This window comes from Xenopus laevis, chromosome 9_10L (assembly GCF_017654675.1).
Source record: "Xenopus laevis strain J_2021 chromosome 9_10L, Xenopus_laevis_v10.1, whole genome shotgun sequence".
NCBI lineage: Eukaryota > Metazoa > Chordata > Amphibia > Anura > Pipidae > Xenopus > Xenopus laevis.
Window position 1 is genome coordinate 36,453,766 of NC_054387.1, and position 72,089 is coordinate 36,525,854.

At 38.6% G+C, this 72,089-nt stretch overlaps 1 protein-coding gene across 1 annotated transcript; it reads left to right on the forward strand.

Moving 5' to 3' along the window:
• The first annotated feature begins 561 nt into the window (after positions 1 to 561).
• Positions 562 to 51,314, forward strand: tgm3l.4.L (transglutaminase 3 like, gene 4 L homeolog). The gene is made up of 26 exons (XM_041576269.1): positions 562 to 669; positions 9,501 to 9,641; positions 10,037 to 10,279; positions 11,067 to 11,185; positions 11,565 to 11,693; positions 13,374 to 13,551; positions 14,887 to 15,022; positions 15,516 to 15,619; positions 17,487 to 17,729; positions 18,819 to 19,517; positions 19,873 to 20,030; positions 20,987 to 21,120; positions 21,335 to 21,478; positions 35,969 to 36,012; positions 37,358 to 37,531; positions 37,913 to 38,155; positions 38,824 to 38,942; positions 40,375 to 40,503; positions 42,295 to 42,472; positions 43,866 to 43,995; positions 45,172 to 45,275; positions 45,898 to 46,140; positions 46,415 to 46,780; positions 47,172 to 47,329; positions 48,357 to 48,490; positions 49,666 to 51,314. Exons 1-26 carry the CDS (start codon positions 663 to 665, stop codon positions 49,859 to 49,861), a joined length of 4,653 nt encoding a protein of 1,550 aa, XP_041432203.1. The 5' UTR covers positions 562 to 662; the 3' UTR covers positions 49,862 to 51,314.
• The last annotated feature ends 20,775 nt before the right edge of the window (positions 51,315 to 72,089 follow it).

Consider the following 72,089-nt stretch of genomic DNA (forward strand, 5'->3'; position numbering starts at 1 on the left):
TAAGACAGAGTGGCCAGTTGAAGGATTTATTTTTGGAATTCTAAATAGCTCCACAGAAAAATATAAGCACTGACCAAAAAACTGAACTTTCTCGGGGCCATACAAAACCTTGAGTGCATAGTTAGATGCTAGTTTACTGAGTGTATCCAAATTATTCTAATAAAATAAAACTAGTGAACAAACGAATCATTAGAATCCCATCTAAGAAGTTCCTGACTGTATCCCATGTAAATACATGACTGTGACAGCCTATCACATGCTGTAAATACTAGTAGAACTAGGCCAGGCAGGTTTGTGAGATTAGGCTGAAATCAAACCAAGGGCTTGTAAAAACAGATTTATTTTAACTAATGGTTTAAGCACTGACTTTAGAAATTAGGGTAAACATTTACAAGTGTGCATGGTACTTCAATTAATAAGCACCATAGACGTGCCAAAAAAGATCACATGGGCCACTTTGCATTTCCGCCCTTTCTGTGAGGAACACACCAGGAAGAATGAAGGCATGTCCCATTTATAGTGCAATAAAATACGCAGGCAGTGGAATTTTAATAGTCTGGCCACTTAAGGATGATACAAATAATGGTAGATCCACAGCAAGCGAGTAGTTTGCCTCAGCTTTCCGTACATGACACAACAAGTAGAAGAAACACAGTTTTACAATGGAAGGTAAGTCAAACATTTCTAAAAACCTTTTAAGGAAACCACCTGGGATTCCCTTTGGATTTCTACTGGAATGATTTTACACAATTCTCTACGCAAGGTGCGACATCCACCTTCTCATTATGAACCTCAGTGGGTACTTGGATTGGCTAAAACCTTGCCAGAGCTTCAGATGAAGACTATGAGATTGATGTGGTATAGTCTACAATGTTTGTTTTAGTTCAGTAACTCAAAGCAACCTGTCTATTTATAGGTAAAATACATTAAAGACAGGCGGTCACATTAGGGGTTGTGAAATATAATGCTGAGGCTATTAGTATATTGATGTTGCCAGAAATGTCACTAGGGGGCTTTTCCTTCTTGATACATATACTAAAGTGCTTTGGTGTAATTGTAATTATAGGGGTATTATGAAGATGTTGGTGGTGTTGAGGATTCTATGAGGCTGCTATCTATTGCAGGGACACTTAGAATACTAAGAGGCTTAATATCCTGGTCAGGCTGGAAAGCTGAGGGTATGATGGGACTTTTATGGACCTTGACAAGCTTTTTTTCTAAAAACAGGAAGTCATGATGCTCTGGTGGGGCTATTCAGAGGTTCTATACACTGATGGAATTCTGGGATGATATAATTGAGCTACATGGAAATGCACAAGGCTTATATATAGTGCTGGACACTCTTGAAGGCTAATTTTTTCGATATGAGCTGTTTATTTGTATGAGGAAGGGTGGGTTACTCTCCAAAAGTTGATGCACAATTATTGGTGGAAAGTCTCCTCTGCATGGTAGATATTTATAGAGTGTGTGCAGTTCCTTTAAGATGTTGCATTGCATTTTATAAAAAATCCCTAACATCTAGGGGAGGGGTCTGAACCACAAATTTAGGAGAGTGTGGATTGTAGGTTGTGCATGTACTTGTTGGACTCTTCATTGTTGTGTTACTGGGGACCACAAATATCCCTAAAAAAAGACTTTGTACACAGAAATTAGAGAGGACATCTCTGATGTTCTTTGTGTGGATTTTGAAAGACCGTGATGATTCGCTGGGGCCATTGGGAAGATGTAAAGTTCTACAGGAATCACATCCATCACGTGGGATGAATATACTAATGTATACATATAATATGCAGTTAACTTTAAGTTTATACACTAACTAAGAGATATTGGGGCAAATTCACTAAGCGCCGAAGCGCCGAACGCTAGCGTTATTTCGCTAGCGTTATTTTGCTAGCGTTTGGCATTTTCGTTACTGCGCAAATTCACTAACGAACGCTGGCGTAGTTTTGCTAGTGTTACTTCGCACCCTTACGCCTGGCGAATTTTCGCTAGCGAAGTAACTACGCAAATTCACTAACGCGCACAGTGTACTGAATGCTACCTTTTACGCTAGACTTCCTTCGCCACCTCAGACCTGGCGAAGCGCAATAGAGTAGATAGGGATTGCTTCAAATAAAGTCAAAATTTTTTCTAAGTCTCAAAAAACGCTGGCATGTTTTCTACATGATGGGTGATAGGCTGAAAAAGATCGAAAAATTTTTTGGGGCTCCCCTCCTTCCCCCCCTACATTTCCTGACTCATGGCAACTTACCTAGACAGTGGGCACATGTGTAGGGCAAAATAAAATTTTTATTTGCTGAATTGAAGGTTTTCTAGGCATTTGTAGTGCTGATACGTATTCCTCCATTGAAATTTGAATTTGGCGCCCTATGCAAATTAGCCTTCGCTAGCGTAACTTCGCTTTACATAGCGAATCAACGCTAGCGCAACTTCGCAACCTTACGCTACCCCTGTGCGCAACTTCGGATTTTAGTGAATTTGCGAAGCGCTGGCGAAACTACGCCTGGCGAAGTGCGGCGAAGCGCGGCCTGGCGAAACTACGATTGTTAGTGAATTTGCCCCAGTGAGTCAGGCCTGAACTGATTTTAATGGCATGGACACACTTTGGGTGTTTTTAAAAGCAGACTCGAAAGATATCCGGCTTTTGAAGACAATCATAGCATCTCATTGAATGCTAAAGTTTTAAGTGCTTTGAGTCCCATAGGAAAAAAATCACTATAACATTTTTACATACTTACACATGGTCAAAGGAGTTCATTCTGAATGCATAGAAGGTATTAGTGCTGTTCTAAATATTACCAACAGAGGGAGGCACATATAGATAAAACACATTGTGCTCACCTACTGTATCACAGCATTATGTGCTCTATTTTTACTATTGTATATTAGCTTGTGTGGGTCTATGAGACAGGGACATGTTTCTCATGTGTCCCTGTCTGTTTAACAAGCAGAATAAACATTCATGTGTCCAGTATATTTTAACAGACGTGTTGCATATATTCCTATAACACACCAGTAGTTGGGTTCCAATCCTAATTTGAACATATAGGGTTCTCTGGTGTATGATCTGGGCAAGTTATTTAGCAACCTTCTCAAAAAATATCACAGGTTCACTGTTGTGCAGTAGCTTTGCAATTATCCTCCATCTTTATTGAATTGTTCTCATTAATCTCTTGTCTCGTGGATCAACCAAATCCTAGAGTGGCTATCATTTTTAGTAGTGATGGTATGTACCACCTCCCAACAGAATTAGAATCCAATGGAATTATCAACCATTGCATGGGTTGTGAATTATCTCTCCTCAACCAAATTTACAGGAACTATGATTAGATACCCAGGGAGTAGGCACCTGTGGTCTAGGCAGACAAGTATGAATCTATGAACACCTAGCAATTTAGTTAGACTAACAAGTACTGTTTTTTTTTATATTAAGCACCCATTTAGATGATTGATGGCTTGTTAAAAAAGGGAAAAAGTACACATTTAGTACATGGCTTACATCACTGTAAAATTATGACTGAACTGAAATATTTTTTTCCAAAATTTGATTAAAGACAATTTTGAACTTATAAGGTGTGACCATGCACAGTTCGTTTGGGAGCACAGTTTGTGGGAGGCAAAAGATAAAGGGGAACTATGGGGCAAATTTACTAAAGGCCAAAGTGGCTAACGCTAGTGAAAATTCGCTAGCGTGACGTCATTTTGCCACTTCACCGATTTACTAACTGTTGGTGGCGTAAATCCGCTAGCGAAATAGACCTACTCTAGCGCTACTACGCACCCTAACGCCAGGCAAAGTTGTGCTCTGGCGAAGGGACGTAACTACGCTAATTCACTAACTTGCGCCAGCTCAAACAAGTCGAAGTGCAATAGAGTATATAGAATTGGGTATATAGAATTTAATTAAAAGTAGAGAGAGGTGTATGTATGGATGCTGGGTTTTCATTTGGAGGGGTTGAACTTGATGGACTTTGTCTTTTTTCAACCCGGTTTAACTATGTAACTATGTAGAGTAGATAGGAGTTTATTCAAAAATAAAACGCTGGAGTTTTTTTACTTTTTACTGGGTGATAGGCTGAAAAAGATCAAAAAATTTTTTGGGGGTACCCTCCTTCCCCCCTTACATTTGGCACCTAAACTTTACAGTGGGCACATGTGTAGGGCAATATAAGACCTCTATTTAATTTTATTAAGGTTCCCTGGCCTTGTGTAGTGTAATGTAGTTGCTGCAGCATATATGTCCATTGTACTTTAACTGCACGCCGTATGCTAATTAGGCATCGCTGCTTATCGTATTATCGCAGGCGCAACTTTGCAACCGTTCGGTAACCTGTGCGCAACTTCGGATCTTCGTGAATTTGTGCAGCCCTGGCGAAGTGTGGCAAAGTGTGACAAAGCCGTCACTAATGCATTTTCGGCGCTTAGTGAATTTGCCACTATGTGTTCTGAAAGAAAGTTTATCAGATAATTTATTTCATAATAAGTGACCCATCAAAGAACATGAGGAATTTGGCATATAGATATCAAGAAATATTTCTGTTTCACATCATTTATCTCGAGGCACCACTTTGTGATGTTTTTGCATGTGTGCCCAAAGAACACCAAAATGGAATGAGCAAAAGTAGATTTTAATGCCATAACAGGTGGATGTGTGGGAATAAACATATTCTCCTGTCTTTTTATTGGCTAATGTAACCTAGCAACTATGCTTGCCCATGGTTTGTAGGGTAGGGTAGTTTAAAGAGTCAGATGAACTTTAGCACTTTGGGTGTTTGATCTTTGGATACTGTAATTTGTATAATAATAACACTTTTATATAAATTCTTTATTTACTGTACATAAAAAACATTTTTAAATATGGGCTATTTGGGTGATGTGTTAAACCTGTAATGTTCAGGGGTACAGTTTCCCGTTAAAGTGATATCAGCAGAATGGGTACATTTGGCTATATAGTAGACAATAAGTACCTACACAGCTATGCCTTTCGCCATGCGTGTCCAAAAACAGTGATAACCAGCAGGGCCGGAACTAGGGGTTGGTACATGCCTAGGGCACAAAGCTGGGGGTTGCCAGGTACATATCTTCTCTGCCTCGTACCCTAGTCCAGTCCTCTCTCGCTGCATCCTTTTTGACACGCATGCTCCCTTTTCACGCGCATGGGCATCTATTGGGTGCAGCAACTGGCCAGGTTGCCTAGATTGCCTGGTGCTGATAATCGGTATGTAACAATACCTTTCCAGAATGCACAGGGTCCCCCCTCCCTATCGTATGTACTGATATTGGGAGAAACAGCACAAAACATTGTGTTACAGCATTCCTGCAGTCCTTCCAGTGGACCCTGTGGGGGCAGGCCCCGGTGCAGCGGCACCCAACCCCCTAGCAGTTCCACCCCTGATAACAACAATGACTTCTATCTGTCACTACGGGCACGGGTGCAGCCTGAAAATATTCAAGGGGCAGACCTGCAGTTTGGGGCCTATTAGTATTATGGACACACTCTCTCACTTGTGTAGAGGCAGAACACAGGACAAAATTAAGAAGTTAAGTGGCAGGATTGGTGACTAAACAAGAGCATAACTAGAGAGAAAGAAAACCGTGCAACTACTAGGGAGCCTAGAGGGCCACTTACTGAGTACTGGCACTTTCATAAACAATGTTTTATTCTCAAAATTTAGGAAGGCAAATGATTTTGCTGTTGAAACCAGTATCTTCCAGTTACACAACTGTTACTAACTATAAAAGTAATGCTGGCCATAGACGTGCAGATTATTAGCCTATGTAGATTGAATGATCGATAGTGATGGGGGAATTTATTCGGCAGGCACGAATTCGCTGCGAATTTGCATGGCGTCAAAAAAAAATGGACACGTCGTCAAAAACGGATGCCAGCGTCAAAAACGAGACGCAAATTTTTCAGCGAATAGAAATGGCCCAAATTCGCCCATCACTAATGGTCGTCCTTTCCTATCTTCCAACCTGCAACTAACCATTCAGTAGTAAAAAAGTAGTAGAATGATGCTTAGGCCTTTAATTGACAGCAATTGTATTGCTGTAACGTTATGTCTGACAAATAGTAATGACAATCTCCCATACATGCAGAGATCTTATCAGTAGATATACTGTAAATCTTTTAACCTGTCCGCTAGTCTGAATAACTGATTACCATGGTATGAAAAATGATGGAACACTCCGCACGTGGTAAGAAAATTGTACGGATCTTCGTTTCTTACAATGGTATCTTTGCGTCTATGGCCAGCTTAATCAAAAATACAAATAGGGGGTTAATGTAATAACAGGTGCAAGTTTGTCCCAAGCCTAGTAACCCATATCAACCCTATAAAGCTATTTGCTATTCACAAAAGAGACCAGTAAAGGATACTTCAAGCGGGGTTACCATGAGCAAAAAATATAGAGACAGCTCCTTCTTTCAGTAGCAATTTCATATACAAATAACTTAAATCACCTAACATATTTATGACTGTAAATGGAAAAGTTGCTTACACTTTTCTTTCCTTAGACAAAAAGGTCAGGGGTTTTGGGTTTACATCCTCGAAAGTTACAAGCTTACCTTGAGATACTATTGTAAAAATGCAATAAGCATGACGGCCCTTATTGTAAATTCCATGTAGTTACAGAAGTGAAAAATGCATTTTAATGTGTTTTATAACTTGATCTTAATGGCTGACAGTTAATTGTACACGGACAGGTTGATAAGTTGTGCAGAAGGCTTAAGAAGAACAAGTGGGGTAATAAAGTGTAGTAACTTTTTAAGTTCTGGTTAGTGATGGGCGAATTTATTCGCCAGGCGCAAATTCGTGGCAAATTTGCACGATTCTCCGCCAGCAAATAAATTCGCGAAACACGTAAATTCACCGTCAAAAACGGGTGCCGGCGTCAAAAATGGTCGCAGGTGTCAAAAACGAGACGCCGGCGACATTTCGCGAATTTTCGCGAAGCGAAACGTCGCAAATTCACCCATCACTAGTTCTGGTGATCCTGTGTATGAAATGAGTAGAATAACAAATTTATATAAGATAACATACATTGCTTCCCTTTTGTTATCATGCTCATCTTCTCATGTAAAATGTATGGTGAAATACTGAGGGACTTGGTAATGGGGCTTGGGGATTATGATGACAAATTAGGGGAGCAAATAGAAAGGTCTAATTATGGAACAAATGGGGGAGGAGAAGTTTTTATCTGGGATAAAGGATATGATATGGCTGTAAAACTATATTGGCTTATATCATAGCTTAGCTGGTAGGAACAGTTTTTCTTACTCAACCTTCGCAATGTTGTGTGAAGACACAGTGTGGCATGGTGGAACTACACCTCTCTGTTGCACACATTAGATTAATAGGACTCCAGAAGTTCTTAAACTTGGAACAAAACGTTTATTGAAACATGCCACAGGGTTAATACTCACAACATACTTTGAGGTAGATGGAAAGCAGCAGTAAATCACAGGCAGAGCATGACACTGACACCACTGTGGCAAAGGTCTGGCACCTACTGTACCAGCTAGTGGTCTGGATCCCCTCCAGGAGAAAGAGGAGTAAATTATAGCATGAATCCCTATTCATTCTGTAGTCCCTTCACTTTAAGGCCAGTATTGTTTAGGGCAGGAGTGCTCATACTTTACTAATGTGAGGTCTACTCTTAGGGGCATATTTATCAAGGGTCGAATTTCGAATTGAAAAAACGTTGAAATCCAAATTCAAAAAGACCAAACGAAATTAAGTCTAAGTTTTTTTATTGGCCGAATAGTTCAGTTTTTGGCCGAATTCGAATAGTATGAATCGAAGGAATATCGCATTCAATCGAATTCGATTCACAGTTTTTCCCCAAAAAAACTTTGATTTTTCAAAATCCACTAATTGACTCCAAATAGGTTCTAGGAGGTACCCCAAAGGCAAAAACAGCAATTCGGCAGGTTTTACATTGTGAACGGTCAACGACAGTACATAAAAATTTGATATTTGAATTTTCAAATTTTTTTCAAATTCAAATCGAATTTGGACTATTGCCTAGTGGAAGTACACAAAAAAATAGCTCGGAATTCGAATTTTATTCATTCGAAAATTCACCACGACCTTTGATAAATCTGCCCCTTAGTGATGTTGTCCCATAATGATCTACATCCATAAAAACATTGTTAGCATTCTGTTCCATGGAAAATATTACTTAAATATTATATTGATTTATGAGAGAATTTATATTGCTTTATTTAACAAACCTATATTTCTTATGTAACCTTAACATGCATATCTGAATGAAAAGCACAAAACAGGAGAGGGATATAGACAAGCTGTTTATTGACAGTGTCTTAAGATCTACTGATCACCAGCTAAAGGTCTACTGGTAGATCCCGATCTACATTTTGGGCACCCTTGGTTTAGGGAGAGCTACCTCCAGCTATCAAATCGACTGTATCTAGCTATTCTGCCTAACATACACTCCTAGAATGGTTATGCCATAGCTAGTCCTATTGCTATCTAAGAACCTCGTTTCTGGGGTCCCTGTTCCTAACTTCACTAAAGGGGTTGTACCTTTTTGGCACTACTGGGGCCTTGTTGTCCCAGGCTGCCAAGCAGGCATCCACCCTGGTCAGAAGATGGATGCCAAAGAGGAAGAGACCTGGATCTACAGTGACTGTAATAAAGTTAACAGAAAATACTCAACCCTTCCTTAGGGCAACAGGAGAATAACTATCCCACCCAGGTAACTATGGATACAGGTACAGGGACTTATAAATAGAGGGAAAATAGTCTAGTAGGAGATGGACCAAGCCACAAGTGAATTTAATGTAGGGTTCCTACATGGTTCTGGTTCTTTAATGCAAGTAATCCGTCAAGCAGCATTTCCATTTTATATTGCTTTAAGAGTATGAATCAGGTCTTCACAACTACAATTAATATTGAAAATAAAATTAGGGATGATATGAAACTCCTTCCTTATTACAAAGAAACTCCACTGAAGTCCAACAGAATTGAGAGTAGGAGAAAAGTTTTTTTCTCATTGAATTAATCTGACCCATTACCTCTGAAAACCACCATTCATTAGCAAATCTAGAAATAATCCGTATAATATCAGTAGGCTCGGATGAGTGGATACTGTACACAAAACTCTATGTTCTGTTGTTTTCATTTTGCATCAGTTTCAGGTATTGGTTTTCTTCTGTTGTATTTGTTTGTATATAGCCAATGCTTGTGTTTCTAGATCTTAAAGCATGCATAGACATTTAGAACCTTACAGAAACACATACAGAAAAAAAAGCAACATGCCTTGTAAAAATTAGGAAGCAGTGGTAGCCATGTGAAAAGCCAGAGGCCAGCAAAATGAGTTCTAAATACTGTAGCAATAACAAGAATATGTATGTATTGTATAGAGAGAGTAGAATTCAGTACAGAGGTAAATTGTATTGTGGTAGTGGCAATGCAGTGAGTGAAAGACATTGACATATGTGTGAACTATATTAATGCTGTGTTTATTTTGTCTAGAATCCAACAGGAAAGGGCATCACACGGAAATGTATAACAGCCCTGACCTAATTTTACGGAGAGGGCAGTCGTTTTGGATAACTCTGGATTTTGACAGGCCTATTCAGGAATGGGACAGCATCATCTTCACTGCACAGACCGGTAAATAATTACCTGTGTTTCGCCACATAATAACCAATGATTAAACTCAATGTCACTCATGCTTTCTGCCTATTCAGCCAAAACTCGGTGTCGCTAGCACCCAGATATAGTCACTGTAATAAAACCAGGAATTAGCCCCTTCTTTCTGTTGCTTTAAAATCATAGATATACTCATCTGCTTTAAAAATAAGGATGTTAGTCTTCATTAATGGGGGTAATTTACCTTCTAAATGCTGTTGGATTACAAAAAGAATGTGGCTACCAAAGACTGCCATTGGCAACCACAAAACCTGTTACTTGTTGCCCGATTCAGCTACAATTATCCTTTCCTAGAAATGTCCAAACCCTTGTTTCGTTCCTTAAAAGTTTGTTTCTGTTTCTTGTTTTTCCTGAAGGTCCCTTGAACGCAAAGTTTTACAACATCAATGTGGAATTTGGCCTGTCAAACTCGTGGTCCAGTGGAATGTGGAGTGCTGTCCTGGAGAGCGCTCCTGGCAATACTTTACGAATTATAATGTCCAGCCCAGCCAATGCAGTCATAGGACGCTACAACCTCACTGTCCAGATTTCAATAATGGGGCATACATCCACATACTCGCTTGGAAAATTCATCCTGCTTTTTAACCCCTGGTGCCTCGGTAATTCTTGGATAGACCCATAAATGACATATAATAATTGCATAAATGCTAATCATTAAAGGGATAGTGAGTGGATAGTATTTTTTAATCATATCTTCTAGAAGAATGTTTATCTCAAAGTAATTTTACTTTTAAACATTTAGCATTTACCAATAGAACAAATCATACAAATCAACTGCATAGGTGAAAAGTGGTACGGTATGGGATCTGATTATCCAGAAACCCTTCATCCAGAAAGCTCCAAATTACTGAAAGGCCATCTCCCACTGACTCAATTATAATCAAATAAACCAAGTTTTTAAAAATGATTTCCTTTTTATTAATACAAAAGTACCTTGTAATTGATCCAACCTAAGATATAATTAATCCTTATTGGAGGTAAAACCAGCCTATTGGGTTTATTTAATGTTTACGTGATTTTCTAGTAGACTTAAGAAATGAAGAGCCAAATTACGGAAAGATCTGTTATCCGAAAACCCCCAGGTCCCGAGCATTCTGGATAACAGGTCCCATACCTGTACTTTAAATGATAAAACAGTCAACAACTATAAGAACTGTTGAACAAAGCTTCCTGAAGAAATGGCAGATCCCTTTCTTCAAGATGGTGGAAAATAGACTCGTACATTTCAATGTCCATTTGTTGGCTTTTAGTTGTCTTTAACTTGGAGCCCATTTTGCCAAGAGCTAGGTACATAGAATTAAAAAAAAAAAATACATGCATGCCAGCAAAAACATGTCCCTGTACTACAAATATATTTTATTTATTAACATGGCTTTACTTACTTAGATGATGAGGTATACATGACTAATGAAGATGAGAGGAACGAATATGTTCTGAATGACAATGGACTTGTGTTTATCGGTAGTGAGAAGCATATAGCAAGCCTAGCCTGGAACTTTGGTCAGGTAATCTGTCTTCATTTGCTATAATTGCCTCTAATTATACCTTACCACTTTTAGCTTTAGTGTAAAGGATTTAAAAGGTACCATCATCAAAATAATAACATGGGTTTTGTTCTGTTCCTGAAATCTTGGTTTAAGTTGAGTGAACTTTTGTCTGTTTCTTCATTAAAAGAAAACAGCATGGTTATTTATTAGCATTGGGCAGTAATATTCCATAATAAACAACTACACAGGTGCTTTTATTATTCTATGTGCACTAAACTGGTTCAAGCTAAGCTCTGATTGGTTGATGTGGGTCACTGCATGGGAGTTACGTTGCACTGTATGAAGATATCTACACTGTAGTAATAGTGGTATCCATCTTCTGTTTTTAATTGGCCAGTTTGAAAGCAATATCTTGAACATCTGCCTGGATATGTTGGACAGAAGCTTGAACTATCGTAATGATCCAGCTGCAGACTGCTCCAAAAGAAACAGTCCAATGTATGTGGGAAGAGTTATTAGTGCTATGGTAAGCAATATTACAAAATATATAGAATATATGTATAGATAAATAAGTGTTCAGGTAACCAGATTAATTGGGAACATGAAAAATCAGGGACAAATAGACATTTTTAGGAAAACTGACAAAAGTTAGTGTAACATAAGCAAAAACAATGTGTGAAATCTGCCATTATTCATTGGAATTTATGGTAAAATGGTTTAAAATGCAGGAAATACTGTAACTGTTGGGACAAAAATTTGGAGTCTGAATTTAAATATATATTCACCCATTTTACATAATTGAGCCATATCATTAAAAAATCAAAGCTCCATCACCTTCCTTTCTTTAATGTTTGTCCCCCAACAACCTGCATTCAAACCTGTACAGAGATATAGAGTCCGACAAAAATGCAATTATTCTGAGGGTTGATGGTAGATTTTGCAGATTGTTTTGCATTGTTAAGTGTTGAATACATTTTGCAAATTTTCTCAGTTTTGCAAATTTGTGGTGAAGCAAAACAAGACAGATCAGTTCATCTCTGGTTATGGGTGTGGAATGCTGGTTAGGTCGTGGACTGTGATGATGACACTCTGGTCTTATTGTGGCTATTCTAGAATATTAATTAATACAAATATATTAGTATATATTAATACAAAAATGTTTACTTTCACATTGAAGTGTCCTTGACTCCAGATTTCCATGTCTCAATTAATAAATAATATCTTGGTAAACCTAAGTATGTCTTTAGGTATGTCCAAAATGCCATTTCAGGCGCGTCAGACAAAAGCAATTGCAGTGTTACATATCGACTTGCACTTTTTAGTATCCATGGCTTCTATGGAACTCATTGTGTGGCTATTTTGATCCTTTAATGCTGCATTTTTGGACCAAAGTAGCATTTAATCCACCCAAAATAGCCATGCATACCATTACCCTGAACCAGGACATGTACAGGGGTTAAACCTGTATCTGGCCAGCCTACAATAAAAAACTCAATTATAAATATCCAAAAATAAAAAATATCACCAATCACTATTAGAAAAGAGCTCATTAATTTAAAAAGGAACATTTTTTTAAAAAAAATGTGTAGCCTCCAATAGGAGTAGTGCCTTAAAGAGGGCTTCTAGCAGAAGATTCGGTGATTGGGGGTTATTTCAGGAACAGACAGTTAGTTTAAAAGAAAATATATACTGCAGGTACTGGATACAAAATACCTAGCATGCCAATATACATGAATAAATTTATTTATTGTTGTTACTGACCAATGGGATATCATTTCCTTTCACTAAGATATGCATTTAAACAATATTCTTTAGCTCAATATAGGCATGGCATACATCAGTGACTACCCATTATGGTGACTTTTCAATTTCCCCTTGTCTGAAAATAAAGTGACTTTAAATCAGTCACTGATAACATTGATCCATTCTGGAAAACCCTAAATCTTTTGTGGAAATCCAAAAAGGGTATATAAAGGGAAAGCATGTCTGGTAGTTTTGAGTGTTTATAATTCCAAGTTTGTAATCATGATTTGAAATATGGGTAAAGGTAACTTAAATTAACTACAACAACTGAGTATTAAATAAAAACAAACTTGTTAATTCTCTTAAACCATCTTTGTTTGGGTAACACAGTTCAAGTGTGTATTGTGCAGTCTCTATTTAGAACCAAGAAGGTTCTTTTGTAAAACTCATGTCATCCCAACAGATCAACAGCAATGATGACTATGGTGTGCTTGAAGGAAAATGGGAAAAAGAATTTTCTGATGGTGTTGACCCAAACACTTGGACTGGAAGTGTGGAAATTCTTTGGAAGTGGCAAAAGGAAGGCTATAAGCCTGTTAAATATGGGCAGTGTTGGGTGTTTGCAGCTGTCATGTGCACAGGTACAGTATGTTGGTAGGGAATCACAAGCATTTCTTATGGGATTTGGCTAAACCCCAGCACTTTTTGCTGAATTCTTTACGATCAGCCTATTGAATCCAAACCCTTAAAATCTTGAGATATTAATTCATTGACTTATCAAAGATAACATTTAAATACATTAAAGCAAATTTGGGGAATTTCACTCTTATCTGAATATGCAAATTAAAGTTTGGATTTGGTTCCATGTAAACTAAATTCAAAAAATTAAGTCCTAGTCCAAAAATACTGTTACAATAAAAAGAAGACCACTACATACGTGGTCCTCTTCGCCCAGTTCTTTAGAAGAATGAAAGTGATAGATAAAGTGTTAGATATACTTTTAAGATATTTTACATTTTAAGTAACAAATACTTGGGCCTCACAAAACTGCTCTCCTTGGGAACTGCTGGGCTTCTCTAATGGAAAAAATATATGGACAGCAGCTAATCTTCCAATAAAAATAGTATCTTCACAATGCCTCCTGTTCCATTTGCAAAATACAACATTGGCTTCTCTAATGACAACTTAAAGGAAGGGTCCATGTGCTTTGCTGAAGGGGAATGCTCAACATTCAGTGCAACTTCAAAATGACAGCTGAGCAGAGCAGAGAATAAGTAGTCTAAATTGTAACTGAAGAAGCTACTCTTCCCTATGCCAGGTTTAATTATTTCTATTTTGGTACTAAAAATATCAAAAAGAGAAATCACAGGAGGCAACTTTTAGTTTATCCAGTTGGAAGGCTGATAGAAACAAATTTTATTAAGAACCAGGGCTTTGTGACATTTATTATCAGATGGCAGTGCCTTTAATTGCGATTTGACAATTACTTTTGAACAACTGATACAATCCACAGACACTGTTAATGCTTCCTGCACATCTACAAAATATATGAATACAAACTAGCTCATATCCTCTACTCAACCGCCATTCTTGATATAATGCACTTTCAACACTTTTCTGTGCCTCATGGTTTACTGGTAGAGCATAAGTAAAATATTGTAAACACGGTCGGACTGGACTGTCGGGACACCGGGAAGAAATCTGGTGGGTCTTCCCGGTTCAGACCCGCTATTGACACTGCCCCCGTTCTCCCTCCCTGGCCCCGGCCACAGCCACGAGCCGGCGAAAGCTACACAGGGGGGGACCGAAGGGGGGTTGCGGCTGGGCCGGGTCTGACCCTGATTACAAAGAACCTTAACTAAATATAAAAGTTTATAGTAACATATTGTTATAGATAAAATCTCATCTGCACGTATTTACTTGTCTCAATGCATAGAAATAATCATGATGCTTTTCTCTTTGGGTTATTTCTTCAGCCCTCAGATGCCTGGGCATTCCAACCAGAGTGATCACAAATTTTAACTCTGCCCACAACACCGATGGAAATCTATGCGTTGACTTGCACTACGATAATGATGGAAAGTTCATGGAAATATCTGATGACAGTATCTGGTAATAATATAGCAACAAATACAGTAAAATACATTTACCTGGCCATTGCAATGACTTAATACACATTATGCTTCTATAAAAAGTCTATGTACTGCGTGGGAGTTCAATCTGGTGTGGTTGTTAGAATGACCTTACTTACTCGTTAAGGAACTATGATATTCAAATAACCACACAGTTTGGGTTGCTAAAGGAAATAGTCTAAAGATTATCACAGATATCCACAGTTGTTAGGCTATCAACAACATACCAATTTTATAATTACATAAAAATATATATAGGGAAAAATGTGCCCCCTATTGTAAAATATATAGTGAATAATTTACCCCATAGTGTGCGTTTATAAGGTCAGCTCAGAGGTAACTTCTATTACCCTCAAATTATACAACTGGGGCTATATTATTTATTATAGTACACAAGTTATGTGTCATGTGACAGAAATTACATCACTAAGCAGATGCTAACTGATATAATTTAAATTGTTATTGTTTTTCAGGAATTTTCATGTTTGGGATGAATCCTGGTTTTTGCGTAAAGATCTGGGACAGTTCTACGGTGGCTGGCAGGTCCTAGATTCAACCCCTCAAGAACAGAGTCAAAGTCAGTGCTAGTTATAGGCAACCAAATAGCATGACCTACAACTGATAACGCTGTCATTTTAATTCAGGTTGTGGGCTTGAAAGTAAAGGGAGTAGAAAAAGCCAAAACAATTCTAGAGGTCTGACCTAATTTCCCCCCCCCCCATGCATACAACATTGCCAGCATTTAGAAGTGCAGTATTCATAAAGGCTAGCACCTACGTGTGCCACATAACACCCCCTACCAGCCTTCTAACTTTAATATTTAGTCTGTTGTATGGTGCAAAGCACCACAATGGCCTGGACACAAGTACTGTACTGCTGCCTGAGTTCAGCAGTGCTGTATTTAAAAGGCACACTCTGTGCTCGGTTTTGTAGATTGTACCTATTTTTAATACAGGTATGGAACCTGTTATCCAGATTGCTCTGAACCTGGGGTTTTCCAGATAAGTGTTCTTTCCATAATTTTGATCTCCATATCTTAAGTCTACTAAAAATGATTAAACATTAATTAAAGTGGACCTGTCACCCAGACACACAAATCTGTATAATAAAAGTCCTTTTCAAATTAAACATAAAATCCAATTTCTATTTTTTATTAAATCATTCATAGCTGTTGTAAGCTCATTTAAAAATCTCAGCTGTCAATCAAATATTGTCTGTCACTCCTCTTTGCCCTGGGCATAGAGGCGGGGCAGTCAATTACTTTCACTTTCCATTCAGCACTTACTAGATGTCACTGCTCTCCCCCAGTTCTCTTAACCATTTAATTGTGTAGCCTAGGCATGGGGATGGACATCGGGTCCATCTGGTGCACAAACAAGATTCTGAGATGATGCAAGGCTTGCCTTAATAACAGTGTCCACAAAATGGCTGCTGCCTGCTTGCTATAATTATGAAATCCCTGATTGAAGGAAGCAAGATTCAAATAATTTATGTAGTGTAATTAAAGTTTATTTTGCTTGACTAATGTGATTAAATAGGATTTGGAATGGGTTTTTTTTTGGGAGACGGTTCCCCTTTAAACCCAATAGGATTGTTTTGCATCCACTTAGGATTTCTTATATCTTGGGATCAAGTACAAGATACTGTTTCATTACTACCGAGAAAAAGGAAATCAACATTTTGAATTATTTGATTATAATGAAGTCTATGGCAGATGGCCTTTCTGTAATTCTGAGTTTCCGGATAACGGGTTTCCAGATAATGGATCCTATAGCTGTAATTTTACCTCTACCTTGCACACAATAATTTGCTCATATCTGAATATGCAAATTAAGGTTTGGATCTGGTTCCATGTAAACTAAATCCAACGTAGTCCAAAAATAGAAAAAATAAGACTACTACATAAGTTCTCCTCTTTCCACAGTTCAGATAAAGTGTTAGATATACTATTAAGATAGTTTACATTTTAAGTTGTAAGTTTTTGGGCCTCACGCAACTGCTCTCCTTGAGGACTGCTGGGTGGAGTTGGGCCACTGCATCACAAAACATTCAGCCTTATTGGGATATGCTCATATGCACTCCTATCTCACGAGTGTCCTGAATTCAGTTGTTGGTTTCCCTTATGCACTTTCTGTATCAGTCTTTAGCTGTGGTGGGGGGTGATATTTTGGGTCAGTGTGGGCCCTTTAAAGTTTAGCCAGAATAAATGTCTCAACTGTCAATTAATAGTTATTTCGCGCTCCTGTCAATGTAAATTTTGAAAAAAAAATCGAAATTTTGTTTAGTAATGCATTACTGTCTATATAATGGGCAAAACAGAGAAAAGATCAGCTTTGATTTTACATATATAAAACCCAGATCCTTGGAACAGTCAGGTTGCATGAACAATATTTACAGAATTTTAGCAATGTTACTAGCAATATTATTTATGTCTTTTTCCTCAGATGTTTATCGCTGTGGCCCTACCTCAGTTAACGCTGTGAAAGAGGGAGATGTGCACCTGCCATATGACACCCCATTTGTCTACTCTGAGGTGAATGCTGATCGTGTTACTTGGGTCTGTCACAAAGATGGCAGAAAGGAGCAGGCCCACAGTGACACCAAAGCCGTGGGACAATTTATTAGCACCAAGGCTGTAGGAAGTAATGACCGTGTGGATATTACACATAGCTACAAATATCCAGAAGGTAAGATAATATTATATACTGTATATATTGACATTTAATTTTACATAAGACCAACTGAATTAGTTCACACCAAAAGGGGGTTGTTTCTTTTCCTATAAAATTACTATCAAAAAAGTCCAGTGTATAAACTGACCAGGTGTGTCCAAAAGGTTCTCTTAATAGAAAGCCACAAAAGTTGTGCTGCAGATTAACACATCCCTTATGATTGATAGTACTACTTATATACAATGTATAACACTCCGGAAAAAGTTAAATAGGCCCCACTCCAAATAGACCATGCCTAAAGTTGTGCAGTATTTATATCACTTTTTTTTATCAAGAAATGTGTCCCTCAGCTCCAATAACAGCCCTAAATTGGTTTAAAATAGGTGTACATTTCTGAGGAATATCAAAATCAGTTGACCACTCTATTAATACAACTTTTATTTGCACCAGGTGTAAAACATTTTACGCACCTTTATAAATATGCCCCTAGGAATGTGTTGAGTTTTTAGCGCTACTATTGTGCATAGCTTTATAGTAATGCCCCTTAGTAATGGAACGGATACTGGTATACTATTTTGGAGCTTTTGGGCCATCTACCAGAATTTATGGGAGGCCCACATGTGGCCTGCAGGTCTCCAGTTGGGGAGATCTGCCATAACCTACCTACTGTACTGTAGCTGTATTGTCTCAAAGGCAATTACACTGGCCCAGAGCAGATCCTTAAACTTTATGTATAGATTCTTGAGGGTTATTAGTGAGTAAATAAAGACCATGGAATATATCTAGTATTTTCCCCAAAATTGTAGCAAAACCTGAAATATAAATACAACAGACATTTTACGAAACACCTACAGTATTTGAATGTCACAAAGCATATTTGAATCAGTGACTGTAGATACTATATGAGTAAAAAAAACATTATAGGCACCATGCACTTGGCAAGTGGGCTGTATCATATTGTATAACTCAACCAGTGAAGAAGAAAACTTACAGTGATACACAAAACCTTTCATACAAATTGCTTCTGCCACCTATTTATCCAAAAAAGCCACATTATTTGAACAATATATCACAGTAACAAACCTTATGTATTCACCAAAACAGGTTCCCCTAAAGAAAGGGAGGTATTTGAGAAAGCCAATCGAAGACTCTCTAATTATAGAGCACCAGCAGAGCGATCTAATGATGTAAATAGCACGAGAGATAGAAGAGTAACAAATGAGGTCTTAATGGACACTATAGAAAACTCAAGGCCGCGATCAAATACTTTGCCATCAAGGCCAACAACAAATACGTTACGTCCAAGACCTACACCAAATGTACCACTTTCCAGACCCATGTCAAATTCAGTAGCCTCAATACCTTCAGCAGTTGACTTGCCATCAAGACCCAGATCCAACACACTGTATCCAAGAGGGGTTGCAAATGGATTCCGTTCAAGATCTACAGAAAGAGTATATAATCCAAGACCACCTGTAAATACATTCCCAGAGAGACCTCCGCCACTCAATACATTCCCAGAGAGACCTCCGCCACTCAATACATTCCCAGAGAGACCTCCGCCACTCAATACATACCCAGAGAGACCCCCCTTAGATGGGCCAGATATTGCCGGAAAATTCAAGCTCCTTGGTCCACTAGCAGTGGGAGATGACATTAATCTTCTCTTATCCCTAAAGAACCTCACTCCTTACCACAGACAAGTAACTGTAAACCTAACCGCTTCTTGCATCCTGTATACGGGAAGACATATAAATGACATCTTTCAGGATCAAAAATCTCTAATTATCAACCCAAGTCAAGGTATGATTATTATAACTCTGAATTCCACGTTGTCTAAATGAGTGGAATTTTCTATTTATATTTTGCTCTATTTATATTCCTTTGTTCCTTTTGTGACTGTGACTATGCTCACTTGCTTTCTAATATAATTACAGTGTCTGAGGTCTGTATTCATTAACGGGTTATGCAAAACATAAACATTAAGAGCATAGATTATTGTGTGACATTCCTTATTTGAATTTATTTATTTAAAAGAGATCTATATATTTATGATTTTTCTGGTAACCTTTTTCCATGTAAGCTAGGTGGCAAAAAATGACTGTAACATATAGATAATACGCTAATATATATATATTTTTTTATATTTGTTTTTTAGAAGGACATATATCTTTGCAAATCCCATACACCCTCTATGGCAACTTTCTAACTGATGGAAACATGATACAGGTGGTTGCTGTTTGTGAATTACCATTCCGTAAGAAAGTGGTTATAACTAAGGAACTAGTCTTAGACAACCCACCCATAAGCATCAAGGTAATATTCAGTATACTGGTGTGTGTTATTGGCATGTGTTATTAAGAAGAAGGAATGTTGGTTTATCTAGGTTCGAATCTTACCACAGTTCGAGTTTTTTTTGCACAAACTGAAATTATAATTTAAAATCAAGTATTTATTAAACCAAGAGAACTCGAATGTAAAAAGTGGCATCTAAATGCTTGCAAGATCATATAGAAGTCAATGGGAGTTATCATAGGCAAAATTTAAACTATTTATTACATTTCAGCGTTCAACTCGATTGTTTTGATGTATTCAACGTTTTTTCAATGATTTCAATCATTTGAGTTTGTTATATTCAGATTTTTTTAATAAATAAGGAAACATTCCTGTTTATCTTAATCGTGAGTTTATTCGAAGTAGAAAAAAATTGTAAAATTACACAAATCAGAATTATGATAAATAAGACCCTAAGGGGCAGATTTATCAAGGGTGGAAGTGAATTCGAGGGGATTTTCGAAGTTAAAAAAATTTAAATTTGAAGTAATTTTTTGAATACTTCAACCATTGAATAGGATACTACGACTTCGAATTTACTTAGACATCGATTAAAAGTAAAAATCTTTGACTATTCGACCATTCGATAATCGAAGTACTGTCTCTTTAAAAAAGTGTTGACTTCAATACTTCGCCAACTTAAACCTGCTGAAGTGCTATGTTAGCCTATGGGGACCTTCCAGAGCAATTTTCTAAGTTTTTTATATTCTAAGGAAAATCGTACGATAAAATCGTTCGAACTGTACGATTCGAAGTACTACGGTCAGAATACGATCGTATGATGAATAAAATCCTCCGACTTCGAATTCGAATGTCGGAGGATTCTATTCGATGGTCGAATTTCAAAGTATTTTCCACTTCGAAATTCGACCCTTGATAAATCTGCCCCTAAATGTCTTTCTTTTTAATTTTTTATGCTTTTCCCTTTACTTCAATAGCCCCTAGAGTTGGCAGTACTTAACAAGAAGATGAATGTGGAGGTCCGTTTTACAAACCCCCTGTCCTTTGTTGTCAAAGACTGTACTGTGGCAGTGGAAGGAGCCGGACTGGTAGATCGGCAACTCACGGCTATGTAAGTAGTGATCCATAAGACATTAATGGCACTCTGGGAAACATCTCAGGCATTACTGTAGAAGCCGCAGAGGACTTCTATAATTATGTATAAACAAAAATCTCAGGCCATTGGGTTTTTTTTGGGCTTTAGATGCATTTTTGTGCATACTGTCTATAGAAAACATAATTTTACATTAGTGTGTGCAACTAACATATATTTTTATTCTACCCAGGGTGCCGTACATCAAACCTAAACAGAACATAAAGTTCAAGGTGGAGATAACCCCCTTCAGGAGTGGAACGAGGCAACTGATAGTGCATGTTAAATGTAGATATTTTTCAATTAAGGGACACCAGCAGCTGAACGTGGTATCCTGGTAGCTTCACCCTGTTGGCGTATATAACTATATTACAGAAATTGCATTTCTTTCACTGTCCACATCTACAGGTTACATTCCAAACACAATTTTGCAAATAATGGATTTAGAGTTGTTTAGTGTTGTTGAGTTAATGCAGCACAATTGTTACACAGTAATGAATGTTATATCAGTATTTAGTAAATGTGTGAATTTCTAGTTAATCGAAACCAACTTGCACTAACATGTTACTGTATTAACCTCACTAATTACATTTGTCACTATTGATATGAAAAAACAACACAACCCAAATGTTCATTTCTATCAGCATACACACAGTCACACCACACAAATTGCCCATAAAGATCACCGGCAATTAAGCACAAAGCTTTGAACTTCAGTCATAAAATATCCTATTGTACAAGAACCAAATCATACACAGAAATGGAATGTAAACCAGTTCCGGTATTCAATAATAGACGTTATAGTTATTAACCCAAATATAAAGATAATTGGGGTTTTCCCATTTTGATCATTGGTATCTCCACTATGTGTCAGGCTTCAAAAATGTCACCAAAAATGGTCTTCAAAACCAAAAAAAAGTATCATTGCTGCACTCCAAAGCTGGAGCTCTAGACACGGGCCTTGGATGTCTATTTAGGAATACAGCGCTGATCTTGAGAGATACAAACACTGTAGAAGCATGTGTAAACAGAATCAAACTGGGGTACCTGGGGCCCAATGGGTACCCAACTCAAGGGCCACCACCCAGCCACTCAGCTTCTAAAGAGCCCACCACCCAGCCCAAGCTGCTCCTGCTCCGTTACTTACTTCAATGCTAATAATTTAAAAAGGCCATGTTTTCCACAGTGGAACGCATGGCAGGGGAGAAGTGTTAGGGCCCAACAGGGTCAGGGTCAAACTGGAGTTTTTCTGGTGGGCCAGTCTGACCCTGCGCATAAAAACTAACAATAGTCCTCAAACTGAATTGTCTTTAAACCATTTTTCACCCTGAATTTGTAGTGGTTACAGAGATTTTATTCTAGCCAATTATTTCATGGCACCACTTATTACCAGACACAAGTCAGTGAGCATTTGTTTCATTTACAGAATTTAAATCTATAAGCTAGTTACAGGACCAAGAGAATATTCTTACATTGTTAAGAAATGAAACTGCCTATCTGAGTCTCTTTATAAGGCTATTAACTTATTTTGGCAGACAGAAAGCTAAATAGCACTATATCAATTGAATAAAGCACTTTTTCACTCAATTGTTTTAACCATAGTAGCTCAATGTATAGCTGGGTATATTTTTATTTAACATGTATAGGTTTTATAATGCAATAAATATAATCTGCTAAAACAAAAATATTTGTTCCGGTCTTTCATGCAGCGAAAATTCCACTTTCCATTATGCTGATGTCCAGTTTTAAAGAAATCCAGGCCACTGTCAATATCAAATGATGTATATATATTCTAGTTTTGGTAACAGGTTTATTACAAAGGTCAATAACTACTCTGATGATAAATCAATAGTAGCGACTGAGATTAGGGGGGCTTATTTACCATAGACAATATAGACTGACAGTGCCCATAGGAAGGGCATCCTGCACTCCTTTTATAAATCCACTAAATAGCACTCAAGGACAGATAACTCCATGTGATCCATTCTGGGAGCACCAAGAGTTGCACCTGTGAGAAGCAGAAGGGAGCAGTTGAATTAACTTGAAGGAGGCCGGTTAATTCTAGACATACAAATAGTGCTTTGTGCCTGATATTTTCACTTGGCCCACTACTTGATGTAGGGTTCATATTGTGGGGGAACAAGAGTCTGTAAAAGGCTCACTTTTATTCATTTTGTTCATTACTGACATGGAGGAGGGCATGGCAAGCAAAGTTTTCCTGAAACAAAACTATAATGGCGAATAAATATTATCCAGCATGTGGATTCTTTGCAGGGGGATCTGGACAAGCTGGAAATCTAGGCACCTTAGTGGAAGATTACATTAAGGGAGTTATGTATTAAAGGTCGAGTTTGTGAGGTTTGTGAGTTTTTTTCTACCTCAAATAAAATTTACAACAAAGAATTTTAAACTCACAACAAACTCGAATGTTTGCTTATTTATGAAATCAATCTGAATGTGAAAAAACTTGATTGCATGCAATCGGGGAAAAAACTTGAATACCTTGAATTTATTGAGTTTATAGGCTAAAAAACCTCGAATATCTTGAATTTACCGAATTTTTGAGTGCAAACCAGAGTAAAACACCCATAAATCATGAAGCCATAAAAGATCTTCAGATGGTTAAAGGGACCTCTGCCGTTGACTTTGAAATTGAAATTGAATTGAAAAATGTTTTTCAGTGAAACTAACTTCAAAAACGAGGAAAAACAACTCGACCTTTAATAAATAACCCCATAAGTTTTAAAAAACATAAGGTTATGAATTTGGGATTCAAAAATATGCATGTATGTATGTATATATATATATATATAAAATAAAATCAGTAACACACTGAAGTGAATCATGCTTTTACATGAAAAAAAACACGTAAACAAGATGGTTCTGGTTGAACAGGATACTCTGCAAGTTATAATAAGAAGCTCTATTGCGCTGACTCATGAACCAGTTTCTGTATAATGGAACAAGTCTGGGTGTGACGGATCAGAGGTATCATTTATGAAATTCTCTCTTTTCCTGTTGTGTGCGGTTTTTCGTGGTAAATACATAAAAGGTACTTTTTGCCTATGAGTGTCTATTTTGTTTACTGGAATGTGGCATTAAATGTTATGTAGGATAAGATTGGGGTGAATACTTTTTTTCTGTGTTATATATTATTGGAATTATGACTAAATGGCTGGTGAATGAATCTTTTCATACATTTTTTTTAACAAAAGTTCAGACTAAAGCGGCTTGAAGCAACAATTTAAGGAAACCACTCCCTTATTAGTATCAGTAAGGGGCCCATTTACTTAGCTCGAGTGAAGGAATAGAGGAAAAAAACTTCGAATTTCAAATGTTTTTTTTGGCTACTTCGAGCATTGAATGGGCTACTTCGACCATTGACCTTCGAATCGAATGATTTGAACTAAAAATCGCTTGACTATTCGACCATTCGATAGTCGAAGTACTGTCTCTTTAAGAAAAAACTTCGACCCCCTAGTTCGCCACCTAAAAGCTACTGAAGTCAATGTTAGCCTATGGGGAAGGTCCCCATAGGTTTTGGTAGCTTTTTTTGTCAAGGAAAAATCATTCGATAGATTAAAATCCCTCAAATCGAACGATTCGAAGGATTTAAACATTCGATCAAACGATTTTTCGTTCGATCGAATGAATAGCGCTAAATCCTTCTACTTCGATATTCGAAGTCGAAGGATTTAACTTCGACAGTCCAATATCGAGAGTTAATTAACCCTCGATATTCGACCCTATGTAAACCTGCCCTAAGTGTTATAAACAACAATTACTTTTTTAGTATGATTTTGTAAATGATAATTTTACTTAAATGTAATTATAGTTAGGGTCACTTTTTCACATAGCTATTAAAATGTATGAAAAGATTCAGACTGCACAAAAACTCACATCAGCACAAAATCTCAATACCAAAATGATTGGACCATGCTATTGCTGGAAAGCTCCAAACAATTTTATTCTGCATTACAAATGTATACACAGTATTAAGATGGGTGAGAAATCTACCCTTCTGCCATCAACCTTAAACTAGCAACTTGCAGCTTATTGGCACATGAGTGGGACCCATGGATGGGCCTGTCTGCCTGAAATCTGACTGAAAATCTGCTCACTATCAATGACTCAGGTTTGATTTTACCATCTGTCAAGAACCATATCACAACATGATATAGCCATAATCTAATGGGACTGTCCCTCTGTGTGTTTGCAGTTATTGTCCCCAATTTGGCACAGCATGTGTGTGACCAAGTCAGGACCAGATCCACTTCCAAAAGAATGAATTTGGCAGTGTAGAGCCAACTTACACATTGTGCCAGACAAGGAGCATAAAAGTGATCCAATATGTTATTACTTTATGATTATGTCCTGTATTAATATGATTTGGGATGTATATACAATTACAGGAGATGAAAATAAGAAGTGCAATTACTTACGCAGCAGGAGTAAATAAAAAGTGAATTACATTGATACTGACACATTCCTACACATTTCACTTATAGGGGAACTGTCACAAAAATTATAATAAATAAATCATAAATTTAATATGAGCTTCAGCATACTGAAATAAGAAACTTTCTAAATACAACCAATTAAAAATTCTGTACTGTTTCTGAAATAATCACGTTTATCTTCACTCCACCTCTCTCAGCATCTGTTTCTCTTCATTCTGTCTTCATTCAGGAGTTGGGTGTCAGATGAATGATCCAATATACAGCACTGTATCCTATAGGGGGGGCTCATTTTGCCTAGAAGATATATTAGAGCTCACTTTATTAAAATCACCAGACATCATGGGGCAGATTTATCAAGGGTCAGTGCAAAAAACTTCGAAACTCGACCATCAAATTGCATTACTTCGATATTCGAAGTCAGAGTTTTTTTTAATCGAATTTGGCCATATTCGGTCGAAGTCAAATCGAACGATTTTACTTCGACTTAATGTTGGCTATAGGTTGTAGGACGTCCCCATAGGCTAACATAGCAATTCGGCAGGTTTAAGGTGGCCAAGTGTCGAAGTCGAACTTTTTTTAAAGAGACAGTACTTTGATTTTCGAAGTCGAACTTTTTTAATTCGAGTCTAAGTCGAATTTAGGCCTATTCGATGCTCGAAGTACCCAAAATTAGTTTGAAATAAGAAGTTTTTGAATTCGAATATTCACTTCGCATTCACTTCGACCCTTAGTAAATGTGCCCCCATGTCTCTCTAGATGCAGAATTTGTGCAAAAGGCAGTTATTTTGTTAGATTTTGTTTGTACTGGAATCAGTTATTTGAGTGACATATAGGAAAGTTATATTCCTTACATATACAAAACTATTGGCATATCATTCATCAATGATAGTTCCAACACTATCTAGGACACCAAATAAGGTTTTGGTGGGGTGGGGGGTTCAATAGGGGCAGACCTATCTTTTGGGAACCACTAACTCAAAGGTGCAAAGTTTGCTACAGATCTAGTAACCCATAACAACCAGACAACATTTACTGGTCAGATGCTAGAAAACAAAGATCTGATTGGTGGCAATGAGTTACTAGTCCAGGGCAAAGTTTGCTTGACTTCTGAAAAGTAAACACAAATCAGCCTTTGTTGGCTTCAAATCATGATCTCTGTTGGTCTTAGCTGATAATGAACAATACAGACATTTTGCCTATTATCTATTATATTGATACATACAGGTATATGATACAGTGATGGCCTCTGACAGAGCAATGAACCTCTTATTGAGTTTTCTTGAACTGTGATTCAGAGGAATTAGAATAGTTCAACTCCAGTCAGATATTTGTGCATCCCTGCATTACCTGTTTAACTGGAAGCCAGCATTCCTATAAAACCATAATGTGTAAAACAAAGGTCTAAGCCAAAATATCTAAATAATTATTCAACCTAGAAGGTAAATACAACCAGGGGGTGTGGCAGGATCAGCATTTAATTGGCTGCCTATCATTAGTGTGTGCCAGATCATTGTTAGTAAATAAGTTCATGTCACTACAGATTATACAGAATTACATTTATTTCAATACATTATAAACCTGAGGAGAGCACGCAGTACGCTGCAACAAAATCATGGCTGGTGAGTAAAATTCACTATTTTTTAAGTATATAGTAGGGAAATTATGATGAATATTCTGAAAGGAATTATGAAGCTCATAGTCATTTTGATTATAAATTTGTGTTGAAGAGAAGTGCTACAAATTTGCCAACACATGAGTAGTAAACCTGTACTTTTTATTGAAGGGTGTATGCTACTATATTGGTTTAATGAGAAAAATCTCTACTATTATTACTATAGGTTATTTCATGTACAGTACATACTGAGAGAGAATTTGCTTCTGGACTCCTATTGAATGGACATCATTACTTAGTAGTAGTGTAGTATTTGATCTCTTTCAAGAAATGACTTTATAGTACCGGTATTTCTGTAATTTTATTGCTCTGAGATGAAAAGACGTGGAGATTTATATGGCACACAGTGAGCTAGCCTAAAGGCTTAAACAGAGAACGATTTTGTACATTCCTCTTTGCATCCCTGGTTAAGTTATCAAATCATTGTATTCTACACACCTTATCTATATATTTATGCCATATTGTCTATTTTTAACTCAAATGGCTGCATTCATGGCTAGACAGCAGATAATCTTTATAACATCTATTTGTGAGCCTCTGAAACAAATATGCAATTTATAATAGTAAGCAGTGAATGTTTTTTCTTGCATAGTTAGGTAACTGATAGGGATGTAGCGAACGTCGGAAAAAAAGTTCGCGAACATATTCGCGAACTTGCGCAAAAACGCGAGCGGTTCGCGAACGGTTCGCGAACCCCATAGACTTCAATGGGAAGGCGAACTTTAACATCTAAAAAAGACATTTCTGGCCAGAAAAATGATTTTAAAGTTGTTTAAAGGGTGCAACGACCTGGACAGTGGCATGCCAGAGGGGGATCAAGGGCAAAAATGTATCTGAAAAATCTGCCTGTGTGTGCTTGGAAGAGATAGTGTAGGGGGAGAGCTGTTAGTGATTTCAGGGACAGATGATAGTAAGTTTGCTGGCTAGTAATCTGCTTGATACTGCTCTGTATTGGAGGGACAGAAGTCTGCAGGGATTTGAGGGACATTTTAGCTTAGGTAGCTTTGCTGGCTAGTAATCTACTGTTCTCTTTAAACAACTGCCATACGTTGACCTTGTAGGCGTTGTTTGCCCAGTTTTTTTGGACGCAGCCACTGAAGCACAGTTGCCAGAAAAAATATGCCATATAAATGCTGAAAATAGTAATTTTTCGCCATACGTTGACCTTGTAGACATTGTTTGCCCAGTTTTTTGGTTGCAGCCACTGAAGCACAGTTGCCAGAAAAAATATGCCATATAAATGCTGAAAATAGTCATTTTTTGCCATACGTTGACCTTGTAGGCATTGTTTGCCCAGTTTTTTTGGTCGCAGCCACTGAAGCACAGTTGCCAGAAAAAATATGCCATATAAATGCTGAAAATAGTCATTTTTTGCCATATACGTTGAGTCAACGTATGGCAAAAAATGACTATTTTCAGCATTTATATGGCATATTTTTTCTGGCCTCTGTGCTTCAGTGGCTGCGGCCAAAAAAACTGGGCAAACAATGCCTACAAGGTCAACGTCGTTGACCTTGTAGGCATTGTTTGCCCAGTTTTTTTGGCCGCAGCCACTGAAGCACAGAGGCCAGAAAAAATATGCCATATAAATGCTGAAAATAGTAATTTTTTTGGTCGCAGCCACTGAAGCACAGTTGCCAGAAAAATTATGCCATATAAATGCTGAAAATATAAATTTTTTTGGTTGCAGCCACTGAAGCACAGAGGCCAGAAAAATTATGCCATATAAATGCTGAAAATATAAATTTTTTTGGTTGCAGCCACTGAAGCACAGAGGCCAGAAAAATTATGCCATATAAATGCAGAAAATATGCATTTTTTTGGTCGCAGCCACTGAAGCACAGTTGCCAGAAAAAATATGCCATATAAATGCTGAAAATAGTCATTTTTTGCCATACGTTGACCTTGTAGACATTGTTTGCCCAGTTTTTTTGGTTGCAGCCACTGAAGCACAGAGGCCAGAAAAAATTAAACCAGTAGGGTTTGCACCCTAGTTTGTAACGGTGGCGGAGGGAGGAGGACGCTAAAGGACAGCTGTGTGTGGAGTCATGAGGCTTGAAGAGAAGGACAGCTGCATAGAAGTCAGAACAAGTCTTCCGGCGTGCAGTAACCCTCCGAGATCCACCCCTCATTCATTTTAATAAAGGTCAGGTAATCGACACTTTTGTGACCTAGGCGAGTTCTCTTCTCAGTTACAATCCCTCCTGCTGCACTGAAGGTCCTTTCTGAGAGCACACTTGAGGCTGGGCAAGACAAGAGGTTCATGGCAAATTGTGACAGCTCTGGCCACAGATCAAGCCTGCACACCCAGTAGTCCAGGGGTTCATCGCTCCTCAGAGTGTCGATATCTGCAGTTAATGCCAGGTAGTCCGCTACCTGCCGGTCGAGGCGTTCTTTGAGGGTGGATCCAGAAGGGTTGTGGCGCTGCCTTGGACAGAAAAACATTTGCATGTCTGACGTTACAGACTGGCCAAAGGGCTTTGTCCTTGCAGGTGCGCTCGTGGCAGGATTACTGGCACCTCTGCCCCTGGAATGTTGATGAGTTCCTGAAGTGACATCACCCTTAAAAGCATTGTACAACATGTTTTGCAGGCTGGTTTGTAAATGCCGCATCTTTTCGGACTTGTGGTATGTTGGTAACATTTCTGACACTTTATGCTTGTACCGAGGGTCTAGTAGCGTTGCGACCCAGTACAGGTCCTTCTCCTTAAGCCTCTTGATACGGGGGTCCTTCAACAGGCATGACAGCATGAAAGACCCCATTCTCACAAGGTTGGATGCAGAGCTATCCATCTCCGCTTCCTCATTATCAAGGACTGCATCATCCACGGTCTCCTCCCCCCAGCCACGTACAAGACCAGGGGTCCCCAAAAGGTCACCACTAGCCCCCTGGGAAGCCTGCTCCTGTTGGTCCTCCTCCTCCTCCTCCACAAAGCCACCTTCCTCCTCTGACTCCACTTCTGGCACCTCTCCCTGCGTTGCAGCAGGTGCCTGGGTTCGTTCTGGTGATTCCGACCAGAAATCGCGCGCTTCCAGCTCCTCGTCACGCTGGTCTACAGCCTCATCTGTCACTCGTCGCACGGCACGCTCCAGGAAGAAAGCGAAGGGTATTAGGTCGCTGATGGTGCCTTCGGTGCGACTGACCATATTTGTCACCTCTTCAAAAGGTCGCATGAGCCTGCAGGCATCGCGCATAAGCACCCAGTAACGGGGGAAAAAATCCCCAGCTCTGCAGATCCAGTCCTACCACCCAGTTCAAAAAGGTACTCGTTGACGGCCCTTTGTTGTTGCAGCAGACGTTCCAACATAAGGAGCGTTGAATTCCAGCGAGTCTGGCTGTCAGAAATCAAACGCCTGACTGGCATGTTGTAGCGCTGCTGAATGTCAGCAAGGCGTGCCATGGCTGTGTAGGAACGTCTGAAATGGGCCGACACCTTTCTGGACTGGGTGAGAACGTCCTGGAATCCTGGGTACTTGGAGACAAAACGTTGGACTATTAAATTTAACACATGTGCCATGCAGGGCACATGTGTTAAATTGCCCAGTCTCAACGCTGCCAACAGATTGCTTCCATTGTCACACACCACTTTTCCGATCTGCAGTTGGTGTGGGGTCAGCCACCGATCGGCCTATGACTGCAGAGATGACAGGAGTACAGATCCGGTATGGTTTTTGCTTTCCAGGCACGTCATCCCCAAGACAGCGTGACAACGGCGTACCTGGCACGTTGAATAGCCTAGGGGGAGCTGGGGGTGCACAGGTGTGGAGGAGGAGAAGGAGGACCCAGCAGCAGAGTAAGAAGAAGAAGAGGAAGAAGACGAGGTAGAGAGCGATGGAGGAGTAGAGGTGGTGGCAGAACCGCGTGCAATCCGTGGCGGTGACACCAACTCCACTGTTGTTGTTGAGCTACCCATTCCCTGCTTCCCAGCCATTACCAAGTTCACCCAGTGGGCAGTGTAGGTGACATACCTGCCCTGACCATGCTTGGAGGACCATGCGTCAGTAGTCATATGGACCTTTGGCCCAACACTAAGTGACAGAGATGCGGTAACTTGGCTCTGCACATGTTGGTACAGGTGTGGTATTCCCTTTTTAGAAAAAAAATTGCGGCTGGGTACCTTCCACTGCGGTGTCCCAATTGCTACAAATTTGCGGAAGGCCTCAGAGTCCACCAGCTGGTATGGTAAAAGCTGGCGGGCTAAGAGTGCAGACAAGCCAGCTGTCAGACGCCGGGCAAGGGGGTGACAGTCAGACATTGGCTTCTTACGCTCAAACATGGCCTTCACAGAAACTTGGCTGGTGGCAGATGACTGGGAATGGGAACAGGTGGTCAAGGTGGAAGGCGGAGTGGAGGGTGGTTCAGACGGGTCAAGGAGAGCAGAGGTAGAGCAGTAAGATGCTGGACCAGAAGGAGTGTGGCTTTTAGTTTGCCTGTTGCCTTTGAGGTGTTGCTCCCAAAGTGCTTTGTGCTTGCCGCTCATGTGCCTTCGCATAGAAGTTGTACCTATGTGGCTGTTGGGCTTACCAAGGCTCAGTTTCTGACTGCACTCATTGCAAATTACAATGCTTTTGTCAGAGGCACACACATTAAAAAAATCCCACACTGCTGACTTTTTGGAAGTGTGCGATCTGGCGGGTAACAGTAGAAGTTGGCGGCATTGGCGGCATTGGCGGCAATGGCGGGTGCGTTGGCCGGCTGAACACAGGTGCCGATACATGTTGTTGCCCTACTGATCCCTGCGGGCTGTCCTCCCTGCTTCTTCTAAGTCTTATTCTCCTACTGCCTCTCTGACTCTCCGTCTCTCCATCTGAACTACCCTCCTCTTGCTCTCTTCTACTAGGCACCCACAAAACATCAATCTCCTCATCATCATTCTCCTCAGATGCATCAATTTCTTCTGACACATCACAGAAGGAAGCAGCAGCGGGGACCTCCTCCTCATCACTCATTATGTCCATCTCTATCGTGTTCTCTGCCAGAATTAAATCTGGTGTAAGGTCCTCATCTCCTTCATCTTCTTCTGGCAATAATGGTTGCGCATTACTCAGTTCAAGAAACTCATGGGAAAATAACTCCTCTGACTCCAGTGAAGAAGGGGCACCGGTGGTGGAGGAAGTGTTACGTGGGGTGGCCATAGCAGTGGAGGATGAGGAGGATGTTGTGGTAAAGTTAGAAACGGTAGAGGATGGGGTGTGCTGTGTAAGCCAGTCAACTACCTCTTCAGCATTTTGGGAGTTCAGGGTCATTGGCTTTTTAAAACTGGGCAATTTGCTAGGGCCACAGGATTGCATAGCAGCACGGCCCCTAGCACGGCCTCTGCGTGGCGGCCTGCCTTTGCCTGGCATTATTTTTAAAAAAACAACAACAACAAAAACTCAGTTGGTTTTTCTGGAAACGATAATACACACAGCTAGATGGCAGTTTGAAGAAAACAGTGTGCAAATAATGCCTACAAGATCAACGTATACACTACTACAGCGGTGGATACGGATTACGTAAAATATATGAATGCTGCTTGAAAAAAAGTAACTCAAGTGGTTTTTCTAGAGACGATAATATTATCAATATTTAGACAAAATGTGAACAAGCTCACACAGCTAGATGGCGGGTTGAAGAAAACAGTGTGCAAATAATGCCTACAAGGTCAACGTATACACTACTACAGCGGTGGATACGGATTACGTAAAATATATGAATGCTGCTTGAAAAAAAGTAACTCAAGTGGTTTTTCTAGAGACGATAATATTATCAATATTTAGACAAAATGTGAACAAGCTCACACAGCTAGATGGCGGGTTGAAGAAAACACTGTGCAAATAATGCCTACAAGGTCAACGTATACACTACTACAGCGGTGGATACGGATTACGTAAAATATATGAATGCTGCTTGAAAAAAAGTAACTCAAGTGGTTTTTCTAGAGACGATAATATTATCAATATTTAGACAAAATGTGAACAAGCTCACACAGCTAGATGGCGGGTTGAAGAAAACACTGTGCAAATAATGCCTACAAGGTCAACGTATACACTACTACAGCGGTGGATACGGATTACGTAAAATATATGAATGCTGCTTGAAAAAAAGTAACTCAAGTGGTTTTCTAGAGACGATAATATTATCAATATTTAGACAAAATGTGAACAAGCTCACACAGCTAGATGGCGGGTTGAAGAAAACACTGTGCAAATAATGCCTACAAGGTCAACGTATACACTACTACAGCGGTGGATACGGATTACGTAAAATATATGAATGCTGCTTGAAAAAAAGTAACTCAAGTGGTTTTTCTAGAGACGATAATATTATCAATATTTAGACAAAATGTGAACAAGCTCACACAGCTAGATGGCGGGTTGAAGAAAACACTGTGCAAATACTGCCCACAAGATCAACGTATACACTACTACAGCGGTGGATACGGATCTCGTAAAATTTATTATGGCTGCTTGAAAAAAGTCACTCCGGTGTTTTTTCTGGAGACGGTAATATTATGGATATTTAGACAGAATGTGAACAAGGTCACACAGCTAGATGGCAGTTGGTTGAATAACACACTGGGCAAAAAATGCCTACAGGGCAAATAATGCCTAAAAGGTCAACTTATACACTACTTCAGCGATGGATACGGATTACGTAAAATATATTATGGCTGCTTGAAAAAAGTCACTCCGGTGTTTTTTCTGGAGACGGTAATATTATGGATATTTAGACAGAATGTGAACAAGGTCACACAGCTAGATGGCGGGTTGAAGAAAACAGTGTGCAAATAATGCCTACAGGGCAAATAATGCCTAAAAGGTCAACTTATACACTACTACAGCGGTAGTAAAATAAAAAAAGTAAAATAAAAAAAAAATGAATATTAAAAAAAAAAATTAAAGTTGGTGCTGCTGAACTACTAGGAGCAGCAGATTAGCACACCAGTCCCACTCCCCAACACTGCTAGACTAATAGCACTGGGCTCTTATAGTAGTAGTAGTAGTAGTAGTAAAACAACAAAAAAATAAATAAAAGCAGTCCTTACAAGGACTACTGTTATTGCAGCAGTCAGCAGATGAGATCAGAAGCAGGACAGCTGCCCACTGCAGCTACATACAGAGCACTGCAGTAGAAGGTAGATTACTAGCCAGCAAAGCTACCTAAGCTTAAATGTCCCTCAAACCCCTGCAGACTTCTGTCCCTCCAATAACAGAGCAGTATCAAAACGATTACTAGCCAGCAAACTTTCAACTGTCCCTGAAATCACTAACAGGCAGCAGCTCTCTCCCTACACTATCTCTTCAGCACACACAGGCAGAGTGAAAAAACGCTGCAGGGCTTCGGTTTTTATAGGGAAGGGGAGTGGTCCAGGGGAGAGCTTCCTGATTGGCTGCCATGTACCTGCTGGTCTGGGGTGAGAGGGCAAAAAAAAGCGCCAACAATGGCGAACCCAAAATGGCGAACGTCGCGCGACGTTCGCGAACTTCCGGCGAGCGCGAACACCCGATGTTCGCGCGAACAAGTTCGCCGGCGAACAGTTCGCGACATCTCTAGTAACTGACTGTGTTCTGCATTCCTGGAGCGGTTATAGCACTGATATAGGGCAGAAGTTAATGGGGTGGTTAACCTTGAAGTTGACTTTTAGACTTATAGAATAGCCAATTCTAAGCAACTTTTAATTGGTCTTCATTATTTATTTTTTTTTACAGTTTTTTCATTATTTGCCTTTTTGCAGCTTTCAAATGGGGGTCATTTACCCCATCGAAACATCTTTCTATTCAGGCCTCTCCTATTCATATTGCAGTCTCTTATTCAAATGAGTGCATGGTTGCTAGGGTAGTTTGCACCCTAGCAACCAGATTGCTTAAATATCAATCTGGAGAGCTGCTGATTAAAAAGCTAAATAACTCAAATCCACAAATAAAAAATTAGCGAAACCGGAAAAATTAGTGAAAAATTGGGAAATCTGAAAGTTCCCGAAAAAGTTGTGAAATGCGAACGTTTTCACGAGGAAAAAAAACGTGCAAATCGGGTGTTTTCACGCAAAAATCGTGGAATTGGAAGGATTCCACTCAAAAATCGTGAAATTTGAAGGATTTCACTCAGAAATTTTGAAATTTGAAGGTTTTCACAAAAAACTTGCAAATCTGACGTTTCACTCAAAAATCTTGAAATTTTAAGGATTTCACGAAAAAAATCATGAAATTTTAAGGATTTCACTCAAAAATCTTGAAATTTGACGGTTTTCACTAAAAAATCGTGAAAATCGGACGTTTCACAAAAATCTTGAAATTTGAAGGTTTTCACTAAAAAATCCTGAAATGTGAAGGATTTCATGAAAAAATAGTGAAATTTGAAGGTTTTCACTAAAAATCGTGAAAATCTGTCATTTTCACGGAAAAATTGTGAAAATCAAAAATTGACGCCGGCGAATTTTGACCTGCGAACTTTCACGGGAGATTCACAAATTTATTCGCTGGTGGTGAAACGTGTAAATTTGCCGCAAATTCATGCCAGTCGAATTTATTCGCCCATCACTAAAAATGAAAACCAATTGCAAATTGTCTCAGAATATCACTATCTACATCATAGTAACAGTTAGTTTAAAGGTGAGCAACCCCTTTAAGTACAGGGCTCCATTGAAACCAGCCCTCTAGAATTAATGATCTTAAAGTGGGGTTCATTTATCAACACTGGGTAAATTTGCACCAGGGTAGTAGCCCATAGCTTGCTGGTTGCTTTGAGTTACTGCCAAGGTATTTTTGCCCAGTGTTGATATATGTCTTATTTAAAGAGATACTGATACCAGAAATTAAACTCTTTTTACATCTATCATAATATTACCTTTGAAAGCTACTTTAATTTTGCCATAAAGTATTTGCAAAATGCTTTTACATTACCTGTCTCATGCCCCATGGTCCTGTATGAGGTGGCTGCCATATTTGTGCATCAGGAGTCCGATAGCATTAGAAACTGACAGGCTGAGATGGGACAGTTGGGTTGAAAACTTGGCTTAGAAACTTCAACTAACAATAACTTACAAAAACAAACCTCTCAGCAAAAAACCATCAGCGTGACCTATAGGTAGCTTTTAGGGGAAAATTCATCAAGGGTCGAATATCGAGGATTAATTAACCCTCGATATTCGACTGGGAATGAAAATCCTTTGAATATCGAAGTCGAAGGATTTTGCGCAAATACTTTGATCGAACGATCGAAGGAATAATCGTTCAATTGAACGATTAAATCCTTCAAATCGAATGATTAAATCCTTCAAATCAAATGATTCGAAGAATTTTAATCCAATGATCGAAGGATTATCCTTCGACCAAAAAAAGTTAGGCAAGCCTATGGGGACCTTCCCCATAGGCTAACATTGGGTTCGGTAGCTTATAGGTGGCGAACTAGGGGGTCGAAGTTTTTTTCTTAAAGAGACAGTACTTCGACTATCGAATGGTCGAATAGTTGAACGATTTTTAGTTCGAATCCTTCGATTCGAAGTCGAAGGTAGAAGTAGCCCATTCGATGGTCGAAGTAGCCAAAAAAACACTTTGAAATTCGAAGTTTTTTTTCTTCTGTTCCTTCACTCGAAGAAAATTAATTGGCCCCTTAATGTACATTCATATTTTAAAAAGTAGTTTTTTTTTGTGTCAGTATCACTTTAAAACTGACTGCCACAGAAGTGGTTAACAACAGTTGACTTAAACACAAAGGGGTTCATAAATAAATAAACTAAACAAATTTGTACCATAGCAACTAATTAAATAATTGCTTTCATAGATTTTTCCTGAAGCTGTCTGAAAAAAGCAAATCACTGATTGGTTGCTATGGGCTACATCCTAGGTGTACATTATTTATAAATAAGCCCCACTCTGCCATAGCCTTGAAATCCCTGTCCCCTGCCTGAGAGGTAGAGTATGTTACTGGCTGCTTTGCCAAAAGCAAAGAAGGGGCACTTGAACCCCCAATATTAATAGTATATACGTTTTTTTCATTCAAGTCACAGCTATGGGGTAACCACATTGTCTAGCAAATAGCCACCAAGGAAAGGCTTAATGCATTTACATGAGTTTTAACAATTTTCTTATATTTAATGTCTAGTCTTAAAATTGAGAAAATTTAGCATGGAAGAATTATCCAACATGGTGGAACACAGGACGAACTATTACAGCAGCGGTGATCTGATCTTGAGACGAGCGCAGGCCTTTCGAATAAAACTTGACTTCAATAGGCCTCTTCAGGAAAGAGACAAGGTGAAATTCATTGCAGCCACAGGTAACCCCATTTCCTCAGATACTTTTAATGGTTTCCCTTAAGGATGATAAATATGATTGTATGCAGGGAATTAAAGACAAAAACTTGCCACATAGGGCCCTATTTATACAACATTGAAGTGGTATATGGACTGATTACATACTCTGGTAGTTTTTATGACAATATTAAAAAGCTTCAACATTTCTTTGAAGAAAATATAATCAGAGTAATAAAAGAAGTTTCTGAAATCCCATAATGTTTGACAAAGATAATGGCAGGTGGTATCATATCTATAATGTTTTGCTTCATTTTGCCTATACATGGTTTCATTTTTTCTTCTCCCTACTTAACTGTCAATGTGCTCTTTTTTCTTATATAAATGTTTGTATTTTCCATTCCTAGGACCTGCCCCACATGAATCTGATGACACAATGTCTATCTTTCCACTGTTTGGTTCTGACAGTGAAAGGTCTTGGACAGCTGATGTAGATTCCATTGACACTAATCATGTCACTGCCTTAATTACAAGCCCAGCGGATGCACCTATTGGTCGTTATAAACTGCAACTTTACATCACATCCAGTAAAAAAAAATCATACGTCAAATTACGCGAGTTTATACTCCTTTTCAACCCCTGGGCTGAAGGTAAGACACAGACTCTCCTATATCTGTGAATATCAGGATAAAACAAAAAAAGGTATTTAAATTATTTCCCATGGAATATAGACCGCTTTACAGGAGTCAGATTGTTACTTACCTAAATACACATGAATAAACTTAGTTTTAGAGAATTGACTTGGGCCATGTTCTTTATGGAATCTTTCAAGAAGCATACAGCAATGTAAAAGTAAGCTTTAATTTTCAAATTCTATCTATAGCACCAGCACTAGTTGAACTAGTTCAAGCCAATTATATTTAATTATCTTGCAAGGTCACAAATATATCTACATACTGTATAAATCATTTGGAGTAATTTTTGTAAAATGTTGTTTGTAAGAAAATGATATGGGTTGGTGCCTGGGTTTATTAAAACCATGAAGTAACTTAATTTTCCCTAGACCTAACGATAGTTGCGGATGGTCCATAAAGTCATTGGATAAAGTTAACCATATTCTCGTGAAGGTTGTTCTAAGTTTGTGATCCATTTCTGTGACTTGACTTGAGCAAGCCAGTATGGAAATTAAAATGTGCTACACGCTTTAAAAAGTGGGGTGTCTTAACCCTATGGACCACTGCTCTGGTTGGATAAATGAATTTTTATTGTTAATTAATAAAAAAAACCAGAAACTAAATACAGACCATATTTTTTCTAGATGATGCAGTGTATATGGAGGATGAAAGCGAGAGGCATGAGTATGTCTTGAATGACCATGGAATCATCTACTTTGGACACGAGGATATGATTGATGAACAGGGTTGGGACTTTGGCCAAGTAAGCACATTTGGTTTCAAGCAGATGCAGAACCAAAACTTTGTACTGCTTGTTATTATTAGCATCTAAAGCAGCGATTCCTCCAACTGGTGGTTCCCAATAAACATGTTGGTCACCACCTCCATTGATGTTCCTCACAATGGCCTCAAAGTAGGTGCAATTATGGCTTGAAGGCAAGTTTTGGAGGCAGAAAGACACTGGTATAATTCAAAAAGAAATTCCTGCAGGCTACCAGTTCACATGGGGCTGCCATTTAACCTATTTCAACCCTTATTTAACATCCACAAGGAACCTTTTTAATGCTTTTGAGGATCACTTTTTACATTTCAGTGTGGCTGACTGGTAAAAATGGTTGGGACCACTGATCTAAAGTGTGCAATTTAACAGTATTATTGTATTCTCTTGGTGGGCATCAATATAATACTGGGGGGGGATATATTGGCACTTAAAAGGGAATGAGGGTTTAGAAAAAGTAAGGGGAAAATACTTTAGAGACAAGGAGTATGTAAAAAAAAATATAATAATATTTATAAAAAAATATTGTAAAATGATAAAATATGTCATCAAAATACTCAAAAGTTAGTACTCTAATACTCAAATAGGCAAAGTAACATGAACATCTTCTGGTCTTGTTGTCTAATTTAGACATCATGGTCAGAGATTTTAATGATTGCACACAGATTGCAGGATGGGAAATAACTAGAGTTTATCTGTTGTACTGATGGAACATTGACACTATTGCTCAATACCTGCTTTCAATACCTACTAAATATTGCAGCTATGTTGATAGCTCTTTTCTGGAGGTCTTTACATCCTCTGTTGGTTTACTAAAACTAATAACCAAATATGAAGAACAATCTGTTTTGACATATAAACAAAGAGATGACTTTACCATTGATGCCACTCTACTAGGGGTGGTCATTGGGGGCAATGTACACAAAGTGTGCTCTTGGCAACCAATGAGACATTTGCTTTTAAATAGTGACCAATGCTATGTACTGTTTTTGATAACTAGAACTGGTGCAAACTTCAAGTCTTTTATTACCACCAAAGAATGTAAGCAGGAGCAGAAATACCAGCGATGCATCAAAATAGCAATAGGTGTGGAGTGAAAAAGTCATAGAATATGTGATGGTTTTGAGAATTAGTTCAACCAATAGAGCAAACTTCTATCATTTAACAGTGTATTACACATTGCCAGGTTTTCCAGCCTCGGCACTGTGACATTACATCTGATTTGTCACCGAAACTATGTGCAAACAAGGGAAACATCTAATATCTTAAATATAAAAACCAATATTTACTAATGGGGATACAAAGTTTACAACATTCTTCTTATGCTCTGGTCATATCTTCTGACCATTCCAGTTATTTGCCTCTTTTTTACCTTTATATTTTCTTTTAACTTTTTTTGTTTTGTCTTTTTTTCTAGTTTGAAGAAAATATTTTAGACATTTCTCTCCAGATCTTGGATAGGAGTTTGAACTATCAGGATGATCCAGTATTGGATTGTTCCCAGAGGTATGATCCTGGTTATGTAGGACGAGTACTTAGTGCAATGGTGAGTAAATGGATATTATTATTCTTTCTAAAGGATCAGGACAGCATTTTCTAGCTTTTTTTGTCTGAAAACTTCAAATTTTTTGAGATGAAAAAATTGGAAATTCTGTTATTAGTAAATGACCCCTTAATGTCACTTTTACATTTCACACCAAATAGTTTTAAATCCTGAACTGTGTGTTTAATATAACAAATACCATGCCATAACATGTTGCTATTCAAAATACAATTATTATTATTAACATTTATTTATATAGCGCCAGAATATTTCGCCTATAGCAGGCTATAAAGCATATAGAAACTAGTACTGGTATTAATGTATGTTTACTAATGCAAAAATCTAAGCTGGTAAAATGGGAAAGGTGGGGTTAATGGCACTGAATCAGACAATGAGGTTATTGGCATTGCTGAAACATGGATGAATGGGTCACATGACTGGGCAGTAAAGAGACCACAGGATTTCTTCTATACAATGTACTTTATATCGCCCTGCTAAACAGTTTAGGAAGTTTTCTTCCAGAGGCTTGCGTGACCTCTTAGGGCATCAATTCAAATCAATGGCCATTCCTTGGGGTATGATGATGTTCAGTCTCCTACAGACCTACTTTTAGTACAGTAGTTTAAAGCCAATGCCTTGATGGAGCTTTTTGTGGATACATAGAATCGTTGTAAAGTCTCAAAAAAATAATAAAACACTTGTAGGGAATCGGGATTCCACACCATACAAACATTTGGTTTCTGTTCCAAACACCAAGGGGGCAAATTCACTAAGATTCGTAGTTGCGCCAGGCGCAACTTCGTCGCACTTTGCCAGGCGTAGTTTCGCCAGTGCTCCGCAAATTCACTAAAATCTGAAGTTGTGCACAGGGGTAGCGTAAGGTTGCGAAGTTGCGCTAGCGTTGATTCGCCAAGCGAAGCGAAGTTTCGCTAGCGATGGTTCATTTGCATACGGCGCCAAATTCAAATTTCAATGGAGGAATACGTATCAGCACTACAAATGCCTAGAAAACCTTCAAAACATCAAATAAAAATTTTATTTTGCCCTACACATGTGCCCACTGTATAGGTAAGTTGCCATGAGTCAGGAAATGTAGGGGGGAAGGAGGGGAGCCCCAAAAAATGTTTCGATCTTTTTCAGCCTATCACCCATAATGTAGAAAACACGCCAGCGTTTTTTGGGACTTAGAAAAAAATTTTGACTTTTTTTTAAGCAATCCCTATCTACTCTATTGTGCTTCGCTTGGTCTGAGGTGGCGAAGGAAGTCTAGCGTAAAAGGTAGCGTTTAGTACACTGCGCGTGTTAGTGAATTTGCGTAGTTACGTCCGTAGCGAAAATTCACCAGGCGTAAGGGTGCGAAGTAACACTAGCGAATCTACGCCAGCGTTCGTTAGTGAATTTGCGAAGTAACGAAAATGCCCAACGCTAGCGAATTGACGCTAGCGTTCGGCGCTTCGGCGTTTAGTGAATTTGCCCCAGGTGCTTCTTTCTTTTAAGATTCAGCCTATAGACTCAGCTAAGCCTTTCAAAGATGTACAGATCTAATAGTATCTGTAAATACATAATATATTGTATTTAACTAGTGCTAATTTGAAACAATGTGGTGACCCAGTTTTTGAATGCTGACCAATAGGCCTGTTGTGGAAGATTTGGAATGTTTGGACTTTTACTATGTTGTTGTGTAATATGCACTTAAAAACCTGTATATGCTTGTTTTTTTAAAAAATAAAATTGTTGGCCCATCCATAATGCTTAACATCAATATTTAAACATTTTATTGTGCCATTCATGCAGATTAACAGCTTTGATGATAAAGGAGTGATAGAAGGGAGGTGGTCTGGAAAATTCACTGGTGGTGTTGATCCCCAACACTGGATGGGAAGTGTGGAGATTCTTATGAGATGGTACAGGGGAGGCTACAAACCAGTCAAATACGGGCAGTGCTGGGTGTTTGCTGCAGTCATGTGCACAGGTGAGTTTGACTGCAAAATCCAAAGAGCTGTTTTTAAGGAAACATGATGACATGATAAACATTGTTTAAACATCGTATTTGGGAGTTAGTTAACATGGGTGTACCCCTAAGAATAACCACCCAAAGATATTGTTTAATACTATAATTATGATGTATTTCACACATGTGCAAAGAATGATAAAAAAAAACAGACATGCATCTATCTGTTGCTATGCCATGATGCCCTCCAGTGGAAATTGCTTAACATGAACCACAGATTTCCACATTACTGGTAACTGGGCAACTAATTGCTGATTTTAATTAATAATGATATGCACCCATGCTGTTTCCTATCAGGAAAGAGCACAACCTTCTCTTACCCAACTAATAGTCCGTCATCACCCACAAAGCTACTAAAATTTGACCTTTGGTTAAAGTTGAGATCATTTGTAATAGCATCTTGCACAAAATAAATTATCATATATAGTAGGTACAGACTACTGTTTCTGTTTTTGGACACTACATTCTTATTTCATATTAACTAACCTCTGTCTCCTTCTACTAGCACCAGCCTTGTTATTTTTGAAATTTTGCTTCTTCCATAATTTTCCAAACTCATTTTAGTGCCCTTTAGTATTTTCTGACTAAAATAAGGCTGCCATGTGCCAATATTCTGTCCACCCTTTTCAATACAACTGGAGAGACAATGCATATGATTGAGCAGCTGTCATGAGAACAATTGGCTTCCCTGTCTACAGACATTTACCTGTCTTAAAGAGATACTGACACCAAATATCTATCATAACATTATCTTTGAATGATATTTATAATTTTGCCATAAAAGTATCTGCCAGATGCTTTTACATTACCTTTCTTACCCCCTTGTTTCCCTATGAGGGGGCTGCCATTTTTGTGCAGCAGTAGTCCGTTAGCATTAGAAGCTCTAACTGACAAGTTGAGAAGGGACAGTCAGGTTGACAAAACAGTCAGGTTTAGGAACTTCAAGTAACAATTAACTGTACTTACAAAAGCACAACTATCAGCGAAAAATGATCAACATGACCTGTAGGTAACTTTTCATGTAGACTAATATTTGAAATAAAATTTCAAGTGTCAGTATCACTTTGTCTACTTTCTTTTTGCCTCAGAATAGTCACTCCTTCAGTAGCTGTAAGAAAGTAAACATCTGATGATCCCTTCTTCTGAACTATCTATCCCATCATCTGTAACCGAAATGTCCAACGATTCATGATTGTCCATCTCAAGATTACCCTATAATTTGCTCCATTATTTTGTAAGATATCTGGTTAACTGTAAAACTTTCTTTTATCCATTATCAGCCAGGTAGTTCTTTCTTAGGAGTGACATATAATGAGGGTTATATCTCCAATTACCTTTCCCCTGTTTTTTGCAGTGCTTCGATGTCTTGGAATCCCAACCAGAGTAATCACAAATTTTGCTTCTGCCCATGACAAAGATGGAAACCTGAGTATTGACAGTATTTATAGCAGCACAGGAAGAAATATGAGCAAAGACTCCATGTGGTATGAAACATTCTAGAGCTTTTGCAGTGCATTAAAGGGGTGCATTCTGGATATGAATTAGTTAAGGCCTAGCTGAGTTTATATGATATATTTTCAAGCAACAACAAATAAATGAAAAATCCTGTCCATCCTATTATGTGTCAGTGTATCAAGCAATAAATGAAAAGCTGATACCTTTTGATGCAACAAACGGGGTGATCTCAAGCTTTATTCCAGCTTTATTCTTGACACAGTTCAACAGATCAAACGTTTCGGGACCACATGGCCCTTCATCAGTGATAATATACAAAAGAGACTATACAAATGTATAGGCTAAAACACAGTGACTCCTAGTGGCGGTTCATGAGAATAATCCTCTCCTCAGAAACTTTGCCAATGTCCATTTTATCTTACACCAATTGCTAAAGCAATTAAACCTTTGCTATACACAAAAATATTTTTTATATAAAAAGAGATTTTTTTAAAAAGTTCATTTTACAAAACTTTTTTTAAAAAAAAGATTTTTTGGTTTTGTTTTAGTGTCATATACACCCACATCATAACCGTGTGCCACTACCAGTATATCACATATGTACAACTATACAAACAATAGTATGTTCTGTATCAATACTATTGATTACTCACTGATTAGGATACGATTAGGAAGGAGATGTCTCTAAATCACTGGTACAGTACATTGCAGGATTCTATATTTCTCTATGGCTGCAAGACAAAATGGTTTTATCAGTTAATATCAGTGTATCAAGACAACCTGTGCTCATGTCTAAGATAGGGAAGAAATCCATAATTGAGAAATGTAGGCTTTCCTTTTATATATCCTAGGGAGTTATTTGCCAAGAACACCACCAAAAAACGATATGACCCTTTCAGGCTCAGTTCACCGGGTAATTTGTTCTTCAATTCACTACCAGCTTTATATCTCTTATTTCCATCCAAACGTATATAGAATAGAACTAATGAACTGGTGCTGAGTTGCAGCACCCCTATAATGCATTTATATAAAATATAATTATTCTTGGAAAAATTATGTTTCAAGATAAATGGATAATGGGCAGTTTCAATGTAGATTGAATAAAAACTATTAGTGTTACAGATTGGCTGTATATCAAAGCAGAGTTAACTAAAAACTGATGCATTTCCAATAGATATATTGATTTCCAGTGTGCATTTTGATAGGAACTTTCATGTCTGGAATGAGAGCTGGTTCAGCAGAAATGATTTAGATTCGGCCTACAGAGGTTGGCAAGTGCTGGATTCAACCCCACAAGAGTTAAGTGAAGGTAGAACTTTACAGTTATTTGTTGATCATGGGATAATAAATGTTAATCAGCCATACTACAGGCTGTGTATTTATTACAGTAAGACTGCTTTGGATGAAAGTTCTAAGATCAGTGAAGTAGAAATAACTTCTAAGTCTCTAGATCCACTTTGGCCTGTCTCTAGATCCACTTTGGCTACACTAGAAAACTGACCTGTTTGGACAAGTTGGATGACTTAGTCATGGCTTGCATACAGTTTTATTACTTGCATACAAAGGCAATTGAACGCCTATGCTCTAACAATATTTGGAGTCAGGATTATATAATTTCTAAAGCTCACCATCAGAATGACACCTGTCTCTGCCTAATGAAATAGATGGAACCCTGGAAGTACCACCATTCAAAGATGGCAGTAGCTCCAGGGTTCCCCGTGTTAATTCTTGAACATGATTTCGAACAGGAGGCTGGATGGCTGCTCCAGTGTGATCACAACTAGGGGGGTGCGCACATATAAAAAAATCAACACAGGGATGACAGTACTGACATAATACTGTAAATTAAATCCCAAACCAGAGGTTGGAATTCTCAAAAACTGGAAAACCAAGATCTTATGTTAACTCTATGTATCCATTGTCTGTTCTAGGTATTTATTGCTGTGGTCCAGCTTCAGTCCATGCAGTGAAGGAAGGAGACGTTGATTTGGAGTACAATATTCCATTTGTTTTTGCTGAAGTAAATGCTGACCGCAACACCTGGGTTTATTATGATAAAGATGTGAAAGAGAAAGTTTACACTGATTCCAAAATTGTGGGGAAAAACATAAGCACCAAGGGTGTTAGCAGTAATCAACGGGTTGACATTACCAACAACTATAAATATCCAGAAGGTGAGAAATGAAAATAAGAAAATCATTTTGTTTCTTCAATGACTTTCCTTTTGCTTGAAAATGTTTTTATTATATTTGGTAGCAGTTATGGCTTATACTTAATGGATGTGTAATGGATGCTTTGCGGAATGGAGATGTCATGGTGTCTCTCATGTTATAGCACTGCTTAACAGTCAAGGCATGACTGTTTCTCAAATAAAATTGATATGTAAGTGGCTGAACGTAATTTGAAAAAACCTGTATATATATAAATATATACACTTTATACCCCTAGGAACTGAGAAAGAAAGGCTGGTGTATTTGAAGGCTCGCAAGAAGTTGCTGGATATGGGAGTCCTGAAAGAGGAAGATCTTGGAAGGCGGTATATTGGAAAAAAGCGCTATAAGAAAAGAGGCCGTGCTTCTGGATCAGCTGATGACAGTGAAGAGCCAACTGAGTTAGACATAACTGGAAAATTTCAGCTGGTTGCACCACCAACATTTGGCGATGATGTGAACTTGCTATTGAGTTTAAGAAATTCTGGTCAAAAGAGCGAGACTTTGAAAGTGAAATTAAGTTCCTCTGCCATTGAGTACACTGGTAGGCCTATGGCCGAGATCTTTACTGATCAAAAATCTGTGACCCTGGGTTCCATGAAAGGTAACATTTACTTTAATTTATTGTTGTATAACACATACTATACATTTTATTTTACTGCAGCCTAAAAGTCCTCTATAGTAACACATATGGTCTATGATATTTGTACTTTTTTTGATTGAAAATGTCCATATGCCTTCACACACACATTGGCTTGGGATTCAACTGTCTGCCTTTATATTTTCCCAGGCAATGTGTAAGTGCAGATTTTTCGTGGTATTTTTATACAACACAGGTGGGGTATTTTACAAATGGAATAAGTGAAGTCATCTGAAATTGGAGAAAGATATATTTGTTGAGTTATATCACAAAAGCCTTTTGTGAATACAGCAATTTTGTGTTTTAATGGAAATTTTGGCCTTATATCATCATTCCAAACATATTCTTTTTATAGAGAAACAAATCCCCATTAACATTTCTGCCAGTCAGTATGAGGAGGACCTGACCAAAGACTATCTCATAGAAGTGGTTGCTCTTTGTGAATTAAAATCCAAGAAGAAGATGTTGGTTCGTAGAGTTGTTACTATAGAAAAGCCTCCTCTCCGTATCCAGGTACAACTTTTACAAAGCTCTAGGCTAAATATAAAATGTATCAATAGACGGATTTCTACTAGGTTTGACCCCAAAATCTAACTTGCACAGTGGCTGGAAACATGTTCAAAATAGAACAGAAAAAATACACATGTATGAATAAAGTAGAAATGGACCTCCAATATGTCTCATATGCCTTTCATTCTGGACTCTTATTTTAGTTCAGAAGAAAAGGGTGGTATTGCTATGAAAAAGCAGAAGCTACTGCCATTATTTAGAGCATAAATTCAATTTGTTTCTCATTATAGCCAAATCCTGGAATCCCAGTTTAAGAATCATTGTCAAAGAGGAAACTCATGTCTCAGAAAAAAATTTACAGCTATATTTTTATTTTGAAAAGTTTCATTTGATAAGGTTGGTGGAGTTAAAACAATTTTCGGTTGGGAGATGAGTTGCTTCATTGCCAATACAATAAGCATTAGATCTATAATAGTGGTTGTACAACTCCTGTGCTTACCAGGGCCAGAACTAGGGGTAGGCAGAGTAGGTGCCCGTCTAAGGCGCAATCATGATGGGGGGCGCACTTTTAAGGGGATTTTGTTCTATTTTTTTTTTTTAAAACCCTGGTTTGCTTGGCTTTTAATAGCTTTTCAATTTTATAAACTGCCTATTCCAACCAGGGCCAGAACTAGGGGTAGGCAGAAGAGGCAGCTGCCTAGAGCTCAACAATTGGGGAGGGCTGGGCAGCTGCCTCTTCTGCTCACCCTTAGACCAGACTCACCTGCTCACCAGACACAACTTGCGATGGAGAATGGCGGCAGCGCCACACATGCGTGCAAACGCGCAACAATGATGTGCATGTGCATAAGCACGTGACGTCACAGCGCATGTGACTGGGGAAGTTGGGGCAAGCTGGCCTGGCTGGGTCGCCTAGGGTGCCTGGCTGGCCTGGCCCACCTCTGGTGCTTACTGTTCTATAGAAACCATATATGGCTCAGAATTACTGATCTATGATTGGAGCACATTCTTCTGTTCTTTATTCCTGAAGGTTCTTAGCTATCCTGTGGTAGACGAGCCATGTGAACTAAAAGTCTTCTTCAAAAATCCACTTTCTGTGCCCCTATCTGATGGGATTTTGTTGATAGGAGGAAGCGGTCTCACCAGGAAGCAGATCAAGAGAAGGTGAGTAGCAATGGATGTTGAGCCTACTTACTAATGCAACACTGAAACGTTAGACTGAAGAGTTTACTGTCTCTGACAAGGCTACAATTTACATGATGCCTTGTGTGACAGCAACATCATAAGCTTATTTGTATGGAGCAAGATTTCATGTTAAATGAGAAGGCCTATTCTATATATTATGCTTTAATGAACCTGCTGCTTGTTAGACAAGAGAAAAATGTTCTTGTTAAGGTCCCCATAGACGCAAAGATTTCTCTTGCTGATCGACTGATTTTAACGAAGTCCGACCAATCCTTCGAAATTATCGTGTGGTTAGTGGGATTCGAACGGTCAAACATCTTACGATTTTTCGGCCAGGTTAAAAAATCTTTGTCGGTCCCAGTGCAATCTGTCAATGTTTGCAGGGCCAAGCAGGCAACTCCCCTTTGTTTTCCTGGCAAATTGGTCTTTTTAGTTGATGGACAATTCGTATGATTGTTCCGAGATAATCGTGGTCTCACGATGACGATTGGATCTTTTAAAAATCTCAACATCTATGGCCAGCTTAAGTCTAGCAATCATTTTAATAAAACAATTTAGTAGGGGGTTCTTTTAAGTCAGCACTGTCCAACTACTTCCAAGCAGTGAGCCAATTCATTTTCTTACCCCGCAGGGAAGATATAATTAAATACATAGAGGGCCCTTGAGTGCTTAAAAAAAGCTAGGGGCCATAAAAGAATGAGTGCTAGGTACAGAATGAAACACACTAAGCAGAGCTTATGCTTTAATATCTACAAAGGTTCCAATAAAAGGCTGGGTTGGATGAAAAACTTCCCATTAATTTCAATATGTTTCATGTTGTCAATATCTTGATCAATATAGTAATTTGTTTCTGTTTATCTGCCTTATTCTATCTTTCTGTATATCTGTTTATTCATGATTATGCTCGCTTGCCTATAAAGCCAATAGATGTTTAGTCTGTGTTACATAATCTACACTCAAGCAATCTACCATTTTCTGTTAGCATTAGCAATACACTGGTCACGTTTCCTACTCCATCTCCAGTCATTTTTTTGACCATATAATTTGGCCATTGAGATTCTGGAATTTGCTGCTCTACCTACTGCCAACGCTATATTGACTACATGTGACCTACTTGTAGCTCTTCCATTAAAACCTACTGTCTGTATTTACAGAGTGCCAAGACTTGGGCCCAAAGCAGACGGCAGCATTTTTCTGGAGTTCACTCCTTACAGGGTTGGTACCCAGCAGCTGGTGGTGGATTTTATCTCAAAGCATTTCTCAGCTATTAAAGGATTCCAAAGTGTAGAGGTGGCAGAATACAATGTAGAAAGCGTTTCAGAAGAAATCATAGAAGTCGAAGATGATTAACTGGATAATGATTGATTGACATTCCATAATCAGTCTACAAAAAAACAATGTACTGAACTCTTTATCTGGCCTATACCATGTTTTTTTTTACTATAGGGTAGCATCTACATTAGAATAAACCCTATTAATAAGATAGTATTAATGACCAGTTTTATCTTTTCATGAGCTGGTTGACAGCCATTGAATAACCTGAAAAATATAATGTCTATAGCGCAGGCACCCTGTAACTTAAATTTTAGCACCGTATATGCTATTAACTACATAAGCACATAGAGAGCACTTGCGAAAGATCAACATAGATTTTGTTTCTCTGCAGACACAGAGCATATTTGGGCTCCTTCCTTATGTTGAAATGGAAATATGCATTGTAATTATAATATGTGTACCATGCAATCCTTTGAGTTCATTGTCTATTAAAGGGGAAAGATACCTAGAATATATACATACAGCCATTTTTCTTTTGTACGACATAATGTTATTATTTTTCCATGTCTACTTTCATAACAGAATGTTTAATGCTAACTCTGAAGTTCTTACACTTATGTGTGTCACATAATAATACTACAATATGTACTGTATCTCCTCTCTTGCCACATTAGTAGCCAACAGCCACAGAATAGGGAGCCTATTGGGTGATATGCCATTCCTAACTTGCTGGACAGGGTGACACATTAAAACATATAAATGGGCTTCCCAGTTCTCTTGTTTTTAAGAGCAAGTGTCCTATGTTTTCCTCCCTGTGGATTTTGGGAAATTTGCAATGTATACGAGAATGGTGCAACGGGCATCAAAGGTCATTGCTTACAATCTTAAGTGGTCTAGGTTTCCATAACAGAAATATTCTCAATATAGTATAAAAACTCAAGTTGACTGATATTAAGATGATTGACATTGATTGCCATTAATATAGTATAGGTGTACAAGTGAGGGCCGCATGTGACCCTTCTGTGCTCAGCTGTGGCCCCATGTTAGTTTCAATAAATAAATGTTGGGTATGTTGGCAGTTAATATATCACTAGAACAAGAAATCAATACCATCAGAATGTATATACTGCTAGTAAGTTACACAACACTTTACATTAATTTATAACAAACAGGGTTCAGATAATAATTTAACAAACAAGGGTTACAGAATAAAAACTGGTTGACGGGGTCTAGAGTTCCATAACAGTTAGATCCCTAATAAAGTATAAGAATCAAAGAACTCCAATTGACTGATATAGTAAGATGTGATGATTGCCATAAATATAATATATAATATAGTGATTTTTTTCTATCATTCCTAAACATATTATTTACTAAAGAATATATAGCGGAATTTGAATTATATTTGTGTAAGCTAATCAATAGCAGAATTTGAATTATATTTGTGTAAGCTAATCAAACTGAAGTTCATATTGCATATTAAACAAAGAAATTGTCCTGAATAATAAATTTATTTTATTAATGTCTGGAACTGAGTGTAATTATTTAGATTCATTTACGTCATCAAGACACTTTGGAACCTACAAAGGAGAAAAACACCTTTAACAGGTAAAAGAGCAAAAAAGAAGAATTTTACTATTGCAATTAAAACAAGTTTGCACTGTTAGAGAAACCAAATTAGAGTATTTTAAAAACAGTAATTATTAACTTAGTGCTTGAGATGCAGCATTGGTGGGTCAATTTTTTGGATTGTAAAACTGACTCCTAGACTGTTTCTGGGTTCCCTGAGAACATGTTAGGAAATCCTGAATTGGGGTTGGGGTATGCAATGCTCTTGGCTCCTTAATGAATATAGTCATACAAAGAACTTAGCTACATAACTCTATATTAAGGGGCACATTTACTTAGTTCGAGTGAAGGAATAGAATAAAAAAAACGTCGAATTTCAAAATATTTTTTGGGCTACTTCGACCATCGAATTTGCTACTTCTACCTTCTACTACGACTTTGACTTCGGACCGAACGATTCTAACTAACGATTCTAACTAAAAATCATTCGACTATTCGACCATTCAATAGTCAAAGTACTGTCTCTTTAAAAAAAACTTCGACCCCCTACGTCGGCAAGTAAAACCTACCGTGGTGCAATGTTAGCCTACGGGGAAGGTCCCCATAGGCTTCCTAACAATTTTCTGATCAAAGGAAAATCCTTCGATCGATGGATTAAAATCCTTCGAATCGTACGATCATAGGAAATGCGGTAAATCCTTCTACTTCGATATTCGAAGGATTTTACTTTGATGGTCGAATATCGAGGGTTAATTAACCCTCGATATTTTACCCTACGTAAATGTGCCCCTAAGTGTATAATACAGATTACAGCATTATAGAGACCTGTAGTATAAATAAGCATGATTATAGAGAAAAAGTTTAAGGAGTTTAATCCTTAATGAATTTAGCATGATTGAATTAAATGCTGTGACATTCTTTTGATTTCCCTAATGTATCCACTGGGCTATTTGACTGGCTGGGCATTAGCAGAGCAGCAGTCCATGAAGAAGGTATCCATGCTGTGCCCTCTTTGTAAATGAAACCCACAGTAAGCACCCATTGAAATTCATGTCAAACTTTAGAATTCAGTTTGATAGGTGTTACGTTCCTTTATTATGCCATGCTGTCTGTCAATCTGCTGGACACCTTCCTATCGGACTCTTTTTGCTTTCCAATTCTGTAAATGTGAGTATAATTATGTCACTAGATGGTCAGTGTGAGGAGTATATGGGACTTTGTTTGGTAACTAAATATGTCCCCTTTTCTTTCCTTTAGAATCGACTATAATAGTGATGTATCTTCATACTACAGATGTTGAAAGGTTTCTACAAACATGCTTTCAAATATTCTGAATGTAATGCATTGCTTATTGTTTAATATAGTAGTAGACAAATGTGAGGTTTTCATGCAATACTGGTGTAGGGAAGTCGTGTTGCGTTAGAAACCAACATAATTTAATTTTAATAAATGAGTATATGACACATAGTTATTCACATAGCAAGGACAGAAATCGCTGGCGCTTCTGAGAATTTCTTTTCTCATATTTTTGATATTGATATTTAACCTTGCACACCAAGTATGCATAGTGGGGAAAAGCTTTGATACAGTGTAATTTTGGAAATGAATATCCAAAAAATAGTGCCTGTAGTCTATATGTGACCCAGCAGAGGGAGTGTTATGTAATGACTGTTAATGTAATACCAGTAGATGGCGCTGTTATATGTTAAACTGAGATGTGTCACTCTGCTGATAATTGTTTCCCAAGTATCTGGCTCTCTATCTCTTCTTTAGGGTGGGCGAATTTTTTCGCCTTGTTTCGCCGCAGAAATGATGCCCATAGACTTGTATGGCGTCGTACGACAAAAAAAAAAAAAAGACGCACGTCTTTTGACGCCCATAGACTGTAATGGCCGTCTGCGACATTTCGTCGTAAGCGAATTTTTAACGAAACAGGTCAAATTCGCCCATCCCTACTGTTTTCTCCTAACTTGTTGGCAGTTCAGCCATGCTTTCCTCCCTAGTAAAGTTTGTTCTACTCCTAGCTGCTGTGAAGGTTTTGTGTACTACTACAGGGTCCAGAACTTAATAGGGAGCTTAGTAGTGATGGGCGAATTTGCGCTGTTGCACTTTGCCGAAAAATTTGCGAAATTCATGAAATGGAGTAAAATTTTCGAAACTGCGCTGGCGTCTAGTTTTTGATGCCGGCGTCCGTTTTTGACGCCAGCCACGGGCGTTGTGCGAATTTAATCGTAGGCGGCGAATTGCGCAAATTCGCAGCGAATTTGCGCCTGGCGAATGAATTCGCCCATCACTAGAGCTTCAGATGACACACGAATATCCAGAAATTATCATGCAAAGAACAGTAATAAACATGTTCAAGGTCACTGGAAATTGTATGCGCCATTGCTTTTTTATCTGCAAAAAGTGCAGCAAAATATTTATTACGTCATACCCCCCTCAATTTAAAAGTGGGCAGTTTCAGTAAACTCTCAAATGGGCATTTTTAGGCCCAAATCTGTTTGTACCATTGGTGCAGATTTGCACATGCAATAGTGATTTATTCCTGTATTATTACATTTTAAACCAGTCTATTTTCCCAGACCTTCATGCATTTATTTTGCTTTGGGTGCCAGTAGTGCTAGTATTGATATTTAGGTTTGATCTGCCCCTTCCACAAGTTCCAGTCCTATCCCTTATTAGCAAAGGGAGGAAAAAGAAAATACAGGAATACAATCCATTAGAAACCTGTTATGCAGAAAGTCCCATAGACTCCTTTTTAATTAAATAATTCACATTTTTATAAATGATTTGCTTTTCTTTCGGTAATAATAATAATAAAAGAATAATTTGCACTTGATTCCAACTAAGATACAGTATATTTAATCCTTATTGCCAAAACATTTCTAGTGGGATTATTTTAAGTTTAAATGATTTTTAGTAGAGAAGGTATGGAGATCCAAATTACGGAAAAATCCCTTATCTGGAAAAGCCAAGGTCTTGAACATTCTGGATAACAGGTCCCATACATGTATAGCAATTTTGGAACCCGTTGGCTTTAGTAGCAGAGCCAGCACAGTGCAAAGCACAGAAATACGGCCTATATTAACCAAATGCCATTCAAGCTTTTATAATCAATGTAGTACCAACTAGTGCACTTTGCGTCTAATAACTTTGACTATGAGTCTATGCCATTCTTAAAGCAAACTGAGCTATATAATATAAAGTGACCACAAACTAAAATAGATTTAGGGCTCTTACTTAGAGTTGTTTGATAACTAGTCACTACTTCACTCAGTGGGTCAATTTTACTAAAGGGCAAAGTGACTACCTCTGGCTAAAATTCACAAAGCGTGATGTCATTTCGTTACTTTGCCGATTTACTTACGGGCGCAGGCATAACTTCGTAGTGAAAGTGACTGACGCTGGCGATCATTTGCACTTAATCGCCAGGCAAAGTTTCACTCTGGCGAAGGGACGTAACTGCGCAAATTCACTAAGATGCAGATGCCCATGATTAAGGGAGTGATTCCCGAAACGCGTAGGGCGTTGGATCCTTGTTTTAAACTGGAATAAAAGTACATTCCAGTGTATTTGGAGTGCCGTCCTTTTCTTTTCGAGGTCTATGGCCACCTTTACACTTGTGCATGTGCTATACAGGTATGGGACATGTTATCCCGAATGCTCGCGACCTGGGGTTTTCTGGATAACTGATCTTTCTGTAATTTGTATCTTTGTACCTTAAATCTACTAGAAAATCATGTAAACATTAAATAAAACTAATAGGTTGGTTCTGTTTCCAATAAGGATTAATTATATCTTAGTTTGGATCAAGTATAAACCACTGTTTTATTATTATAGAGAAAAAATAAATCATTTCTAAAGATTTGGATTATTTGATTATAATCAAGTCTATGGGAGACAGCCTTTCCGTAATTCAGAACTGTCTGGATAATGGGTTTCCAGATAACGGATCTCATACCTGCATAATAATATTTTAAGCTTATAGTATACTGGAACCGCTAGAGAAAGAACAGTTAACTATTTAATTGACTGAGGGGTCAGGCCTATCATATTTGTCCCTCCCAGTGAATTAGGATGTCCTTATCCTTTAACACCAGGGGCGTAACTATATAGGAAGCAGACCCTGAGGCTGCAGGGGGGCCCAGAAGGTATAGGGGCCCCATGAGGTCCTAATTGATATACAATTTAAATAAATATTGGTAAAACTGGTCAACCTGGGGGCCTGAGAAATAATCTGCTGTGGGGCCCAGTAATATCTAGTTACGCTACTGTTTAAGACCTATGTCATCAGGGGTGCTCCACCAATGAGGCGAGTTGAGACACTCGCCTCAGACGACAGCACCCCCCTAGTTGCCAGGGGTGGCAAAAATGCCGCTCCTGGTAACTAAAACCTGAATTTCTGTTTTTCAACAAAAAAAATCGGCTCTTCTAATGCAGAAAGCAAAATTGCACTCTCTGCACTAGCGACGTGGACTGCCCCGACCCTCTCCGGTGCTGAAAAAGTGAGTGCCGTGGGGAGGGGCGGGGTCGGTTAAATTAAGGCCGCCTCAGGCGGCAAAATGCCCAGAATCGTCCCTGTATGTCATCCATTCAATCTACACCATTACTCATTTATCCCTGCACCATTCCCTCCCTTCTTTAACACGAACCTATAGTATCTCTCCTTTATGCCTTTTCCCCTCACATTTATACCCTCACTGATCTACTTTCACTCCAACTGGACAACCATTCCATTAATGAATGTAGTGTGACTGTGAATGCCTGGCTCTCCCTGTGCAGGGAGGAGGGGGAGGAGTCCCAGGGAGGAGGGGGAGGAGTCTCCACTCCTGTGAGCTGACAGGAAGGAAGGCCTGCACAGAAAGTGCTGGGAGAGAAGCAGCAGAGTGAAAGCAAGCCGGTACCATGTGTGACAAGTCAGTAGGGAACCCCAGTGGCAGAAAAGAGCAGTCTATTTAGGGTGCAGAAGGAAAGGGAGTCCTTGTCAGGGCTCTGAAGAACAAAGCGTGCTCTTCTCAGGGCACGGAAAGCCAAAGGGAGTTCTTCTCAGGACTCTGCCTTATTAAGTGAAGTTTCTCCTGACTGACAGGCTGAGTGTATCACAGTCATTTAAAGGCACAGCGTCCTGCAAAGAAACCATCAACCTTTTCCTCTGTGCATGTGATTGTGGAAGTTCCCAGTGAGGGGTATCACAGCACAGTCTGTCTTGACACTAGGTGAATGCACGGCAGCTTATAGTGCTCTCCCATGTAGCGGAGACACAGGACTCCTGTAGCACCATTAAGAAGGAAATCAGTGCAGGATTTTATCAGCAACAGAATGGGGCTACACAGGGATCTATAAAGAATTAATAACTCAATTTAATGCCCTTTTTTATACAAGACAGTACTTTATTTGCTTTATTAGCCACTGAGTGACACTGATAGTTATCAGCATTGAACCTCAGTTGCCAATTCTCTGGCCAGTTCTCCAATTTAGTTAAATCTCTCTGTAAGAGACGGTCCTTCTGATGCCAACCTCCTGACAGTATTAAAAAGCAAAGGTCCAAGTACAGACCCCTATGCTATACCCAGTGGCGTAACTAGATGTTGCTGGGCCCTACAGCAAATTAATTTTAGGGCCTCCAACATATCCAGTGTTTGTCCTGTTTTACCAATATATGTTGAAATTGCTAATCAATAAGAGCCTCATGGGGCCCCCTGTACCTCCTGGGCCCCCCTGCAGCCGCAGGGTCTGCTTCCTCTGTAGTTACGCCCCTATACCACTAACAAGACTATTCCAATAAGAAAATGTTCTTTTATAATTTGGAAATTATCTTCATCACTCTGGCAACCTATCATTACCATTAATATCTGATAACGTAAGGCTTCCCAAATAGATGTGCTTAACGTGTACTTTCAGTTTCATTGACACAATCATTGCAGCCCTTTAATGGAATGAATATCTGCATGCTTTAGGGCTCTTACACACGGCCGTTCCGACCTGCGCTCCTGCGTTCCGTTTTTTGGCGTTCAGCCGCAGGGGAGCGCAGGAATAGACGCAAGTAATGATTTGAAATGGGGCTGTACTCACGAAGGCGCGTGTAGGCGCCGAACGCAGGTTCAGACGCAACATGCTGCATTTTTCCTGCGTTCGGCGCCTACACGCGCCTTCTTGAGTACAGCCCCATTTCAAATCATTACTTGCGTCTATTCCTGCGCTCCCCTGCGGCTGAACGCCAAAAAACGGAACGCAGGGGAGCACAGGTCGGAACGGCCGTGTGTAAGAGCCCTTAATCAGATTAAATGGGTTGTTCACTTTTGTAAAACATTCAGTAAGATAATAGATCACATAAAAACAGCGATTGCGATCTAAATGGTTAGGAGGAAATGTGCAGTTGAAGAATCATCATGGGCCCTGTGCTTGGGTGTGATGGGGTCGGTGACCCTAATAAATGCTGCAGACAACACTTAATTTCCTTAATTTACTTCACACAAACTACTGGCAGTAAATGGATTTAAGATCAAATGTGCATGTGCAGTTATTTCCACAAGTCAACTCTAATTGGCTGCATCTCCTGTCAATTTGCATATGATCCCTCACCTGCCTCAGTTTGCTTATTAGTTTCAGTGAGAGTCATACATCATAAAACACACTGCTTTTCAGGTTGAGGGAGGGCCAGCATGAGCCATCTAATGGAAAATGGAATGGTGAGAAGGGAAAGGTCTGTCTCTTTTATTTAGAGTGTGGGGAGCATGCAGGGAGGGAAGAGGATTTCGTTGTTCATTTGGAGGGGCTTATGTCACTTGTAGAGGTGGACACTTTTTTTTGTGTGTGGCAAGGGGGAGGTCTGTCTTTATAATTTAATTTTCCCTAAAGATTTAAAGACACCTTGTCTACAGGCTCGAATTTGTGGCAAAGCCACAACGGCCTGGGCCTAAAGTGACAGATTATTAAGGGCAGCATGCTGTCCAGCTTTTCTATTGGGAGCACTGGGGACATGCAGCTCCCCAGTTCTCCGCTGCTTTTGTACACCCGCGAGTGGTTGTTTGGGTGGGCGCTAGGACTGTGTGCTGGGCGCCCGCGAGGGGTTGTGCGGGTGGGCGCTAGGACCGTGCAGCCGGGCGTAAGACTGCACAGTCTAGGGCGCCTGCCCTGAAAAGCCGGTGCTGCTTGTGTGATATTACATTTGGGTAATACAGCAGAGGTTAATACTAGTGATTAGTACATTTTTTTGCCAGGCATGGATTCCCAGCAAAAATCCGTATTTTGCCATCTGCAATTTTTCTCAAAAAACAAAAATTTGCCGCTACAAGAAAGTCACCACAGGAAAAAATGCCCATCGACTGTGAGAAAAAAAAGTTGCATGCGTAAAAATGTGTTGCATTTAAAAAAAAAAAAATCTGTTGCCTGTTGACTTCAATGCATTTTGTGAATTTTTTACCATTCTGCTAATTTTTCGGTGAACGAAATGGGACAGATTCGCTCATCTCTAGTTAATACACCACCTTTCCACTTTTTGTATGTTAATCCTGTGTCTGCGTGGATTTCCTCCAGGTGCTCTTCCCCCACATATAGGGAAGTCAATTGATAAATAAAATTAGCTATAATTTGCATGTAAATGTTTAGATGTGCATGCAATGAGCAGCAGGCTGTGCTCAAATCCCATGCTACATGTTCTGTAAATAAGCAATAAGGAACCCTTTAGACTAGAGCTATAGCAGTAGAGCTGTTGGTCTTGGTAAATGACTTCTCTATTGTCTTTCAAAAAGAGAAAAAAGCCAATGATCCAGTAGCAAGAGGGCACCCCACCTACAAAGAATCGTGAGAGGTGCCTGACACACTCCCACTTAGCTGCACAAATGTTTAAAGAAGAAGAGCAGCTGGGGTGGGGGATTTCTATGCTATAGAGGAAGACGACCCCAGGCCACGCCGCAATTGCATGGTCTGCTTCGTCTATAGTTACTGCCACTTCAATGATCTCTTCCCGTGCCTCACATGTTAATTTAAAGGCCACCAACCCAAATCCTAAAGCACTATGGGGCACCTTAATCTCACCCATTTTGCTAATGCCAGACATGTTTGTCGCTCTGTCTGTGTATAAAGAAATAACCTGCTCGCTCCAATCTCCCCCTTTGTCCTTTTGCATAGGTACAGAATTGCCTGGGCCACATTATATAAAAATGATAGTCATGTACAAACTCTGTAGCTCATGAGCATGCATTGGGATGTAAAAATATCCTACGGGTAATTTCCGTTCTGCCAAATAACACTTGGCTCAACCCACACTCCAGCCAGCGGCACACACACACAGAGCAATTCATCCCACTGCCAAACACTCCCACGCACAATGCAGTGTACAAAGTGTGTGTGTACCTACGGCATTGTGCAAAAAAGCCTGCAAAGCATGGTGTTTTGTTAATGGGATGTATTGCTATGTGTATTGCGGTAACACATCAAGAATCTTGTGTAAGAGCCCTTAAATAAAGTAAGAGTGTTCCATCTTCATGTGGCTATTCCGCTTCTGCCTCTTACTAGAATTTTAATGTTAATATTTTAATTTCTATTGTTCATGATTTTTGTTATTTTTTATTTTGTGCCTTTCTACTTATGCCTGTTCCTATTCGAATTCCTGTTTATCATTCAAGCCACTCCCTGGTTGCTAGAGTAAATTTGATCCTAGAAACCAGATAGCTGCTGAAATTCCAGAATAAAGAGATGCTGAACAAAAAGCTACAATATTCAGATAACACAAAAGAACTTAAAAGAAAGAAAGACTAGTTGGCTGAATCATACCAAAAGTTAGTTCAAAAGTGAACCACCTCATTAAAGAAGACAAGTTAAATTACTGGGGTATCATGTTGTTAGGACCCCCCCCCCAGTGATTTTATTCATATTTCTGTTACCTCTATGTACTGTATATATTATTCATATTTTGGTTAGTTGTATATTTATATATGTTAAACACACTAAACTGGGGTAATACCCCTTGAGATCCATACCACCAGTTTCTTCCTTCCTCCCAGTAGCCCCTGTGCAACTTCTACAATGGCCCATAAACTTCTACTATGGCCCATAAAAATACTTTTTAGAAGAAGTTCTATACTGCACACGCACAAACATGGCAGATTGCTTCTGTGTCTTAGCTTTTTGCACCTTTTGCTGCATATCTGTGCATTCCAAAACAGAGCACAGAGACCTGTATCCCCCCATAAATACATTAATTCCCACATTTGCAACCCCAAATAAAGCTCTGTACCATTTGTTTAATGGATGGTTATATGTTCTAAGATGTTGTTCTCACTGACACTTTGATGATTCAGAAGGCTAAATTAATTACAATATGGGATGAAAAGTATAATAGCTGTAATAACAGTTATTAATCTGTTTAACACTTGTATTGTGTAATGTTTATAATAACAAACAAATAGACAGTATATCTGTAATACATTGTTATACGACAAGACACAAGCAGGGCACATGCCAGGGGCCGAACTACTGGGGGTATGGGGGGTGTGATTGCACCCGGTGCCCCTTGGGGCTCTCCAGACGCTTGCGCTGATCCAAAGTTGCTCTGCTTGTACCTTGGCCCTGGTACCAATACTAGAAAGCATAAAAGAGGATGGTTCCACACGCCAGCGTATTTAAAACTCCAGAGCTTTATTCATCCATTATTAAAAAACAGGCACATTACAGAACGTTGCTTGACGTGTTTCGGGCACGTGCGCCCTTAATCATAAACATGGTACCAATACAAGAAGATTGTTCTTTCTTATTGCTCTGCAGGATGATCTATCAGTGATTGTCTGGGTAACCTGGTTGTTGGGATGTAATCACAAGGCAGGGAGGGAGGCTTATGTGTCGGGACAGATACTCTGAAATGGGGTCATATATACAGAGAAAGCTGCATATTTGTATGTATTAAAAAAGCTTTGAAGAACTGCAACGTCAAAAGATGTTAGATTTATGATATGCCTATGTGGTAAATAGTAATTGCACAAGACAAAAGCCAATGAAAGGGAGAGTCCGATGACCATTTAACTTATGTGATCATTTCATGTGCACAAGCAACCAATAAATTACTAGCGGAGGGCAATAGCAAAGCCTGGAGTGACAATGTAAGTCTATATGGAAGTTGTCAGTGGGTCAGGTTCAAAATAGCCCACTTCCATCCCTTCCATTTAAACATAAAAGGGGACAAGCCTTTTAACAAAACACAATTACCCTGGCTATTGTAATGGCTATTTTTGTGTATGAAAACGTCATTTGGCAAGGACGTGGCCATGATGGAGTGAGTGGTCCTGGAGTCAAACTAAGGCATCAGCTCAAAGATTAGATAATAATGCAGAAAAGAGAGAGGATTGAGCAATGCACATTCTCTGGTCCCCTGTTTCTTAAGTAATTTAGTATCTATGCAAGTGCATGTATTTTCAAAATAGGCTTTTTTTAGTTACAAAGGTATAATCATAAAATTGGGAAGCCACCATACCTCACCAAGGTAAACCCCATGTGGTGTAGTAGATTTGGTTTACTGACTTATGATCATATATTTATGTGATTTGTGCCATCACACTCTATAGTCTGTATAAACTGGCAGGTGTACATTTCACAAAATACAAATAGTGCAAGTGTATTCACTATTTTTCAAAAAATAAATTGCAGCGAGTCTAAGTTCAATTACAGATATTTTCATGCTGACCCAATGCAAAACTGCAGATCTTAAAACTGCACTGGTGACATTGGGCTCATGTAACCAAATCCTACAATGCCATTAAATCCATTTAAGTTTAAAAAGAGATGAATCCGAGTTTAAACAAATAAAAAATATAATTTTATTTATTCATTTATTTATTTTAAACCCACTTATTTGACCTCCTAAATTCTACCTGTCTGTATATCAGGTTGTTCCTCAGTCGGCATAGTATAGAAATCCTAGCATAAACAGTGCAGCATATACACAGTTACAATGTTAATAATGTAGGTACTCCTGCAGTAAGGGGAAGATGTCAATCCATGCTTCTCAAATCCTGTCAAATTAGTCACGCACTCCCCTGGCCTCATTGGCGAGTTTTATAACCGGTAACATTTTATTAATAAAGTTCACCCAATGGGAAACTGTAGGCAAAGTAGGCATACATATTATAGCCTCCTTGACATAACAAAATAGAGATTTACATAGTATACATGAAATATTTTGAGGTTTGTCCACAATTTCCAGTATGCAGAACTCAGGAGAAATAATGTAGGCAATTGCAAGGTTATCATGTAGGCTTTTCATAATTGCCTTCCAAATTTGAGGGAAGAACCATATAATGTGAAAGAAATCAGCTTGGGAGTGCTGATAAGGGCAGAGGATCTGTCTGGTAAGATTTTACTTAACCGAACACTGGAGAGAGGACCGCGGGATCTATTTACGAGCTGTGTGCAGGCGTCAGAATGTGTGCCTCAAAGTGTGTGCACCAAAAGGTGAGCGCATCAACGAATCATTGAAAATAATACTCTCGGTATGCTTAGAGCCTATGCAGATAACTAAAGGACTAGAAGTTAAGGGTGAACCATCGGCTGTTCTCACTAACAAAGGATGTTGCTTGGGATGGTGGGATTTGATGATTTTGAACTAGGTCAATGTCCAGAAAACAATCACATGCTCCAGAGTCAATGATGGCTGAAGTCTTTAGAGACTTTTGGAGCCAATGTAAGGAAACAGAAAAGGTTAGTTAATGGTCCTTAGAAGAGACACTGGTAGGCAGGGTAATGTAAGGTTTCAATTTAACCAAAGAACGAGCAGAGCAGTCGTTTAGAAAGTGACTGGAAAGGCCACAATACAAACAAAGGTTTAGCTGATGTCTGTAGTCTTTCTTTGTGGGAAATAGCAGATCTTACCAACCCAATTTGATTGGGTTCTGAGGAGTCAGGAGCCAAGAGTGGAGCAGCAGGACATGGAGAAAGAGGTGCTTTAAGGAGAAGCCAAAGGAGAAAGCAGGATTGGACCTCTCAGAGCATCTTTCCCTTACATGCTGATCGATTTGTATCACCAAATCAATAATACTTTTCAAGGTCTGTGGGAGCACCAACACTGCCCAAATCATCTTTAAAGGAATCGTTCACTATAAAAATAAAAACTGGATAAATATGTGCAAAATAAAAAATGTTTTCAATTTAGTTAGCCGAAAATGTTATGTTTAAAGGCTGTAGTGTCTGGATGTCTAACACAATAACCAGTACACTACTTACTGCTTTGCAGCTCTATTGGTTTCCACTGATTGACTACCAGGCAGTAACCAATCAGTGAATTGAGGGGGGGCAACATGGGTCATAACTGTTGCTTTTGAATTTGAGCTGCATGCAAACTCACTGAACATTTATGTCTCATGTGGCCCCCCTTAAAGTCACTGACTAACTCAGAGTTAGAGAGCTGAACTGCAGGTAGTTGTGTTCTGGCTATTATGTTAGACATCAGCTCACTCCAGCCTTTATAGATTACATTTTTGGCTAACTAACTATATTAGAAACATTTTTGCACAGCCTATCTATTTACCCAGTTTTTATTTTTACACAGAACTGTTACTTTAAGGGCATCTAATAGACCAATGTGGAATTGATGTCTTAGAGCCTTGGCATTCCACTCTGTATCTGCAGCATACCTCTTCAAACCTCTTCCAGTTTGACACGGCCCTGCGTCTTACGTCGTTATGCATTGGCGCGAAATTAATATATTTAAAGGGCCCACGCTCAGTAACTAATTGACAAATGTAGGTCTATTTTCAATAGTTCCTGGGTGTGATTTCTAATATTTCTGATTTGTTCTTGAACCTGCCTGTCCTGACCTTTGCAGTTTACTGACCATTCTCTTGGATACTGCAATATTGGTGTATTGACCCGGCTTGTAACGTGAAGACTCGCATCTCCTGATTGTGTACTGCGATACCTGTCCCTCAACCATGCTCCTTGTTCTCTGTTCCTGCTACAAACGTATGTTTCCCTTGCCTGCCCAAAACTCTTTTCTTGATCCTTTCACAGACCTGGTGGCATCCAAGTATCAGAGGGCTCCTCCCGAAGCAAAATGTGGCTGTTTTAGTCAGAAGAGTGAGCCGTGACTGGGACCTTGGGGTTTGTTCTGGGTTTGGGCTACCGAATGTAACACTTATGAAGAGTTTGGATTAAATACTATATATGTTTCACTGAATAAAGTGTGCCCATGGAGTAGGTATGCATGCTATGTAATCTTTGTAAATGAAACCCACTGTAATCAGTTATAATATTACAACAAGGGGCTCGGAGTACCCAGCAAAATGCACATCATTGTTTAGAATTGAGATAGGTAGGTGTAGCATTCATCTTTGTAAACAGAGTTTGTTCGAAGTTTGAGCAGTGGTAGTTGAATGGGAGTGGGGTGGCGGGTGCACAGTTATAAAATAATGTAATAGAATAGCTGACAGCACTCATGCATTCAACTAAACTGCACAGGCTGTTACGATTCATTTACATAATGTTACAGCATTTCTTATTGATTTTATAGCACAATACTGCAATAGGGGGAGCAAATCAGTGCAATTGCCACAGTGTCAAGGGGAAAGCTATTTGAAGCACATTAGTATAAGTATTGATATTTATTATTATTTATTGTTTTAGTAAATAACCCTCTAAAAGTTTGAATTTAGGACTTAGACCACTTGGTTCCTGTTCTGTAAATGTGGAGGTGCTAGATTTTTGGTGGCTTATGAAAAATCCCTTGGTTTTGTGGTATTGATATTTAACCCACAAACCATTTATACATTGTTGTTTCCCCTTGGACAGAGTGTGTGTGTGGGGGGCTAGCTTTGATTTAATGTCATTTTGGAAATCAATATCAAAAAGTAGTGCCTGTAGTCTATATGTGATCCAGTAGAGGGAGTTTGGTTCATTTCAGAAGAAACATTAATATCCAGAAATCATCGTGCAAAGGACAGTAAAAAAAATAAAAAAATGACGCATACAAATGCCTGGCATTTGTATTTGTCATTCCTTTTTTTTCAGCCACAAAGTGCAGAGAACTATGTATTACGGTAAGTCATACCTCCAGCAGCTTCAAAGTGGGAAGTTTCAGTAAACTCTCAAATGTGTGCCTTTTATGTACCATTAGTGATAGATTTGCACATGCAATAGCACTTTATTCCAACTTGTAATCATATTTATTTTTAATTAATTCTGTCCGACACACATTTTAGATTTGTGTTTGTCTATTTCTATGTTGTAACTGCTGTTGTGCTAAAATTGCATCATGTAGTTAATAATGTAATTTAATATCATTTTGCATCATGTAATTTTGTCTTCTGGCCACTATTTCACATAGAACATATACATTTTTAGACCAGTATATTTTCCCAGGCCTTCATGCTTTTTGGATTGGGTGGCAGTGGTGTTAGTATTGGTTAGGTTTGCTCTGCTCCTTTCTCAAATGCCAATCCTATCCCTTATTAGAAAAGGGACTGAGAGGGGAAAAGGAAATGTATAACAATCTGGGAGACAGTCGGCCTTTTTAACAGAGTCAACTGAACTGTGACTGTGAGTCTAGGGAGGTTATTTACTAAACTCTGAATGCAAAAATTCGTGATTTTTTTTTTTTATAAAATCGGACTTTATAAAATTTTATAAAATCACAAAAGTTTCGGAATTTATTAAACCCAGAGGATGGAAAAGTCCGAATCTGAAAATCCGGCAGACCTGTCGAGGTTGCATATGGAAGAAGTCCCAATGATTTTTTGATGTGCACAGGGTTTTTGGCAATACCCCAATGCTGATTTTTTCCCGCAAACAAATTGTCGGGAAAGTGTATTAATAAATAAGCCCCAAAAAACCTGTGCGGATTTGGTCAGAGTTTTTTTCAGAAAATATTGAGATAAATTCGGACTTGGATAAATAACCCCCTAGGTCATTCTCTGGGAATTTGTGTCAACTAGGGGAACTGGCATAGATTTTATTTTATGACATTTTATTTTAAGACGGAAATGCTGTTTTACAGTAACTTGTGGGTAGGAATTGTATTTATCATTATAGGTTCATTGCAAGGCATGGGACTAGTAGTCAGCTGGGGATCTCTTTGCCTGTCTTGTTTGCTGAGTGCAAACAAAATATTTTTGGAAATGTAAAAATATTTGCTGAAGCTACAAATCTATTACAAAATCATGTTTAGAACATTTGTTCTCAGTTACGACATACACTAACTAATTTCAGGACAGTCAGAGCTTCCATCTTTTTTTCTCCTCTTTCCTTTCCTTCTCTCCCTTTCATTTCTGTATTTTTAACACTTAACAAAGCAATACAGAACCCAAAAACCAATAAAATACTTTCACATTTGACAAAGTGTTGGTTATGCATTGCAGCAATGTTAATTCAACAATGAATTGGTAAATGATTGCTTTGGCCTGAAAGCAAATCACACAAAAATGTTTTTTTTATTTTTATAATACAATGAAGTCATGAGACTGGGGTATGAGAAAATATAATTTTTGGGTGAAAATGACTTTTTTCAATTGCTAATAATACCAAAATATCTTTGCGGTGTTCAAAACCCTGTCATTTCTAATTCATGTTATTTACTGCTAACTTGTCTTAACTTTCCATCAGTGATCCCTCTTCAGTCCAATCTCTTTCTCTCTTCTTGTATACTTCTTTCTGCTTAATGCAATATATATGTGATTTCTAGCATCTTCATATTTTAATATTACCACTCACTAAGCCCTGATTATAATTGATGACACCAATAAGCTCCATTTATAAGAATATCATTTACAAGATAGATGACTTTTGTTTATCATACAGTATATCTATCATACAAGGTATATGAAAATATTTCTCTATTTGTGCCATACATGTACCATAAAATGAGTCCTGTCTATTTGGCCAATGGTATTCTGCCACTCCATAGTATTGCAGAACTACTCAGAAGCATATTATTACAGTGAAAAACATTTACCTAGGAGTTTTCTGGGGTTCTCAATTGGTTATATGGTCCATTTTACTGCAGACCTGATTGATTTTGTGGGCAATACTGGTTGCTGGTAAAATTGGAGAACTACTCAGCAATTTAATGTGACGTAATGTGGCATAAAGGTGAAAGTATATTCCAACCCGGTCTTTAAGACACCTTTAATGCCCAAGGTCCTATTGGGAATACCAATGAATATAATAGATAATTAAAAGGTGCACTAAAACCAGTTGTTGCCCAAATATAAAGAATTTAACTATTAAAAAATTCAGAATCACTTATTGATCAAATAAAAACTGGGTGGCCAGAGCTCAGAATAAATTTAGTATACATTCATAAATAATTGATAATTTAATGATTTACAATATTTAGTAATAAAATTCATTCAGTTATAATCTCCAAATCACCATAAAAGTCTTAGGGGCAAATTCACTAAGCGCCGAAAATGTGCTAGCGACGCCTTCACCGCACTTCGCCAGGGCGCCGTTAATTCACTAAAATCCGAAGTTGCGCTCAGGGAGGCTAAAGGTAGCGAAGTTGCGCTACCATTAATTCGTAAAGCAAATTTAAGTTACGCTAGCGATGCCTAATTTGCATACTGCGCCAAGTTAAAGTACAATGGACGTATATGTAGCAGCAAATACATTACACTACACAAGCCTGGGAAAGCTTCATAAAATAAAATAAGAGTTATTTTGTCCTATACATGTGCCCACTGTATAGTTTTAGGTTCCATATGTTAGGATATGTAGGGGGAAGGAGGGTACCCCCAAAAAAATTTACAATCTTTTTCAGCCTATCACGCTTAAAAAAGTAAAAGACGCCAGCGTTTTTTTGGGACTTAGAAAAAATTTCAACTTTTTTTGAAGCAAGCCCTATCTACTCTATTGCACTTGGTCTGAGGTGGCAAAGGCGAGTCAGGCGCAAGAGGTAACATTCAGTAAAATCCGCAAGTTAGTTACGTCCCTTCGCCAGAGTGCAACTTCGTCTGGCGTAAGGGTATGAAGTAGCGCTAGAGTAGGTCCACTTCACTAGCGAATTTACGCCAGCACACGTTAGTAAATTGGCAAAGTAACGAAAATATGTCACGCTGGCGAATTTTTGTTCGCGTTAGCCACTTTGCCCTTTAGTAAATTTGCCCCTTAGTGTGAGAGTGGTAGTTCACCAACAGAAAACCGTATCCACAATCAATTGGATTAAATGTTAATTTATTGTAGTTTCCAGAGCTGTCCCAATAAATTTCTAACTTGGTGAATGTGAGTAATTGATCCTGAATCTGATCTTATGGCTCAGTCTTAGGGCTATTTGTGTATATAGATTGCGGAAGAAGTGAAGTCTGGGGTAAAGGGTTTGTCCAGGTGTCCCCCACCTTCTATTTACTGCATGTATCCCTCATAAGTTAGAACAATCTCACCAGATCCTGCTTTCTGGTCTTCACTTTAGTAGACTACTGCGCCTCTCCTCTGTATAAACTCGCTTATCACAAGTATAGTAATACTCTCAATGCGGACCACGCCTCTCTCTCTTTTTTCCAAGATGGCGCTGGCTGTAACACAGAGTGTGCGTTCCACTGCTGAATGCAAACCTCCGGACCCACTCTCACTCCACACACACGTTAGCCACTTCAGGGGATTTTGGAGATATTGTCACCTTACAATGGTATTCAGGGTTTGGAAGTACCAAAGCACCCCTGTATTAATACTGCGACTCGTATCACCCACTCAGGGCTTTATTAACAAGATTTAGAAAGAGAAAATTAGAGTATTACATCACTTTATATACCCTAACCCCTTAAAGGAGAACTAAACCCTAAAAATTAATAGGGCTATAAATGCCATGTTTTATATACTGCACTTATTACACCAGCCTAAAGTTCCAGCATCTCAATAGCAACAATGATCGAGGACTTCAAACTTGTCACAGGGGGTCACCATCTTGGAAAGTGTCTGTGACACTCACATGCTCAGTGGGCTCTGAACAGCTGTTGAGAAGCTAAGCTTAGGGGTCGTCACAAATTATCAAGCAGAAAATGAGGTTGGACTGTAATATAAGCTGATGCTACAGGGCTGATTATTAAATCTGATGCTAATTGCACTGGTTTCTGTGCTGCCATGTAGTAATTATCCATATTAATTACTAATCAGCCTTATACTGTGACATTTATAGTCTATGTGTACTGTATATCGTGAGTGGGTCCCTAAGCTCAGTGACAGCAGCACAGAACTTGTACAGTGAATAAGCAGAAAAGAAGATGGAGAGCTACTGGGGCATCTTTGGAGACACAGATCTTTACTGCAAAAATGGCTGTGATTGCCAGGGGCTGGTACAATAGCACAAAACATAATGTACACCATTTCTAGCCTACTTCTTTAGTTTAACGTTCCTTGTCCTTTAAAGGGGCCATACCACAATTGAATAGGTTCTATAAAAAACCCAAATATACACTTTCACACAGTCCTCTATTATGGAAATACATTTGGATCAAATGGGCTCATGTTAATGCTAAAGAGGAAGTATTTTAAGTTACAGACTTAGGGGCCGATTCACTAACTTCGAGTGAAGGATTCGAAGTTAAAAAACTTCGAATTTCGAAGTTTTTTTTGGGCTACTTCGACCATCGAATGGGCTACTTCGACCTTCGACTACGACTACGACTTCGAATCGAAGGATTTGAAGTAAAAATCGTTCGACTATTCGACCATTCGAAGTACTGTCTCTTTAAAAAAAACTTCGACCCCCTAGTTCGCCATCTAAAAGCTACCGAACTCAATGTTAGCCTATGGGGAAGGTCCCCATAGGCTTGGCTAACTTTTTTTGATCGAAGGATATTCCTTCGATCGTTGGATTAAAATCCTTCGAAGAATTTTATCGTTCGATCGAAGGAATAATCCTTTGATCGTTCTATCGCAGTTTTTGCGCAAAATCCTTCGACTTGAAATTCGAAGTCGAAGGATTTTCATTCCCAGTCGAATACCAAGGGTTAATTAACCCTCGATATTCGACCCTTTGTGAATCGGCCCCTAACTATTTAACCCCATTTGGGCAAAGAGTAATTAGATCAAATATCCACTTCTGCTCTTTGCATCTTAGAAATTTATCCCTATCTCCTCCTCTTTTAGATTTTGGAACTCTATCTATGGCCATAAATATCCAAGAGTATATGCCAATAGTGATGGGCGAACGGCGCCGGCGTCTCGTTTTTGAGGCCGGCGCCCGAATTTTTGGCGCGAATTTTCGCAGGCGTTTTGCGAATTTATTCGCTGGCGACGAATTGCGCAAATTTGCCGCAAATTTGCACCTGGCGAATAAATTCGCCCATCACTATATGCCAATTCTTTTTAATAATTTTAAACACTTTCCAAATATCTCCACTATATTTTGTCACTATACACGGACCTTTCCTTTTACTCCTATTATCTCTCTCTTTTGGAATAAGTAATTGATGTCTTTCTAGCTGTCTTACTTTCTCTATATCTCCTTCTAACTTCTCTTCCCTATATCCTTTCTCTACAAATCTCTCCTTCATATCATTGGCCTCTTATACACTTCCATTCTGTCTGACTCTCATTAATTGGTTATAAGGAATGCATTCACCATGTTAGAAATTTATTGGGACAGCTCTGGAACTACGCTAAATTAACATTTAATCCAATTGATTGTGGATACGGATTTCTGTTGGAGAACTACCACTCTCACACTAAGACTTTTATGGTGATTTGGAGATCAGGGGAATGACCAAGCAGGAATTTTTAATGGATAATTTATAATTTAATGAATTTTATTACTATAAATTGGAAATCATTGAATTATCAATTATTTATGAATGTATACTGAATTAATACTGATCTCTGGCTGGACAGTTTTTATTTTATCAAGAAGTGATTCAGAATTTTTAATATTTAATAAATTCTCTATATTTGTGCAACAACCGGTTTTAGTACACCTTTTAATTAGTTATTAAACTACTAACAGGTTTTGTAATTGTTTACAGATTTACCCCTTGTGCCAGGAAACCTATAACATTTCAGTATGACAAATCCTGCTCATACACAGCATAGCATTTCTACTTTACATATGCAAAGTGTAGTATCAGTAATCCACTTCTATCTGCTGTTTTTTCTTGCAATGAATCTATTTACATTAAGTCATTCATTCACAATTGTATTTTACATATATTGCATATTTACAAGTTAAAATATATGCAAAATTTTACAATATATATATAATTGATTTTTTGAAAATATATACTGTAAATTACAGATTTATATATGAAATATTTTTTAAAAAATATACAAACATTAAAAAACAATGTACTTTTTAAAAATGTATATAAAATATATTTTTAAATATCTTTAAAATTGTCTAAAAATTTTTAGAAACAAAAATAATAATATATAATATATTATTATATTATTGGACTTCAGTATCACCTTTATGCTGATGACACCCAAATCTACTTGTCTACTCCTGATCTTTCTAATTCTGTCCTTTCCCAAATTACAGACTGTCTCTCTGTTGTCTCCTCCTGGATGTCACAGCGCCACCTGAAACTGAACCTTTCAAAAACAGAACTCATATTTCCTCCTAGATCTTTCCCTGTCCCTCAGATATCACTCACAGTAAACAACACCACCTTTCATTCCACCACACAGTCACGATGCCTAGGCGTTATCCCAGACTCACATCTGTCTTTTTCTCCACACACTGCACAACATTGCCCGAATACGACCATATCTCAGTTCAACTAAAACACTGATTCAGTCTCTCATCATCTCCCGCCTTGATTAC

Coding starts and splice junctions, on each gene's coding strand:
- tgm3l.4.L (XM_041576269.1), top strand. Junction 9,642..10,036: donor CATCTTCACTGCACAGACCG/GTAAATAATTAC, acceptor TTTTTCCTGAAG/GTCCCTTGAACGCAAAGTTT. Junction 46,141..46,414: donor CAACTATAAATATCCAGAAG/GTGAGAAATGAA, acceptor TTATACCCCTAG/GAACTGAGAAAGAAAGGCTG.